Source organism: Camellia sinensis, chromosome 12 (genome assembly GCF_055761805.1).
Source record: "Camellia sinensis isolate YWXY chromosome 12, ASM5576180v1, whole genome shotgun sequence".
Taxonomy (NCBI): Eukaryota; Viridiplantae; Streptophyta; class Magnoliopsida; order Ericales; family Theaceae; genus Camellia; species Camellia sinensis.
In genome coordinates, this window is record NC_138972.1 from 60,546,072 (window position 1) to 60,618,160 (window position 72,089).

Below are 72,089 nucleotides of genomic sequence, written 5' to 3' on the forward strand. Positions count from 1 at the left end.
TTGACCAAAACCAATGAGACATGGATTTGAAACTTTCTCCAAAAACCTTTTGTTTAAAATAGACCCTTCCAAAATCCTTTTTCAAATTCAATCTAACATGTATGCATAAATATATCTGAGCAAGTAACTAAGCGAAACTCAACTTGATTCCGATGTGATGACCAGACAGAGCGTGAACTTATAACCAACGACCCATACACAACTAAAGATCCTAAACTCCATTACTGTGTGATTTGTCACACAGAAATAGCCAATCAATATAAAGAATTAAACAAAAGAAAAGAATCAATAAAACAAACAAAATGATTGATTTTAAGATTTCCTGGTTTTTAAATTTTGAATTCTTTTGTTGTATCTATAAACATGGGTTGTGATCTTAGGCAGATTGTGTCCGTTCAAACCCTGCAAAATGTTTTCAACATAAACTAAAAGGTCTTGCAAAATAAAAATATCCAAGAAGTTCTGCTTTTTCAATATTCATTGAAAAACTCTCTCAATGGAAAAATAAGTATGAAATTTTCATTGAATTAGTTTTCTAATGAATATTAAAAAAGTATTTATGAGATATTTTCTCTAAAAACGTTATTTATTCATTGGCGCTAATAACAAAGGCTTAATCAGAATTTATTGTCCCAAAGCCCCCAATAATAAACAACATATAATTGTTTTAATTACAAGAATAACAGTAACATAGGCATTTAATACCCTTGTGTGAAACACCAAATATCTCTACTCTTCCAAATTCCAAAGCTACCGACTCACCAAACACTGAATAACAGTAACATAGGCATTTAATAAAATGGTTACATGCAAAACTAATAAAACAGTCATACAGCTTTTTTCATTTGTTATCAAGCAAAGCAATATACTATATGATGGAGTTTTATTTTATTTTTTTAATTAGATTAAATGAAAAGTTAAGTAAAGTTATTTTTGTAATTTACAATATTATTGAGTTGTTTTAAATTGAGTGCTGCTATTAGCACCCCATTAATTATTTTGGACCCCCATTTTTTTGACTTTTTTTTTTTTTTTTTTAAAAAAGACATCAATAATTTTAAGATATCCCATCTCACAATTAAGCCATATACCCACTACATCATGAGTTAGGATTTATGAGAGCACCCACCTCCATCACCATCCATCCATCTTCTTTAAATCTAACCTTCAAAACCTACCCACCCTCAAAACCTTGAAAATCCGGCGGTAATAGTGGCAACTATCTGATTACATACACTTCTCCATTAATGACAATGAGTGGAAGTTTTTTCGGCAATCACAACTCCATGAGATGAGAAGAGTACAACAATAAAAATTCAGAAGAGGTTCATAGCTTTGATGGTGTTCTTAGCTCAGAGAAGATTGGCCTTATAATTAAGGATAAGTTTTTTGAAAAAAATAGCAAAACTAATAAAAATTGTTCGTTATTTTTTTGGGATTGAACTCCTGAATATATGACTGAAATTTGAGAACACATACCTGAATATTGTTTATTTGTTCGAGAATAGGTAACTGAACATTTCTTATTTGTTCGAGAATAGATAATTGAAGCAACAGCAGAAGCAAGCAAATAAAGGGGGTCGAACCCCCGACTAACGCATGGGTCGACCGGTGGATGAAATCTTGCCCAGTTTTGCTCACACTAAGAGCATACAAGTATAGTGAGACCGTGGATAAATGATAGAAAACCAATCAAAGAAGTATAAAAGTGAATTGTGTTGTGTGTGTGTGTGAAAAAAGATAATAGGAAAAAAAAAATCAAACAGATTGATAAAGCTTATAATAAAGCAGAGAAATTTTTTTTTAATTACCACAATGTTTTCTACTTCCTTTGGAAGGTTCCACCATTGTGGGTTTTGTTAGGATTTTGAGAAAGAAGCTTTTTGGGGTGTGGGAGGGGGTGCATTTGAATAGGTGAAATGTTTATAAGGATAATTTTGGTATTATTTGAGAGGAGATAGTTGTTTTTAAAATATTTTACAATTTATAAGTGGGACTCTAAAAAAATATAAAAAAATCCAAAACAATTGCTAAAGTGTTAATAGCAACACCCTTTAAACTACCAATAGGTCCTAATAATTGGACTTAATTCCCATCAAGCCCTATTAAAAATAAGTCTTGGTAAAATTGTTGCTAAAAATAAATTTTTTTTGACAATTTTTTATATATATCGCTAAAAATTGACAAATAGTGACTTTTTTTTTTGTTATGATTTTTATAAATTGTCGCTAAAACTTACAATTAGTGACTTTTTTTTTATGACAAATTTTTCTCGTAGGATCTATTAGGCAATAAATTTACTTATTAGGATCTACACATAAGTACCCCTTACCACTTTGAATGTTAGTTCAAAAACTTTATTAGTGGGCTCTTAAACAATATTATCTATTATCATTTATTGTACTTTTACAATCGTTTAATGTACATACGTACCCTTGGGGCAACTGATAGCATTTGTTATTAGATTTTGTTAATAAGCATTCTTAGGAAATTTTTTTTCCTATACTTTTAGAGTATCACGTGTCTATATTCTTTTACTAATCATCATACATTATGTCTCTTCATGTTTTTCAATCAATCAACACAAAATTATAGAATTTATTTTCTCCATTAATCACAACACCTTGAAACGCCACATGACCGTACTCTAGGAGCACCCAATAACCACTCATCCTTAGGATATTAGTTAAGGTTGTATTAAATGAAACCAACTACCTCCACTAATATAGAATTTAGAAAAAATAATGAATGTGTGATTAGGAAGAACTTTTTAAAAATAAAAATAAAAATTGTAATATGACGAAAATATCCTTTCTTTTGAGGCAAATTTTTATTTTTATTTTACTTTTTAGGTCATTTTTTTAATTTTATGTTTGGTTGAAAAAAATAATGTTTTATTTATTTATTTATTTATACATTTTTTTATTTCGAAATTATTAATTAAACTTATATAATTTAACTTATCTACCACAACGTTTTCAATGAATAACATAAAAAATGTTTTTAAGCCCCACAAACAATGTTTAAGTAATAACATAGAGAATGCCAAAAGGGTTTAACTTCTTTCAAATTGTTATTTTAATTTGAGAGAGTGTTTGAGTTTAGTAGGTCCATTTTTGACCGATTTCAGTGATCCGAACCATTCAGTTTTTAGAACTCGTTAAGTAGAATATTTATGCAAAAAATCAAGATAATTGGACATTAGTAGTTATGTGTTTGAATCATATTTGTTTAAAAAAAATAGATGAAAAATATAATTTCAAGAATAACCATTCATTTTTTATAATATAAATTTGATTCGAACAATAGTTACCGATGTTCGATCATCTTGATTTTTTACATAAATATTTCACTTAACAATTCCTAAAAATGAATGGTTCGGATCACTGAAATCGGTTCCAAAATAGACTTACTAAATCTAAATACTTTTTTAAGTTGAGAAGACCAATATGAATAAAGCCCAATTCTTAAAGTAAGTCCTTAATATTTTAAATAACAAAACTAAGGGTGATTCTATTTGCACCTAAAAAAATAAGGGTAAATTACCCATAAGCCCTTTTTGAAAAATGTGTATTTTATTTAATCCCAAAACCTTTTAGATATACCCAAAAGTTCTATACCCATTTATCTTATCCTTTTTCCCTATACCTTACTTCTTCTTTTTGTCTCTCTTTCTCTGATATTGGCGGCGACGATGGCCACAACCACAATCACGACCACGACCACGACTTCTTTCTTTTCTTTCTCTTTCTAATTTACAGTCATCGGTGATCGGCGACCATCATTGATTAGGTTTCACAGGCAACCACTGAGTACTAACTCCTTACTTTTTTTTTTTTTTGATCAGCAAAGAAAAATTTCATTAACAACATGAAATTAAAGGTACAGGAAGATGACATGCATCGAGAGAGATTCGGAAAGTACAAATTACCCCTACTACTGCTACTCGCAGACATACAACCAACCCCTTGGCCTTACGATTTTTTTTTTTTTTTAAACAAAAAAGTTAAGAAGGACTTAACTAGAAAATAAAAATACATGAATCCCCACAAAATCAACCCACACACCCAAAAACCAAAAGCCAACACCAAAACAACTGCACACCTCTTATCAACAAACCACACACTACTATTCAACCTGAATATTTTATTCACCCATGCTGCTGCACTCCCAATGCCCATACCACCCAAACTAAAATCTTTTCAATATCCCACCAAAGCCAAGACCCACGCCACCAAAGCCGAGACCCACGCCTGACAACACTTAACCATAGCATCAAAAGCATTCCGCATGCTCCACTGATCCGACCGAGACCGTTCCATGTCCGGAAAACTCCATAGCCAACAGCTCGATGGCTGGAAAAAACTCCACACCCAGCGCCACTTCCATGGTCGGAACATTTCTTTTCTGATTCAAAACTCCGAGCACTCATTGCAACCGAGCACACCCAAGGACGATCAAAACTTACAACCACAGCTGAACAAGACCCACTGCCATCTCCACTTCCACGGTCGGACACATCTTTTCCGATCCAAACTCCGAACACACCCACTGCAAAAGCTCCGATGTTGACAACCCAAAACATCGAACAACCGTTGAGATACCTCCATACATCTGGATGGAGTTCACCCCTCAAACTCCCACTCGAATAGGAGCGCTCGAATGAAATCTTAGATAGATCTAGATCGACTTCAACACCCATGTTTCCCCCCAAACAAAGCACCGAAGCAACTCCATAGATCCGAACCAAAGCTCATCCCTCAAACTCCCACTCGCAAAGGAGTGCCCGAATGAAGATCCAAATTAGATCTGAACATCCTCTATTCCGGTCCAAAACCGGCCTCCTTCTACTCTATTTTGACCCTTATTCCAAGCTCCCCCTGTTGAAACAAAACATACAACCCCAATGCATCAACCAAAAAGGGGCAACAAACACAAAAAAGTTTAAGATCAGCAGCACCCAAAACACAATTAAGTGGAAAGACATTGTGGGAACTAAGTTTATTAAAAGCAAAAGCCAGCACACAAACACAAGAGAGAGCTGGGCCAGCCGACCGCCACAGCTAAAGGCGGCGGTCAATCGGCCAAAAGTGAGGCCCGGGGGTGGAGGTTTTTAGAGAGAGAGGGGTTTGAAGGTTTTTTTTTTTTTATTATTACTAACTTCTTACTTCGTGCTCACTGACGATGAAAGAGATGAATTTCCGACGAAGAAAATGTGTAGATCTACATCAGGTTTGAGTAGATTTACGTTAAATCCGGCTAGATCTAAACCAAAAAATAGTTGTCGAAGTACAAGCGTCTCTTTATATCTGTCTCTTTCTTTCGATCGCTCAGTTTTAATATTTTTCTATACTACACACTTCTATTTTCCTGTTATAATAGAGAAAATTTTCAAGTTTTGAACAAATTATTTTCGAGTTTTAATCACAGGTGGTGAAAACTGTAAAATTTTACAGTTTTAATTTTTTTGGTGTTGAAATGAATCATTCTTTAGAACTATAAAATTTTGCAGTTTCATAACTTTCTTTAGAACTGTAAAATTTTGTAATTTCATAACATATTTTTAAATTTGATTAATAAGGATAAATACTTAATAGAATCATACTTTGACATTGTAATATTTTACAGTTTCAAAACTTGCTTTTCAGTTTGATCAATTGAAAATTATTTGCTTAAACCTTACAAAAATTGCAAATAACATATATATATATATATATTTTTTTTCAATTGTTGTTATTTGTTGTTCTTAGGTTTTTTGTTCTTCTTTCAATTTATCAATATTTAACATATTTTGCTATGTTTTTGTTACTTTAATTTCTCAGTTTATTCTTTTTTTTTTGGGGGGGTAATATTCTAGACATCCTGGTGAGTCTCTGGCAATATTCTTGACATCCAGCGAACATTCTAGACATTCCGATGACTTCCAGTGACGTTCAGAACATTCTGACGATATTCCGGTGATAAACTGAGAAAAGTCTGGTAAATTTCTGGCAAATTTGGCAAATTTCTAGTGACGTTCTGGCGACTTCCCGGTGAGTTTCCAATGACCATCTAACAAAAGTCTGGCGATGGTGGGATGAAGTAGTGTCTTTAAGAAAGAATTTTTTTTTTTAAATAGGATTTTTTGGTAACAATTAAAAATATATATGCCTAATTGGTGCAAGTGTTTTGTTTTAGGATTAGGTGGTTTTTGAACTTTGTGTATGTGACTTATCAGTAAGTTTCCCTAACTTTGTACATCTAATTAAAATTTTAGTTTTTATTATACGTTAATGTAAATTTACTAATAAGGAGAATATACATTAAATCTTAAAATAAAGACAATACACATTAAATCTCATGGTACACGTAATCACTTATACGTTTCTTTCATATTTAAGTCTTTTCATCTTATTTTACCAATTTTAATTTTTTTTTTATCTTCTTTCTCACTCCAAAACTTCAATCCACCTCATCAAAACTCATTATCATCATCAATAACTCATTATTATCATTAATATTATTGTTTCTTATTATATTGTTACTTGTAAATGAAAAAAGTTTAAATAAAATCAAACAATAGAATCAACAAATAAGCATTCAATTAACAAAAAGACAAGATCAGCCTATGGTGATAACGACTTAACCAAACACTCTTCACTTTTAATTCGTATAGATAAATGCTATACGTACAAATACGTATAGACCCATGCATAGATAAACACACACATGTACTTACATTTATATATATATACACACTTGCAAACTATCAAAATATGTAATCGATGCTTAAGAGTTTTTCAAAATACTGTAATTTAGAGTTAGTGTTGTGTCAATAAATTTCTTTTTTTGAATGGATTTGTTTATTATTTGGATCTACCACAAATTATGATTTTAACTTAAAGAGTAATTTGTGGAAAATATAAGGTGTATCAAGAATAAATTATAACCTTAAATAATTTAATAGAAAATACTGAAAATTTGAAATAATTTTTTTGGGTGCAAATAAAATCCCCCAAAATTAACTTGTTTTGATTTTCTATCTAAGTAACGAGTTTATGATAACTTTAAACTCTGTTAGTAATATCATGAACCCGTTAGAGCAAAAATTATCAAAAATTTGTGCTACTTATAATTTTTTTTTATTATTTTTTTTATAGCAAAATCCATGGTTAATAAGTTTTATAAACTCGTGCATAGGTTTTAATTTTTTATTTTTGATTTTAATAGCTTCATAATTATAAAAATATCTAAAATGCTTGCCAAAACAAAGAAATTAAATTTAAAATATTTTTTGATGTTTATATTTTGCAAAATAAATTATAAATTAACTTGACAAAAAATTAAAAAATAATACAATATATGCATGGTACAAGTCCAATATGTGTATGGTGCAACTCTAACTTATGCATAGTTGCATGTCTAATCTGTGCCTAATGCAAGTCTAGTATATGTATTTAGTGCAAGTTCAATCCGTGTCAGGTGTAAGTCCAATATATATCTAGCACAAGTAACAAATGTGACAACCATACAATTTTTAAATATATAATAAATATAATTTATACAATTTTTAAATTATGTTTTGATATTAAATTGTTAAAAAAATTTGGATATATTACTTCTATTTTAATATGAGAGATAGAAAGAAGGAACATTCGATAGATAAAAAAGTAAATATTGGACTTGCACCTATGCATCGGTTAGATTTGTACCACGCATATATTGCATTCGGACACAAATTGGACTTACATCCTTGCACAAATTGGATTTGCACCCTCACACATGTTGTATTATTTTTTAATGTTTTTTTTTGTCAAACTAATTTATAATTTATTTGGAAAAAATAAACATAAAAAAAATATTTTAAATTAAAAAAATTATTTTCACCTCATAAAAGGTATAGAATCTTATGAAAATTATTAGGGTTGAGTATAAAAACCAAAAAAATCTCAAACCGATATGATTCAAACCAAACGACACTATTTGATTTAGTTTTTTTTATACATTGTTCGGTCCTACTTCTTAAAATAGATGAACTATACTTCACGGTTTGTTCTGTGGTTTTATATTTATGGTTCAAGTTTGGAACCGAACAAAACCGTTTAAATATATACATATATATAATTCGTTATTTGTAGTATACACTCAAGTATTTTATTAGTATCCTGTATATATTCATAAGTTGTTAACCATTTACTAAGAGCAACTCCAAGGGAGGAGGTAAAAGGACTATATGAGGCATTTTTGCTAGTGAAGTTGTTTTGATTTTCCTTCAAAGAGCTTTGCATCACAAGAGGCATTTTGTCCATTTTCATTTTGGCTCTTTACAAATGGCTAGCATTTATTGCCATGCAAAGGGTCTTCCCACCATATGGTAATGTATTTATGGGTTTGATGTTAGTAGTTTGTAAGTATTTGGTATGCATGTTTTAGATTGTCAGAGAATTGTAATTATGTTTATTGGGATTTTTTATAGCTATTAATTTTGAATTAGTATGAATGTCTTGCATAGGTGTATAATTATTTACATTACATTTGTGTATATATTGTGCACAGGAAAACAGGTGTTTTGGATTATTTTGAACAGGAAAATTATTGAAATCAAAATTTGTGTACTGAATTTTTAGTGACAGGTGGTATTTTGGTAGCTATATTTGCCGACAACATATTGTCTTTGTCGCTAAAAGTTCTTGGTTCCAAGAACTTTTAGCAACCAAAACTTACTCGTCGCTAAAAATGTGATTTTTAGTGACCAAATTAATTTTTTCGTTAAATAGCACTTTTGGCGACGCATTTATTTGTCGCTAAAACTACATAGCCTATCCAAATTTTAACCTTTTAGCAACAAATTGTAATTTTATAGCAACAAAATATATGATTTTTGGCAAACAATTTTGCTTGTCGCTAAATGTCTACATACGGTGACAATTTCTGATTTCGTCGCCAATACTTTTAGTGACAGGCCTTTGGTGACAAATTGTATATTGGTCGCTGATTCTTTTGGCGACGAAATTTGTACTTTTGACGACCAATTTTTGGGTCGCCAAATGTGTTTTTTATTGTAGTTGCCCATATCTGCTTGCTACCTCCATCTTTGTTGCTTCTATATATACTTGCTCCATATTTGTTGTTTCTTCTTTGCTCCAGCTCATTTGATTGTTTGAAAATATTATCGTTAAAAAAATATAATCATATAAAATATTTTTAAAAAAAATTAATTTAATAATATATTTAAAAAAAATAAATATTTGTAAATGTTTGTCAACAACTACGCTAACAGTAGGTGTATACGCAATATGTCATAAAAAAGATCATATTTTTTTTTATTTATGTTTATAGTATTTTTCTTTTAAAAATTAATTAAGTTAGTTTTACTGATTAGCTAAAATAAAGAGTATACTTAGAATACATACCAACTAAACTAGTTAAGCAAAATAAAAAAAAGTATTTTTCGTATACTTTTACAAGGCATTTTTGCCTAACAGCCTTGGAGTAGCTCCAAGGGAGGAGACAAAAGGGTTATATGAGGCATTTTTACTTTGTTTTTGTCTTCCTCCAAAAAAAACTTTGCATCACAAGAGACATTTTGTTTATTTTCATTTTAGCTCTCCACAAGTAGCTAGCAAAAGGTCTTCTCGCTATTTGCCTGTATCTACTTGCTATCTCCATCTTTCTGCATTTTTGCTTGCTTCATATTTGTTGTTTGTTTTTTGCTCCAGCCAATTTGATCGTTTGAAAATATTACTGTTAAAAGAATATGATTGTTTAAAAATATAATCGAGTAAAAATATTTTTAAAAAATAATTTAATAATATATTTAAAATAAATAAATATTTATAAATGTAACACCAATAACCACGTCAACAATAGGTGCATATACAACATGTCATAAATAAAATTATATTTTTTTACTTGTGTTTATAGTATTTTTCTTTTAAAAAGTAGTTAAGTTAGTTTCATTGGTTAGTTATGGTTAGAGTATATACTAATTAAACTAGTTAGGTAAGGTAAAAAGAGTATTTTTCTGTACCTTTACAAAGCATTTTGCTTAGCACCATTGGAGTTGATGCAACAAGTGTGTTCTTATGTGATAGCAAAACTAGTTCTAAACAATTATTTAAATAATTTTATTTATAAAATGAGAATATATTGCTTGATCTTTGAACAAGTTATGATTATATTATGAATATATGTGAGATTCTTCAAATCATTCCAAAAGTATGTGAGATTCTTCAAATCATTCTAAAAGAAGTACAAAAATTTCTTAGTAAGTTTTAAACAAATGTATAATTTTAAATTGTGAATGTTTTGTTCGGAAAAAGTACATTAAGGAATTTCTTAGTATTTTTGTGTGCGTTATGTTGGAGTGTTACGTTTGAGATTAAATTGATTAGAGTGTTACGTTCGGAAACAGTTCACTAAGAAGTTTTTTTTTTTTTTTTTTTTTTTTTTTGCGTTACATTTGAAAAAAATATACTAATAAGTTTTTTTTTTTTAGTGTTACGTTGTTACGTTTAAAAAAAGTGCACAAATGAGTTTTTTTAGTGTGTTATGTTATTGGAGTGTTACATTACAGTGTTACATTTTTGTTCATAATGTGAGATTTGTTTCAAAAGAAAAAAAAAATCCAAAACCTCTATATTGTGGATTGTCCAAATGTGTAATTTTGATTTAAATAAATTCACTTTTATCTCTAAAAAATTAAACTTAAACATGTAAGTGACTATCTTTTTGTGTAATTTTCATTTTAATAAAACCTTTGGATTCATAAGAAAAATGAAAAACTACACCGTTTATAATATCACATTTTAAAATTTATTGGTACTTTATCCAAAAATTATATACATTTATTAAAATAAAAAAAATGTTATATATCCCAAATAATATATAAATGTATGAATCTTGCACTCTTAAAAAATTTGATATAAAATTTAGTAAATTATTTAAAATTCCTAGCATAAGTCAAATGGAAGGAGTCAGAGGAGAGAGCGTGAGACAAGAAAGAGGAGAGAGAAGACAAGAAAGAGAGAGAAGAGAGGAGAGAGAAGAGAGGAGCGGAGAAAGAAACGGAAAACGTGAGTTTTGAGGGAAAGTTAGAGTTAGCACGTGAGAGACGATAGAAAGTTCCCTCTCCTTTGTAATTAAAGTTTCAGCTTTTGCAGCTCTATTGAAATTCTAAAACACTTCCAACACTGACCCATAAATAAGAATCCCAAATATCACTGGGGTACAATTGCCCTTACATTTTACGTCCAATATGTTTGATTTTAATTTTTTTTAAATTGAGTTTTTTTATTTTTTATATTTTTAGTCAATATTGTTAAAATTTTAAGTAATTTTTTTTATAGATATAACTTACTGAAATATATCAAAATATTAAAATATTTGTGAAAAAAATATTTTAAATAATTAATAAATACAGAAAAATATATAAAAAAAATGTATTGATTTTTTGTATTTTTTTTGTATATTTAGTATTTAGTAAATTTTTTAAAGATTTTTTTCACAAATATTATACCTTTTAAGTATATTTATGTTAGGTGCGTTTAAAAATTAAAGAAATTGCTTAAATATTAAAAAAATTCAGTGAAAACAAAAAATACAAAAAACGAAAAAGTAAAATTTTCTGAAAAGAAAATTTGAGAAATGAAAACCAAACAGAATGTATTCTACTTTATTTACAAAACTTTTTAATTGTCTTGTTTAGCTTCTTTGATTTCAAGTCGAGTTGTAATTGAGCTTATTTGTACAATGTCATTTCGACAACAAACGAAGAGCAACAACATGATAGTATTAATTCTAAGAAAAATGATTTTTCCCCACAAATTTGTCCCCCCGAACAGCCCGAAATTTAGAAGAGAAAGAGAAAGAGAAAGAGAGAGAGAGAAAGAGAAGAGAGAGGAAGAGGAGGAGATGGCAGCTGCGACAGGCCTCTGCCCACCATTGCCTCCGCCCGATCGTCGCCCGCCGTCGCCTCGTTGTAGCTCGTCGTAGCAGCTCGTCGCAGCCCTGTCGTCGCCTCCGCCTCACAGACCCCGCCTCTGCCCCCTGCCTTTGCCTCTGCCCCCCACCCCGCCTTCGCCTCGAGCCCGATTTTGTTGGCTCCTTCAGTTCTTCTTCTTCCAGTTCTTCTTCCTCCTCTTATTCTTCTTCTTCTGATTTTCTTCTTCTGAAAAAAAAAAAATCAAAACGACGAAACGATGTCGTTTTTGAATTCGGGGGGATTCGGGGGCCTCTCTTTCGAGCTACCAATCACTTATGTAATTCTAATTATCACTTTTATATTTTTTATTAAAATCTCACTTTAATCTCTCTACTATAGTCTTAGGCCTTGTTTAGAAACATACTATTTTAATAATTTTTTGACTTTTTGACTAAAATATGAGGTAAAAAAAATTAATATATTTGGAAATTTTTTTTTTTATTTTTTACGAAAAGATGTACAAAAAGTAGAAAAAAAAGAAAGAAATCTTCGACTTTTTGGTATAGGTTATAAACTTTTTGATTTTTTAAATAATTTTTTGACTTTTAAACTAAAACAGACACATGCCAAACGAGAACTTAATATCTCTATAATTTGGCTATTCACTTGAATCCCTCCATCAATTTTTTTGACTATTTACTTGAATCCCTCCATCAATTTTCAAAACGGTGTTATGTAATTGGGCCCAACTGACTCGAAATTTAGTAGTTGTCTAGGACAATCAAAATATCTAGGGTTGAGATTGAGCATAAATTACTGAAGTACAAATTGTAGGCTGTGTTTGGTAGAATTTTTAAAAATCAATTTTACCCTTATATTCTAATACTATGTTTAGCTTGAATTTTCAAATCATGATTTCAAACAAATTTCAAAATATATTTTGAAAACATGTTTGGTAAAACAGACCATTTTTGAATTTTGGTCTATCCGATTGTTTGCTCGGACATTCTCTCCGATGTCCAGCCGGTTGACCTGAACAATATATATATATATATATATATTTTTGCCAATAGCCACCTGTTATTTGAAAGAAAAAAAAATTATATTTTTTTTTGATATTTTTTAAATATAGAAAATTTTTTTAGACCAAAATGACATTTTTTTGAATTGAATTTTAAAAAGAATTTGATTATGAGTTTTGAATAGAATTTTCAATAGAGTTTTGAGTTGTGTGTTTGGTTATGACTTATAAGTTTTTTAATTAAGTTTTGAAAACTCTTTTCAAAATTCATAACCAAACAACTTTTCTCATTTCATATGTCACATAAAAAATTCAAAACTCTTTTCAAAACTCATAACCAAACAAATTTTCTCTTTTCAAATCATAATTCCAAAACTCACAAACTCAAAATACAACTCTATTATCAAATTATAATTTTAAAATTATACCAAATACTACCGTAATTTCTCCTTTTATTATTATTTTTTTTTTCAAAATTGATATGGGCATGCATGTTATTTAAGTGTGGGTTGTCATCAGAGTTAGCCAGACAATCAAAGCAAGCTTAAGTTTGTTCGAAATTCCGTGCAATGGCTCTTAGCCTTCTTGTTACTGATGGACCTTGCAATCAAAAGATCATCAGACGATCAGCCAACTACCAACCTCCCATTTGGGACTATGACTATGTGCAGTCACTTAACAGTAAATATGTGGTATATATATATTTCCTATCGTTATATATACTCTGCTTGATTAGTGGATGCAAATCAATGGTAATTGCTAACAAAAAATTATTTTTGTAGGGAGATGTATACGAAAAAAGGGCTGCAAAGTTGAAGGAAGATGTGAAGATAATGCTTGAGAAAGTAGCGGATGAGGATCCATTGGATGCACTTGAGATGGTTGATGACTTGCAAAGGCTTGGAGTGTTCTATCACTTCAAGGATGAGATAGAGAGAGTACTTGAGAGAATATACAACATGAATGATAAGTGCAACAATGAGGATTTGCATGCTACAGCTCTCAAATTTAGGCTTTTAAGACAACATGGGTACAATGTCCCTCAAGGTACTTCAATGATTTCCTCACTCCATATATGTCAAAAATTTAAGGGTTAATTACACTTAGCAACTCTTCACTTTCACCCTAATCTCACTTTAATTCATTTACTTTCAATTATAACAGTCCATTCCTTACACTTTTAAGTCAAATTGCAGTGTCAATCCTTTCGCCTATCTACCGTTATTAAAGTTGATGAAAACTAAAAATGAAGGGATCAAAGTAAGATTTTAGAGAAAGTATAAGGACCAAAATGAGAATTTGATGAAAGTATAAGAGTTTTAATGAGACGAAAAAAAAAAAATGTAACATTTAAAGCACATGACAAATTCCATTAGCCTTAACTTGACTTACAATATATGAGGCTAATTGTCACAATTAAAAGTCAAAGCCAAAATGAGAGGATAGTGAAAATGTAGGGGTGCTAAGTGTAATTAACTCAAAATTTAAAGAGGAACACACACCACCGCCCAAAAAAGAAAATGAAAAAAAAGAAAATAATAATAATAATAAATATAAATAAATAAATGAGAAGCAAAAAAACTTAAAATGATTGAACATTGATGCTATATCTTTATGTGTCCAGTAGAGATCGAGAACTCAAATACAATATATATATATATATATATATCGAGAAAAATAGTGCATGATTCATATTCAATTCACAATTAGAATAATAGTGCATGATTCATATATCGAGAAAAATAGTGCATGATTCAATTCACAATTAGAAAAATATATATATATATATATATATTGTATTTGAGCTCATAGTCCCTAGTATATACTAATTAATAGTTAGCTTGAATTGCAGATGTTTTTAAAAAATTTATGGACGAGATGGGGAATTTGAGGTCTTGTCTTTGTGAGGATACAAAGGGACTACTATATTTGTATGAAGCCTCATATCTTTCAATTGATGGTGAAAGTTTATTAGATGAGGCCAGGGATTTCACAACTAGGAATCTCAAAGAAAACCTCAAGAAGAAGGATATTGATCAAAATCTCGCCATGCTAGTTAGACATTCCTTGGAGCTTCCCCTACATTGGAGGGTGCTAAGGCTAGAGGCAAGATGGTTCATTGATGTGTATGAGAGAAGACAAGATATGAATTCTATATTGCTTGAGCTTGCGAAATTAGATTTCAACATGGTGCAAGCAATTCACCAGCAAGAAGTAAAACAAATTTCAAGGTCAGAAATGTTCCCAATTTTCATTATGTATATAAGTCACCATATATATGTATGTAGTATTTCATATACCTTATTCTTTTCCTTGTTATGAATATAGGTGGTGGAGGAGTACATGTTTGGGAAAAAAGTTGAGCTTTGCTAGAGATAGGTTGATGGAGTGTTTTTTAGGCACTCTGGAAGTGAATTTTGAGCCTCAATTTGGATACTTTAGGAGAATGTCCACGAAGGTCTACACACTGATAACAATAATAGATGATATCTATGATGTGTATGGTTCATTGGAGGAACTTGAACTATTTACCAATGCCATTGAGAGGTTGGTTGATGGGAGAATGGTTGTGTCAATATCATCTGCATTAATTTGCATGCTTCTTAGCTATATATCTTTAACATGAAAATACTTCTTTTTTCTTTTTAACTTTTAGGTGGGATATCAGTGCAATGGAACAACTTCCAGACTATATGAAGATATGCTTCCTCGCTTTATTCAACTCTATTAATGAAATGGCTTATGATGCACTCAAGGAACAAGAATTACACATCATTTTACACCTAAAGAAAGTGGTATCATTTGCTTTATGAACTTTTTTTTTTTTTTTTTCTTTCCAACTTCACTACAAATAAAAAAGGATAAATTATAAACACACCCCTGAGGTTTACTTAAATTATAAATTACCCCTTGTGGTTCTAGAAATTACATTATACCCGCTAAGGTTTCTAATTTCATAATAAATATGTCATTTTATTAATAAATCATCAAGTTAATTAACAGTTTTTAATAATATTAAAATTTTATTTCAATTAATAATTCAGATAATTTTATTATTATATGGGTGAACAGTTAGAAATTTCACTTTTTCAATTAATTCTGTTAAATAAAAAATTATGACAGTGAAGTATTTGTAATTTTCTAAATCACAGAGAACAATTCATATTTTAAGCAAACCTCATAGAGTGTATTTGTAATTTATCCAATAAAAAATAAATAAATAAATTACAAAAAAAAAAAAAAAATAGACACAAGGGAGGGTGGGTGGACTTCCCAACACCCACCATTGTGTTTATTGGCTCACACACTCAGCCTTTTGGGGCCATTTCCCAATATAAGCCATTTTTGTATCGTATTTCCAAAACTAGGCCAACTTCTGACGGATTTCCAAAACTAGGTTAAAACGCTATTACTATTCGCGCTTTCACTGTTAGGAGCGTAAAAGTAGGTGAACAGTAAAATCGCGTTTACAAATAGCGACTTTGATTAATAAGTCGCTATTACAAATAGCGCTTCTAGGGTTTGTTAAAAACGCTTTTCCTAACAGCGCTTTTTTTAAAATAAAAACGCTATTCGTAATAGCGATTTTAAGAAAAAATTGTCCCCGGAAAAAACGCTATCTCTAATAGCGATTTCAGTACAAATTTTTTTTGCCAAAAAACGCTATTTGTAATAGCGATTTCATTTAAATGAAATCGCTTTTTGTATCAGCGTTTTCAAACTCCTCATATATACGAACAAACCCCCCCCCTCACCCCCCTCATTTGCATACGACTTAGGTTTTTGGCTCTCTCTGCTCTCTGCTCTCGCTCGCTCTCCCTCTCTCTGCTCTCGCTCGCTCTCTCTCTCTCTGCTCTCGCTCCATCTCAGCTCGCTCTCGCTCTCTGTCTCTGCTGTCTGTCTCTCTCCGTGGTATGACATTAACCCTAATTTTATGTATTTACTTTTTGTGTTTGTTTTGTGTTGTATTTTTTTGTCAATGTTAGGGTTTTACTTGTGAATTATTAAATGTGTTAGGGTTTTTATCATTGTGGTTATGAAATTAGGGTTTGGAATTTTTTGGCATACGGGTTAGGGTTTTTCTGTCAATGTTAGGGTTTTGAAATGAAATTGAATTTTTTGGAATCATGGTTAGTTTTTGAATTTTTCTGAAATTTTTATTGGTTTATCAAAATAAAGTATTTTTAATTTGAAACATATACTGTCATTATATAATTTGTAAATAAAGTATTTTTATTTATTTGGTTTTTTATTTTTTGGAATAAATTGAAATGCTTTATTTTTTTTGTAATATTATAGCATGAATGGATTTTATTTTCTTTTGGTTCTAATATTATAAAATTAATAGATTAAAATCTAATTGTAAGTGAAATTCAATAATCTATTTCAAAGAATTGTTTCAAGTTAAATGAGCTTCCAAATAAAGAAAGTAATATTATTTAAATGATTTATAAATTTATATTTTATTTATAATGAAATATTAATGTTTTTTGTTTTTTTATTCAAGAGGATACTATCATTTTATTTTGTTATGTTTTTTTTTATAAATTAGTTAATTTCATTATTTCAAATGTGAGAACATTTTTGTCTATGTACAAAAATATCTAAGTTTCATCATATTTATTTCTATTTATGTTTTACATTCTCCTATACAAATGAAGATAGTTAAAATAGAAATCAAAGCATGTAAATGTCATTAATTTGGGAGAAATTGTAGAGGTCAAGACTCGAGACCTGCATTGTGATACCCAAGAGACAAAGGATCCATGTTTCTTTGGGACTATTTAGGGGTTTTGTTTATTGGGTTTTGAATGTGTTAGGATCACATATGGATGACCTACCCCAAAAAACAAATTAAATTAAAATTTTAAAAAAAAAAATAGGAAAGTTTTGTCACATATGTATACTCTGATTAATTTAAGGGAGAGAGAATTACATGGAGGATCAAAATATTTTACATATCCTCATCTCTTGAAAACGTGATAAGATTCACTAAATGCTAGATTTAATATAATTTGATCATCCCAAAATTTCATGGACCGTTACAACAAAACCAAAATATTAATAGGGCTACCCAAAAATAAAATAAAAAATAAAATGAACATAAACAAATTTCAAGGTTTCAAGTCAAAGAAATAGTCATATAAGATAAAATAAGTTATTTTATTCATATAAGACAAAATGTTATATCTAAATCATAAATATTTTATTTTTTCTCTCATAAAAGTCAAAAAAACATATCACTAACGACATTTTTTAGCCCCAAATTAAATAGTAAAAAAATCGACTCATATCCAAACAAACCCTTTTTGTCAAAAAATCGACTCATATCAAAAAATCGACTCAGATCTCAATCTTGATTTTTTTGTTGGAATGCAGTAAATGACAACACCCTAAGATTATGTTTCTTTATCTTGACAAAAAGAAAATGAGGTGAATTTATTTATTTCTCTTGGTAAATCCAAGGCTCGGGTACAACATTAAATGACCACATTAACTTAATTCACAAGTCTTTTAATAGGTGTACCAAAAACTTGAAATCAAATCTAACCTTCAGCCGAAAAAAAAGAAAAAAAGAGAGTATTTTTTTCTCTTTTTACAATCAATTCTGCAATGATAAATCTAATACAACTTTGATTAAGAAAGTGTCTCATTTGTCAAGTCAATCAATCTCTTAAAACTGAGTTTGAATTAAGAGAAAGAAAAATGTGAGTAAAATAAAATCTAATTTGTTCTTCTATTTTCTTTTATTTTATTTTATTTTCTTTTCTTTTTTTTTTCTTATTTTATTTTATTTTTAATCTGTGTTCAAAGTTATGATTCAAACACAATCATAATCAAGTCAAATGAAGGGAATTCATGAACAAGTGAAAGAGCTACTCATCATTATGCAAAATCATAGACTGGATTTCTATTGGGCAATTAGCTAATTTAGCTGTAATATATATAATTTTAGGATGTATGTAAATAGTGTTATGCCTTCTAAATTTAATTTTTGTGAATCTTAGGTTTCGTTTGGCATGTCATGTTTGGGCTAAAATAGCTATAAAAAGACTCTTGACCAACAAGCTAGTTCTTTGTTTCATACTTTTGCGAAGTGGGTTTATTAGTAGAAAGAAGAATCTCCAATGTCCACCCATGAATTACTATGTATTGCACCACTGGCATTGGACCCAAAAGAAAAATATTTTGAATATTGAATAAATTTGAATATTTTGAATGTTTATATTTTTAAATTTCAAATCAGGAATTAGAATTTTTAAATTTTGTTTGTGAATGAAAATGTCTATATTTTGAATATTGAATAAACCAACGTACATTTGTTGAATTGGAAATTGTTTTTTTTTTCTTGTGAAGAGGAATTAAAAGGAAATTAGGGTTTTAAAAGTAATTTTTTTTAATTAAGAATTGCGATTAAAAAATCCGAAATTCATATATTTAATTTTGACTATATTTTATTAAAAAGAAATATTTTTATTGGTTTCTCAAAATATTTAATTTTGACTCTATTTTATTAAAAAGAAATATTTTTATTGGTTTATCAAAATATTTAATTTTGACTCTATTTTATTGAAAAGAAATATTTTTATTGGTTTCTGAAAATATTTAAATTTGACTGTATTTGATTTAAAAAAAAAAAATTTGGTTTAATTTCGTTTGGTTTATTTCACTATATTTGGGGTCATATTTGGGGTCAAGCAGCCAAAATATGATTAAAACATTTAATGAGCTGAATTTGTAATACATATAATAGTATTCTAGTACAAATTAAAATTTTATGATAAAACTGAAGAAAATTTGAGAAAGTTTTTGAAATGGGTATTGAACGAACTGACTTATCGTCTTTTTCACTTTGTGATTGTCCACTACCATTGAAAATGAAAATCTACTTTGGCTGCTATTTTAGAGTAGTTACAATATATGCATGAAAAGAGTAATAAATTATTTTAATTAATAGTCCATAGCAATTTCGTACGTAAGAAGGGAAAAAAAAAAAAAATTGGCACTTTGATGGGTAAGCATGTGTTTTGTAATACCAAATAATTGGTACGGATGGCCCGATAGATTCACATGGATAACTATCGAAAATGTAGTCCATACATTTAACCACCAACTTCAATTGAATTATCTGTAATTATTTTTTTGTTTTTGTATGTGTAAGAAAAAAAAGGAGTAAATAAATATAATTTTTTTCTTACTTTTCAGAACGATCCAAAATGATCCAAAATCAAGTTTTCTTACTTTTCAGAACGATCCAAAATGATCCAACATGGAAACACTTCAAATAATCAACTCGTGCTCTGATACCACTCTATCACGACCCAAACTCGCTACTATAGGTATGACCGGCCAGTAATCCTAAGATTACCGAAGGCCACTTAAATAGATTTACAAAATTAGGGGTTGGCGGAAGCAAATATCATAATTATTCTGTCCATAGAGGTGTGCAGACATATATGCATGAAAAGAGTAATAAATTATTTTAATTAATAGTCCGTAGCAATTTCGTACGTAAGAAGGGAAAAAAAAAATTTGGCACGTTGATGGGTAAGCATGTATTTTGTAATACCAAATAATTGGTACGGATGGCCCGATAGATTCACATGGATAACTGTCCAAAATGTAGTCCATACATTTAACCACCAACTTCAATTTAATTATCTCTAATTTTTGGCCATTATAAATTATCTCTGTAATAATTTTGTTGTTTTTGTATGTGTAAGAAAAAAAAGGAGTAAATAAATTTAATTTTTTTCTTACTTTTCAGAACAATCCAAAATGATCCAAAATCAGTTTGTTGTTTTAATTTTATAAGAAAGCCTCTATGCCCTCTACAAAATGGACGAGGGTTACTAGTTCACATAGGAAATAACTTTGTCATTAAGGTCCGTAATGGCACAAGTTGGAGCAAATCAAATTAACTTATATTTTCCATAAATCTGAACAATTACATCACCAGGTTAAAAAAATCTCTCTCAATGTTTGCACCCTGTATTTTATATTGTCCAAATCAATCGCGTCACCCTCTACTAAATATCTGTCAACCTATTTTATTTTTCGCCACTAATTCGAAAGAATTAAGACAACATGTATACTTCTTGTTATGTGTTTTTTAGATGAAGACAATAGAGCAATGACAACAAAGAACATTCACGTTGAAAAGATAAGAGTCTTCACATACGAAGTAAATGAGACACAATATGTAACTCCACGTATAGATGAAATCTCAGCTGTTCTGTTATACGAATAAAAATAAGTGAACAAGATTATTGAATAAAAAGTAATAATCAAGTTGAGACACAAATATATAGTTGACAAAATAGAAATTGAATTAATGTTTCACCTCTACAGTTCCTTCAACCCTGGAAAATATAAATTGATAAAAAATTAGAGGGTTGCTTTTATTTGTGGCTTCTGCAAATTTTAATGTTTATTTTACAAGTACAATTCAATATATGTATATTGTTGATATTTTAATATTTATTGTTTCATTGAAGTAAGTATATGACAACTGTTCCAATTATCTTTTACTGGGGGGGAAACATAATTCGGGATCCCGATGAAGGTGTGTCATATGATGCTGAGCCGAAAGGGATATATATGGTGCAACTTGGCACCACACTTGGCAATTTGGAGGAGATGTTTATGTCCAAGGTCGCAAGTTACGGGGAAACAGTCCGATTGATCTTCAAATGTAGATATCCTTATCGCCAGTGGCAAGCAACCAGCAAATACAAAATATTACCGATAAATGACGATGAGGCGTTGAACACCGTTTTAAGTATCGGTGGAAATTTCGAACCACCAAATTGTTTGGAAGTGTACATTCAGAAAGAGGTTGTACAGAATCTTCCGAATGTAACACAGATGGAATCGCATCCGTTCACTACATTGCTGACACATGGGGTTGACACGACAGCATTTCAGTCTCCTATGTATGAATCAAATGAATGTTATGCAGCTGGCTACACACAACAGACATTTCATGGCCATGGTGGAGAATCAAGTTCACATGGTGGATACGAGACTGAATTTCACAATAACACCCAAGATGTGCCCACCTATAGCCATCATACGACTCCAGTTGAAGTTGCTGGTAATATGGCTGAAACGGTTAATTTTGTGCAGTTTGCTGATAGTGACATGTACGGTCCTGATGTCGCCCTAGACAATGATGAGAATGAAATGTGTGATGAAGAAAATTTATTGGGCGGATCAGATGATGATGATGATGAAGAAGATGATGTCGACGCTCCCGTTGATATTCAGAATGCCCCCATTCCACCTAGACCTGAAATCCCTTTCTTTGAAAACATTCACATGGGTGGTGATTTTGACATTAGTAACCGCGATGTCGTTCCCCGTAACCGAATCTGGAATGCTGAAAATCCAGAGTTGGACAAAGGGATGGTTTTCGTTGATAAGAAGCAACTCGTACATGCTGTCAAATTGTACCATGCAACAAATAATCGAGAGTACAAAGTCGTAACCTCCAAGCGAGACGTTTGGGTGTGTGCTTGCAAGCACGACTGTAGATGGTGGTTGCGTGCATCTCTTAGTAAGAGACATGGGCTTTTTGAAATAAAGCAGTATAGGGGTCCTCACCATTGTTTATACCCACGAACGAATAGGGACCACACAAATATTAGCTCCAGTTACATTGCTTCTCATCTTTTGGGACAAGTTGCGGTGAGTATACAAAATAAATGTTTACATTTATATACACATTGTTCATTTAAAGTGTTCACACCAAAATTGTGTCTTTAAAGTGTTCACACCAAAATAATCTGACTCATAGGTATTGTTGTATGCAGAACGAACCTGATATGCCCATTAAGAATGTCATCGAAGACATAAAAAAATCCATGAACTATACTATACATTACAAGAAGGCGTGGCATGCAAGGGCAAAGGCAATTCGAATGGTATTCGGAGATTGGGATGAATCATATATGATGTTGCCTAAATTCATGTATGCATTACAAACATCTAATCCTGGTACCATCGTGCAATGGAAGCATAGATATACCGGAAATACAACCATTATGCCCGTTTTCCACTTTGTTTTTTGGTCTTTCAAACCCGTCATCGATGGATTCAGACATTGTAGGCCTGTTATAACCATAGATGGTACATTCTTATACGGGAAATACACTGGTGTGTTGCTTGTAGCAACGATTGTCACCGCCAATGGCAAACTACTACCGCTTGCATTTGCTGTTGTCGACAAGGAGAGTTTGGAGTCTTGGTCGTTCTTCATTTCAAATATCAAGGAACATATTGTCATGGACCGACAGGGAGTGACTTTGATATCCGATCGAGCTGAGAGTATTTTAGCTGCTGTGAGGCGGCATTGGTTGAATCCCTCGCTCCAATTTGTTGGATATCATCGGCACTGCCTTCGACATGTTTGTAGTAACTTTAACACTACGTTCAGAAATAAGGAGCTGAAACAACTTCTATGGAAAGCAGGAAGTGCTCATCAACGACGAAAGTGTAATGGTTACTTACAACAAATACAGGCTATTGACCAAGAAGCCATCACTTGGGTTTACAAGATGAATCCTGAGGAGTGGGCCCTTTCGTATGACGGTGGGCATCGCTGGGGGGTATTGACTAGCAATGATGCAGAGTGCTTCAATAGCGTCTTGAAAGGTGCAAGGAACTTACCTATCTCAGCTATGGTAGAATTTACATTTCGGCGGCTTGTAAAATATTTTGACGAGATGGGAGCCCAAGCTGAACTAGATGTACGAAATGAGTTCCAATACCCTAGACAGATGCAAAAAACTATTGAGGATGGCATCGCAAGGGCAAATACTTTCAAGTTGATATCATATGACAGGTTAGTTTGTAATATAAATTAAATTATTGTTATTATGTTGTCAATTTAACTACACCTAAAAACATGAACTTCATTAGTTTCTACTATAATTTTTTTATAGGCCACGCCGCGTGTTTGAGGTGCAAACATCTTTTCGCCATGGACGAGGTCGCAATACACAAATTGTGCGGATGAATCAACCCACGTGCAGTTGTGGGAAATATGAGATACGACACTATCTATGTTCTCATATGCTCGCTGTAATGTCTGAATGCGGTGACAATCCATTCGAGTACGTTGATCCAGTATATAGGCTTCCTGTATACATTAGAGTTTGGGAAACTAAATTCAATCCAATACCGCATCAAGATTATTGGGCTGATCCGCAGTGGACTTTAATGCCTAATGTACTGCGTCTGCGACAAGTGAAACGGGGTCGTGCATCTATGTCTCGTATTCCGAATGAGATGGACATATCAGATAGGCGTTTGACCGCTCGTTGCAGTGAGTGCCAGCAGACAGGTCATGACAGGCGAACATGTCCGGCGCGACTTGGTCGATGAAGACTATGTAATACTTACATATTGTAATAGATCTTTTTGTAATTCTTTATTTGTAATAGATCATTTTATTTTCTTTTGTAATTCATTATTTGTAAACGGGGCCATACATGTAATAGAACATTTTTTATTTGTAATATATCATTTCTGTTGTTTAATTCTTTATATATTGTAATTGTTTTATTTGCTTGACGAAATTTACAACTATCATAGTTTTTATTCTCTACTTCATTGAAAATGTTTATTACAGAATTTTGTGAATTACATGTACGTAATTTACAAATTTTTTATTTTATTGCAAAACAAAAATTACAAAATCAATAATGAAGTTGTCGAATATGCCATAAATGTAACGAATTTTGTCAAATATGTCAAAATCAATAATGACGTTATGTCAAATATGCCAAAATCAATAATGAAGTTTTGAAAAAAAAAAATTGATCATTCCATTTTGTTTGTAAATATTGACATACAAAAACTATCCACATGTTATTGGTCATTATTAAGCTTATGTAACTGATATCGTAAAATGACTTTGTAAAAGATTTTTATATTAGTCTGAAGCATAGATAACGATAGGTTATGTTGAATTGTTTATCATATTTAATGGGCACATAATATGCAAACTTTTGATTTTAGTTAATGGCACACAAATTTATACTTTTAAAATAATCGACCACATTTATTTTTCAAGTCGTCATGTACATAATAATTTCAGCTTAATTGATATAGTTAAATTACATGCTCACCAATACAGTTTGTCAAAATGTATTTGTTTTTCAACTGTACAGGCTTCATGGCACATCTACCTGATGAGGTCCCCCTTTTTAGTCATCCACATCGGGCTGACAGTATATGGGAGGACCCGGTATGCAATAACGTTTGTTGGACTTTACGCGTACAATGAAAATACACTGCATTTTGTTTTTCATTTCCTTGATAATGCTATAATTTAAAATACTCATTCTGTTATGCAGGACCAGTCACGCACCGTGGTGGCATGCCGACGGGGAGATTCCGGCCTGTGGGATCGTCCATTGCACCATAGAGTCTTGCAGTGTCTACTACGCGCGGGATTCTATGGTGTATATCGTATAGGCCATATCAGACTGGACCACCCACTCATTACTGCTCTCGTCGAGAGATGGCGCACAGAGACTCATACATTTCATTTCCCGACCGGTGAGGCCACCGTCACATTGCAGGACGTATCTGTCCTATACGGTCTACGGATTGATGGGCGAGCAGTTACTGGACTTGACCCATCATTGACGACGGAGCAGTGGATAGCGCTATGTGCTGAGCTATTGGGAGTAGCACCTACACCTGCAGACTTACAGGCAGGTAGAGTGAGGGTGAGGTGGCTGTCGGAGCATTTTCAGGGCGATTTTCCAGATGATGCTGCAGATGAGTTAGTACAGCAGCATGCGCGAGCATATATTCTGTGGCTTATTGGGGGGGTACTTCTCCCTGATAAGTCACAGAACCTGCTCAAGCTGATGTATTTGCCACTGTTGAGAGACATTGACGTCATCGGCCAGTACAGCTGGGGCGCCGCGGCTTTGGCATGCTTGTATAGGATGTTATGTCGAGCCACTCAGGTGGGTGTGACTCAGATCGGAGGACCCCTTGTCTTGCTACAGGTTAGTAAGAATTTTATTACATGTCAATTCATATTGTATGGCATATATCAGTATTGTAATTGCGTTCAAACTATTGCAGATTTGGGCGTGGGAGAGATTGATTCGCATTGCCCCGGCTAGGCGGCAAGTAGTTGCTCCTGGTGAGGTTCCCATCGGGCAGGGAGACATGCAGATGCCGGCCGGACCTCGAGGTAGCCGATGGAGGGTTGACATGAGCCACGAGGTCGTATCGACCCACGTAGTGGTCGTGTATAGAGACCAGCTTGACCGGATGATAGACGGCGAGGTATCAAATTTATATACCTAAATTTTAATTGTCATATGGACTGTATACGTTTATGACCGATTTTTAATAGACTTGTCGTTATTGTAGTTTATCTGGCAGCCTTATGCTGATGTCCTGCACACGCTCCCAGACTACTGCCGCCTAGGTGAGGATATATGGATGGCGAGAGTACCACTCATTTGTTATGACGTGGTTGAGTGGCATCTCCCTGATCGTGTCCTCCGACAGTTTGGTCGGGTCCAGCCCGTGCCGGATCGATGTGACACCGAGTGGCGGTTGCATGCGACGGATAGACGTGGCCGAGGCAGCACTGACTGGAGTCAGCATCATATGCGATACATACAGTTGTGGGATGCCCGTCGCGACACTATTGTACAGGCTGACTGGAGCGATGGGGTCCTCCCCTCTCCCGACCCTTACATGTTGTGGTATCGGCGACATACACACCTACTTGTCGGTAATCCGAGCCACCTGTCCGAGGACGGATATCAGGGAGTTGGGCCTTCTCTCGAGTCATTGGTGAGTAGCGTACTATATCTCCGATAATTGTTAATATCATAATTGATTATTTTCAGTCAACTATAGCCTAATATATCTATTTTTTTGACAGGTGGTTCGAGCTGGGAGGTCATATCACTTGGCTGAGGATGCTATTTTCAGACGTGATGGACAGCTTGGTCTGCAGGCCCTTGTAGAGATCAGAGAGTTATTGTACGAGGGGATCCAGCATGCCCATCGGGTAGATCGTCTGCATTTTGGGGACTACGGTGTACACACTGCAGCAGCTGCTCCAGACACATCAGTCCCGTCCACGTCAGTGCCTTCCAGTTCAGCGCCAGCCACAGCAGGTCCTTCGACTTCAGGCACCCCACCACATGATACCCCATACATTTCTCCATATTCCCCACACGTACATCTTACCCAGCATGCTGACCCTGACCCTGATTGGTCACCGCCCCGCTTCATACATGATGTTATTACCCCACCCACCCAGTTACATCCTACTTTTCTGGGGAGTACTTCGACCGCCCCCCCGTTCATGCATGATGTTGCTACCCCACCCACCCAGTTATCACCTGCTTTTATGGGGACTACTTCGACCGCGCCCAGGAGTACACATGATGCAGTTCTCACTGACATCTCACACATTGATGATGAGGGCCATATTGAGCCCCCCCCCAGAGCGCGAGGGAGAGGTTATGGTCGTGGGGGACGTCGCGGCCGAGGTCGGGGTGCGGGCAGAGGCAGAGGTCGTGGTCGAGCTGCAGATCGTGATACAGTTGCACCAGACGAGGGAGTGGGAGTTTCACAGCTCACAGCAGTATATGATCTACAGGCACAGGCAGGATCAGGGGCATCAGATGCAGGAGAGGGGGGGTCACACTCACACTCACAGGCTCCGCAGGCAGTCAGTGGAGGGCAGCATGCAGGGGAGAGAGTGCCAGATATTCAGAGAGTCTACCGTAGGAGACCGAGGAGGGAGATCCACGGTCGGGGTTGTGGGACTGGGGGCAGGTTAGGGCATTAGCGGTTGCGATATGGACTATATAGGTTTTTTTATTTTTTTCTTTTTTGTTTGTATGTGTCAAACTTGTACAGCTGATGTAAGTGTCATACTTATTTATTCGCAATTATCATTTCACAATTTTTTATTCTTATTTATATTGATAAATCACACAAATCTGTTTCACATCTCTACCCCTCTCTCATTATCCGTAATTTAGGAGAACATAAATTACAAACGCGTTTGGTTTGAACAAAATGTGTAAAGAAGCTATAAAAAAAATGTTCGTTGAAGGCTAAAAATAATTGAAATATCTCGTTTTATTGATAAGTCATGGATAAGCATTACAAATTGCATGCATTACAGAAATGCCCTGGGCGTTCATCCAAACAATTTCATTCATTATCATCATCATCTGACATCTCAATATCAGATTCATACATAACATCCATGCTCCAGGCGTAGTACTGGTGTGCATCATCCATTAACCCATCTTCGGCACGCTCATTTGCGGTCTTCATTAGTTCAGACCTCTGCAAACGTTGTGTCATGCGATTAACCTCGTCGCGGATACGATGCAATGCCCTTTGCAACAACTGTGGAGTGTCAGTTGGCATACGCATGGCTAACCGGCGAGGAAATTTAAGATTAACTTCACGGCATAGCTCAACGAGAACGTTTGCTCGAGTTTTGCGAAATTCCCACTCAGCTCTCATGGTATTGACGGTGGCACGTGAGTAACGCAAATTTGGATTTAATGGGTATTGAAATTCATCTCCATCTGCAACCCAATAGCGACCCATTGCTGAATATAGATTAACCACCGTATATGTCATGATCATATCGGTAGAAATAGCTGTAAAACTTTTGTTGTGGTATGCTACGATATTTATACCATATACACACATGGTACCTGTGTGTATGCAATTTCCTGTTCGATCACATGCATGCCACTGACCTTATCCAGTGGATACGGCTGTCAGGACTCGACTTTGTGCAGTCATGAACGAATCAACGGCCTGTAGCATCGGCTATTGTGCCGAAGATGCAGCGATGCCTGTGACTTTGTGCATAATTGCAATGGGCACAGTACGTAGGAGGCATGTGACTTTGTGCAGTGATGCAATGCTGCATGTCACTTTATGCAGTGATGCAGTAATGCATGTGACTTTCTTACTTTGCCATGCTTGTATACGTTGTGACTTGTTTCTTGACATTACGTGATGCATGTGACTTCTGCAGTGCAACTTACATGCTTTGTTTTTTCCGCACATTTCAGAATTCATCTAAGTCACATTATTATGACTGTGAAAAGAAGCAGAAATGCTATTATGTTGGTAAAAAAATATGATGGACGATTGTGTAATGACAATAAAAATCGGATGACTGTGAAGTTCTTTAACTGAAAATAAGATAAAATATAGGCACCAACGTTCCAATCGTGTTTACCTAGCAGGTGACCATTTTGTTATGTTGGTGAGAAAAACAATGATAGTTTATGAACAATATTACTTGAATACAAAGAAAATTTCATTTTTCGATTTGATTTATAATTTCTCGAAAACACTTATACGTACTGAAATCGTCAATTCCAAGTGAGTACTTATTGTATTACAAAAGTAAGCATGACAAAATAGTTTCATGTGCAGATGTGACAACTCACTGCATTTTGTTTTATTTGACAACGCACTGCTCGAATATGAAGGGATAGCATTGTGATTCTATAGCCTACAATTATTATTTTATCTTACAACCACATCCGTGACTACATCACAGGTACACAAAGTCACGGGTAATCAAAATTACATGAAATGAACAACATCAAATAATATCACGTGTATCACTTATTCCATAGTGCCCTAGCACCACTATCATGTCTATAAATACCCCAGTATGATGTTTGTTGAAGGCATAACAATAGTAATAGATATACAATTACTATTATTATTATTATTTTTAATTTTATTAACAATGTCTTCAAGAGGTGCAGGAAGTTCACGCCAGCAAAGAAATCCGAAAGTGTGGCTGCTACCTCCATTTATGTATGACTACAAGAGCGAAAAGTACTCAAGTCCGAAGGATTATTATGCTGGTATCCGAGCAGAATGGGCGTTCAGGGTAACGGAGCAAGAAGGATTGTATAATGATCTACGTAACTTTGGGGCACCGGTACCTCATCGTCGTTCATTGACCATGGCTAGACGAAATGTGAGTGACTATGAAAAAGCAGTTAGCAGAATTAAGAAGGAGAACAACAGGATGTTGATGCGGAGATGTCGACATTTCATGCTTCAGCTAGCCACTGAAATGGCAGAAGCAAGCAACAGAGATTTGACAATGGTTGAGCGAAATAATGTCTTCAACAATGAAAAATATCTCTCTGACTACTACATGTCAGATGATGAATAAGAAATCAAACACCGTTATCTTTCATATGTTCGTTCCTGGAGTGTAAGACAACGTTGTTGTTGGTGTAACGTACGGATGTATTTCAAGTATTTTTGTTATGCACCTGAAGTTTATGAAATACCTACATTTATAAGTACACATTTATGAGTTCATGACTTTCTTTATTGAATTGCAATTTGTTCATGAATGTTCTGGATTAATTAATGGATTAATGTATGTTCAATTATGTGAATACTTAAAACACATAAAATAGATCAGGCAACTCGGAGAAAAGGTTCCCTTAACTGGGGCTGCTGAAATAGGGATGAAATCACAACGAATTTCAATCTCCATCAGGAAAGAAGAAAGAGTCACCTTACAATTATTGAAAGTCCAGTAAAAATTATGACTCCGGTAATGAATGAGGGGTTGACAAAAAACTAAACTCGGTGAATCGAACTACCGCCTTCAACAACACATAAAACATAACAGGTAGGTCGGCGAATAGCTTCCCAAATGACAAGAACAATTCAAATAGTCATACTTTTCAATGAAATACAAATAGCGGGTCGTAAGCTTCATGACCTTCATTTTTTCACACATTGAGTAGTCAAATCGTGGAGAGACTTGTCAGTATATGCAGATAGATTGTGAAGTCATGTGACCTGGTGCACAGTCTTCGGTTTTATTGATTTGTTTATTACAGTCACAACTCATCTCTTATTTACATATGTGGGATTCTCAACTCAGAAAGTCACATGGCAACAGTGAATTCATTGATTTACCTTATTGTCAGCCTGCCTTTATTTTGTCTGTATATGCAGATGGATTGTGAAGTCATGTGACTTGGTGCAGAGTCTTTGGTTTTCTCGATTTTTTGCTCGATTTTTTTTATTACAACGCATCTGTTATTGATATATGTGAGATTCTTTGTCATCTGTTAACAACAGCATGCCTTTATTTTGTCCTTATATGCAGATGGATGGTCTTTGTCATGTGAATTGGTGCACAGGCTTTGGTTTCCTCGATTTGTTGCTCGATTTTTTTTATTACAGTGACAACTCATCTATTATTGATATATGTGGGATTCTCAACTTAGAAAGTCACATGGCAACAGTGAATTCACTGAATTACCTTACAGTCACCATGCCCTTATTTTGTTCGTATATGCAGATGGATTGTGAAGTGATGTGACTTGGTCCACATGCTTTGGTTTTCTCCATTTTTTGCTCGACTTTTTTGTTACAGTGATAACTCATCTCGTATTGATATATGTGGGATTCTCAATTTAGAAAGTCACATGGCAACAGTGAATCTACTGATTTACCTTACAGTCAGCATGCATATATGTGGGATTCTCATTTATCCGTTCATAATCAACTATATAAACGAGTAAAGGTGAAGACACAACCTTACAACTCAAGGTGAAGACACAACCTTACAACTCATTTCGCCCTACGAAATTATTATTCATTTGTTTTAAAAAATTAGCATGGCTACATGGTTCATAGGAGGGAGTGGGGGTCGCAGAGGTGGTAGGAACTTGCAAAGGGGTGAAAGTTCACGACGAGGAGGGGGAAGGGGAAGTGGCGATGCTGAAGATGAAACACCATTTCCTTTCTTGGATGCCTCTTGTGCTTATCATGATAGGTTTGGGAAGCGACATTTCGTCATGCCCAAGTACTATCGAGATCCATGTGGTTTGGTGGAGGATCCATCAGAAAATCAAACAGGATATGGTTATGCAAAGGCTAGACTTCTTAAGTGGCCCGCACTATTTATAGAGCGAGTGCAAAACGAAAGATTATGTCGGGAAAGAGGACTGAAGGTGCCAAAAGCACGTTCTGTTGAGATCCAAAAGGAAGATCCTGATAATGTTGATCGACTATGTCAAACACTAGAACGTGAGATTTCTCAAATGGGTCGTAGATTGGCCCGCGATATGCAGCTACTCATACTTAAGAAGGATGCCCAGAAGAACAAAACAGAACCAAATGTTGCGGCTATCAAGGCTATCATGGAGGATCCTGAACTTGTCTCTGACGCTGAGCTTTCGGATTGTTCAGATTCTGAGCCACCTGCCGATTTAAGCGCGAATTAGGTGTTAATGTCTACACTTCGGCAATATAACAACTTCCATTAATATGTAATGTCTGTGTTAGAGTAAGTATAACTGTTATGTTATGTTATGTTTATGTTTAAGTTTATGTTTATGTATATGTATTGTGTCTGTCAAATGTTACGGCTACTAATATGCAATATTAGGTCATGAATTAGGTGTTTCTCTATCTAACTGTTATGTTTATGTATTGTGTGTTCAGTTAAGAGTGTCCAGGATGTATGTAATGTGTGTTCAGTTCATGGTGTCCATAATGTATTTTTGTGGGAGAATTATGTCTGTACTACCTACGTAACTGAAAACTATTACATTTGCAACTTCAGTTATGTTGTTTTCATACCCGTAAGAGTATTTTGTAAAGTACTGACTTCGTATATTATGTATTAAGTATTATTACAAAAATGTTGAGAAAATTTATTTTAGGAGCTCTCGCTGTGGCCTTTGTCTTCTTGGCCTACTCCGCGGTGGTCTTCGCGTCTCACCCTTCGTCGTTGCTCGTCGAGTTGCACAATGTGTGGGTGTGCTTCGAACTGTACAGCATGCATATCACATTCTAACCCATAACAAAATAAATTTAAATGAAAACGGGTACAAAACGGTTTTACTAAACTGGTTTACTAAACTGATTTTCTGAATTACATTCTCACCTTCTAACCCAAAACAAAAGAATAAATATATATTTATGTTTAAATGAAAACGGCTTTCGTAAAGCCAAAATAATTTTCAAAATAACACATTCCAACCCAAAATAAAGACAAAAGAAAAAAAAAATTTACATGAAAACGACTTTAGTAAAGCGAAAAAAAAATAATTAATTACACAAAACAATAAGCAAAAAAATATTTTACATGAAAACAACTTTAGTGAAGACGAAAATTTTTTTTTAATTACATTTTGTAAAACAATAGCGATTTTAACAAAAAAAATTTTCCCAAAAAAATGTAATTAAAAAAATGTAATTAAAGCTCATTTAACTTGAAACAATTCGCTATGAAATAATGAAAAATCGCTATGTAAAATTAATATACTATTGATAATAGCTAAATGAGCTTTAATTACATTTTTTATAATAGCTAAATCGCTATGTAAAATTTTTCCAAAAAAAATTCAATAATCTACATGAATATGATTTTGAAATTATATATATGAAAAATAGTATGTAAAATTAATATATGAGAAGAGGTTTTTTTTCATATTATGTAAAATTTATGAATTACACATTCTAAACAAAAAAAAGAAAAAAAAAAACATATTTTAACATGATAATTGCTTTATGTTTTTTCCTTTTGTTTTATCTTGAAAATAGCGTTTTATTCCAACAAAGTTTATGGTAAAAAAAAAATTTCTGTTAAAATCGCTATTAGGAATAGCGTTTTTTGGAACAAAATTTTAACTGAAATCGCTATTATGAATAGCGTTTTTTCTGCAAAAAAAATTATGTTAAAATCGCTACTATAAACAGCGTTTTTTGGGGAATTTGTTTTTGTTAAAATCGCTATTGATAATAGCGTTTTTTTGCAACAAAAATTTGTGTGAAAAGCGCTGTTAAGAACAGCGTTTTTTATTGGGAAAAAAATAACCCTAGAAGCGCTATTTGTAATAGCGACTTATTAATCAAAGTCGCTATTTGTAATAGCGATTTTACTGTTCACCTACTTTTCCGCTCCTAACAGTGAAAGCGCGAATAGTAATAGCGTTTTAACTTAGTTTTGGAATTCCGTCAGAAGTTGGCCTAGTTTTGGAAATACGATACAAAAATGGCTTATATTGGGAAATGGCCCCAGCCTTTTGTCTCTTTTTTTTTGGACTCTTTTCTTTTTCTTTTTCTGTTTTAGATCATATTCAAAGTAAATTTAAATGTCCTTAATTTTTTGTAGTTTTTTCGATTAATTGACCATTCTAAATGCTTTAGTGGGCAGATCTTTGTAAATCTTATTTATTGGAGGCAAAGTGGTACTACAACGGATATACACCAACCTTTGAAGAATATATGAAAAATGCATGGATTTCGATATCGGGTCCTGTTATGCTAGTACATGCTTATTGTTTTGATTCTAAATCAGTAACAAAGGAGGCCTCGGAATGCTTATTAGAAAGTTATCCAAATATAATTCGCTGGTCATCAATTATTTTACGACTTTCAGATGACTTAGGAACATCATCGGTAAGTGAGTTACACACCCATTGTATCTTCATAAAGAGGTTCGTTAGGGCTGTATGTTTGGATCCTGGGAAAAAAATGGGGAGGGAGGGAAGAAGACAATTTCTTTTTCTTTTTCTTTTTTAGATCATATTTAAAGCATTGTTCAACAATTTTCCTTTCCTATTCAATTATTTTCAATATTCAAACAATATTGAAGACAATTTCTTGGTTTAAGAATTAAACCGTGTTTGACCATATGTTACTCATTCTGTTTGATTCAGGACGAGTTACAAAGAGGCGATGTCCCTAAATCAATCCAATGCTATATGCATGAAACTGGTGCCTCTGAAAACGATGCCCGTGAACACATGAAATACTTGATTGGTGAGACATGGAAAAAGATGAATGAAGATGGAGCTGCAAATTCTCTCTTCACTAAGACTTTTATTGGGAATGCAATGAACCTTACTAGGATGCTTCAGTGCTTGTATCAGCATGGAGATGGGTATGGTGCTCCAGGCAAAGAGATTAAATATCATGTCTTGTCATTAGTAGTCAATCCTGTTCCCCTTATGTAGACAAGGGATAAAATACTCTTTTGAATAAATGATTACTTTTATAAAAAAATATTTATGTCTTTTCAACACTTGCTTTAGTCTCTGTTTGTGGTGACATAAATCTCTCCCTACAACCTATGAATTCGGAATTCTTACAAGAAGGTATACTCAACATGAATTAGGCGTTAATGAAACTTTTCTCAGGAATATTTCAAAAAAGCATAAACTAATACTTATATTATCAACTAATTAAAGCGCTATCAATTCAATCCTTCATTTCAATTAAGTACTATGTTCTTTCGAAAAAATCATTCCGGTGTCAAAAACCAAAAAACCAATAACTAGAGCCTCAATTTAGGACATCGCATAAAGGATTCCTAATTCATGGAAAGCATAAAAAACAAACTAGAAAATGAATGAATTCAAAGCTCTAGTTCCATCTACAGCATTTCCGATTTACTAGGCATATAATGCCTATTAGTTAAAATACCTAATATAACTTAATTTTTTCAAATCCAATTGACTAGGTATATGATCATTAGGCATTTTGATTTTAACTCACATTCACTAACTAAATGTAGCTAGTCTTCAAAGACTAGGCAAAATCTGTTTGACCCTTGTGATCATTTTCTTCCATATTTGTTGTTAAAGTGGCTTGTCATAAAGTGAGTAATATTTGAATGAATAGTTAAAATAAAAAATAAGTTTGAAGTGAAACATAAGAAAAATGAATTGACAAAATAACATATATATATATATATATATATATAATAGTAACTTTTAAAAAAGTAAAATGCTTAACAACATTGGAGATGCTCTGAGCAACCTTGGATATCCATGATAGTATCTTCCTTAATTTTTACAGTAAATGGGCCACAAAAGCAAACATCCCTCCTTGAAGTTTGTCTTCAATATGACTTTTGTATTGTGCTACATTTTTTATGATTAGGGGTGCAAATTCGGCCCAACCCGGCCCACAGTTGGGCATAGGTTTGGGTTTGGGCTGGGTAGGGCCTAACTAATTTTTTTTTATCAAAATAGTTTGAAAATGACATTGGGCCTTGAGCGGACTGAGTCTCGAACGAGCCTTGGAACGGGCCGGTGTGTCAGGCCCCAAAACACAAGGCCCAAGCTTAGAGTCACGGCCTAAGCTCGGGCATAGGCAGGCCATTCCAGGCTGCGGGCAGGCTATAGGTGGGCCATGGGCCAGTTTTACACTCTTACTTGTGATCTTTCCTCTTTTTTGAATTGTACTTTCTTCATGGTTGGAATTTTTTTTTTTTGGTATATGAATTCAATGTTCTTTGCAAGTTGGGTAAAATCCCGAGTCTGGGTTGTGTTGTGCAAATATATCCAAACTAGCCCAAAGCTGATGGCTCTCTTGTATTGGTTGAACTAACATTTGACATCCTTGTGGCTTTTGGGAGCCAAGGAGCCAAGACTAGCAGAAATTATCATATAAATCCATAATACAACTTAATTATATGTCTAACTAATGGTGTTTTATAATTTACTCACATTATTCTTATTTTTGTGGACCATGTAAGCACAAACAATAATTTACCTGAAATTACCATGTAAGCACATTATTTAAATTAAAACCTAACTATCAATTTTAACTTGCAGTGATAAAGATAAATCAACTACAATTAATAATAACGAAGACACAATAGTTAACATGAAAAACCCAATTAAAAAAAATCTCTAAACAGAAAAAAAACAGAAGAAAAAAAATCACGATCCCAATGCTCAATAAAAATCTACTATAATGAATCAAGAGTACAGGACTTAGATGGACTTACAACCACCCACCTAGCTTTACCTATCTCCCATGTCTTGACGAAACTTCTACGAATGCAGCCTAACCCCATCAGCCTTCTTGATCTATAGGACACCATGAAGCTCCATCGATCATCAACCTCCGTTCTTGAACGGCTCTGATTACCACACCAACCATAAGTGACAGAACAATGCAATGCAATGATATGAGGACTTTCTTTATAACAAAAATCACTTGGAAAATTGTCACACAAAATATGAATCAGTCTCAAAATATTTTTAGTAAAAGAAAATGGTCGTACTTAAAATGGATTATGAAGAGTTTATATAAAAATTTAGAAAATCATATCCAAATAAGGAATTTTCTTAGTTTCACTTGAGTAGACCTTTCCAGTGGCCGCCATTATATGTTACAAAATGTCCACTCAAATGCCTAACGATTGCAGCCCACTGATAAAATCAGTGAAAAGGATCTGAATCACAATTGATCCGTGCAAGCGATCCATTGCTGCACATTGGGGGACTCAATTGCTTGACCAAAACCAATGAGACATGGATTTGAAACTTTCTCCAAAAACCTTTTGTTTAAAATAGACCCTTCCAAAATCCTTTTTCAAATACAATCTAACATGTATGCATAAATATATCTGAGCAAGTAACTAAGCGAAACTCAACTTGATTCCGATGTGATGACCAGACAGAGCGTGAACTTATAACCAACGACCCATACACAACTAAAGATCCTAAACTCCATTACTGTGTGATTTGTCACACAGAAATAGCCAATCAATATAAAGAATTAAACAAAAGAAAAGAATCAATAAAACAAACAAAATGATTGATTTTAAGATTTCCTGGTTTTTAAATTTTGAATTCTTTTGTTGTATCTATAAACATGGGTTGTGATCTTAGGCAGATTGTGTCCGTTCAAACCCTGCAAAATGTTTTCAACATAAACTAAAAGGTCTTGCAAAATAAAAATATCCAAGAAGTTCTGCTTTTTCAATATTCATTGAAAAACTCTCTCAATGGAAAAATAAGTATGAAATTTTCATTGAATTAGTTTTCTAATGAATATTAAAAAAGTATTTATGAGATATTTTCTCTAAAAACGTTATTTATTCATTGGCGCTAATAACAAAGGCTTAATCAGAATTTATTGTCCCAAAGCCCCCAATAATAAACAACATATAATTGTTTTAATTACAAGAATAACAGTAACATAGGCATTTAATACCCTTGTGTGAAACACCAAATATCTCTACTCTTCCAAATTCCAAAGCTACCGACTCACCAAACACTGAATAACAGTAACATAGGCATTTAATAAAATGGTTACATGCAAAACTAATAAAACAGTCATACAGCTTTTTTCATTTGTTATCAAGCAAAGCAATATACTATATGATTGAGTTAATCAAGGACTTTAACTAGTCCTTGAGCAATCATCCAACATCAACTATTACATGATTCAGTTTGAACCATAATAGCATTTTAATAGCATCAGCATTTCAACTTTAACTAATGTACATTGACTCATTTGCATTCAATAATAGTATAATTTTGTAAACCAGGCTACACAATTTAAAAACCCCACCTCTAGAATAAAATCTAACCATTCTGCATACAATCTACAATGCAAGGCAACTTAGTCTCTGGCTAAAGGTTTTATAACTATAACTAGGAACCAAAAGGGGCAAAATAGCAAGGCAAAGCACCAATCTATCTGTCTGCTATAAAGACCAATTTTTTCATCTTCTAACCTAAATCATCACACGACACAAAATGATTACACAAATAACTCGTCCAACAGCTTCTAGTTTTCTGAATCAGAACAATGAGATCAAGCTAAAATATAAACATTTGTGCAAAAATTTCATGGACCTACAAAAGGAGACCTGGATGATTGTTCAACACTGAACTAAAAGGGCTGACTTACGAACATTGATTAAATTCAAACCAATTAAGCTTATCCTACATCATATCAAACGGTTGACCTCAACCAAGTGCAACTAAAGAGCAAATACACAACCATCTACAATATATATTTGTGTGCATCTTCTCTATATTGATGTACTCTATCATATTTTTATGTTTTCATCAATATAGATTTATTTTGCCGATCAAAAAAAAAAAAAAAAAAAAAAAAAAAAAAAAAAAAAGAAGAAAGCTGCTGAAATGATTATCCAAACTTTAGTGAAAGCTTAAGATAGAATGCCAAAAGAAATTTATTTAGTACGAAAATGTTTCACATTAAAATTTATATGCCTCCGTATACAAAAACAGGAGAGAGATTTTATAACCAACTAACCAAGCAATGTGTAAGCAAACATACCACCTAAAACATATATATATATATATATATATTTATGCCCAGTACTTCATGTTAATGTACATTGTATAATTTACCATCACCTACCACACACTTACCATCACCTACCACACACTCACCTACTACACTCACCTACTACACTCACCTACCACCACCTACTCCCTACACCTACATCTATATAAGGAACCCCTCATTTGTAATATAGAATATACAACAATCAATACATCAATCATAATACATACAATTTTTCTGAGTGTAGTAGGTGAGTGTGTGGTAGGTGATGGTAAGTGTGTGGTAGGTGATGGTAAATTATACAATGTACATTAACACTTCACAACAACACAACTTGAAACAATACTTACTTAAGCTGGAAAGCACAATATACCATTGCTTGAAGCTCACTCGCTGAAAAGCCTCCGACAGGTCATCACCTGTTCTTCATGCTTAGTCTAGAAGAGAAATCCACAGAAAAAATTCAATAAAGCAAGACGAAAACAGTTCATCACAACAGAAATATAATATTAAAAAAGAAATATTACTAGAAAGCAGTTTAAATTTCATAAGAGTTTTTACATAAGCAGCAAATATATCAAGAAATATTAGAGAATATCAAACTACACTAAAAGCCTTTAGATTTGAAAATGCAGCAGCAACCACAAAGAACTGGGTCAAGATCCTTTCAGATATTCATTCTACAGAACCTTCAGTAGCTCAACCAACATCACAAAATCTCCAACTCAGATGAACGGGGTCAACTCAGGCCTACTAAATACGTTATGTTCCTCATCCTCCAACACAGGATAAGCAGCCACAAGTGCATCTTGAGCTCCGATATACAGCGAGTTATAGATCTTCCAATACACTTCCCTAACCTTCCTTGCTGGGTGGAAAAGTCCCTGAAGGCACTAGTTAAGCACCACAGTCGCACCCAGTGCCACCCTCATTCCTTCAATGGTTTCCATAACAGCATTTATAACATGTGGGGATGTCTCAAAGATGTTTGGCCAAGCATAGTTTAGTAAGTGAACCAAAGCATCCTCACATCCCAACCCAGCAACTACTAAAGCCATCCTCTAGCAGCAGTCTGCCTACGAACCAAATCCCTGTCGACGAGAGCATCCTCTAGCAATGGAGCCACTGCATAAATGTAATCCTTTCCCATTTCACCAATGTACTCGAATGGAAACGAGAGGGACTTCAGAACACCATTCTGAACATTAAGCTCTGGCACACGATATTCATTCATCAAGGCTGGTAAAACTGTAAAAGGAGAACATGTTTCCGCGACAATTGCAATTGCCACAGTGGTGCAAACACGATTTTGATGCTCCTGCACCTTGAGGTTGTTCAATAATGTCGCCAGAGCGTCTTGTGGCCCAATGGCTTTGGCAATGTACCCGAATGTATTCCCTGTAGCTCTACGGATACCCTTCTTGTGTGCTTTAAGCATCTCCAGGAGTTCAAAACAGATCCTCATCCACTCTCTTGCTGGTACAAACTCAGCACCACAGTGAGCAATACGACCAACAAGGTCAATACAGTTCTCCTGTACTTTCGCATGATGGTTCTTCAAGATTGGGGTTAATCGAGGAAGCAGATCCTTGATTGGAGCAGTCATTTTCGTCATACCAATAACATTAACAATTGCCTTGAGAGCTCCAAGTATTGATCCCAAAACTTCTGGGTACTCCTCTCCCAAATACTCATACAAGACGACCCCTAGATGACCCATCAGTTGCTCTTCCTGGCACCGCTTCATGACCACTGCAATCCTGGAAATGAGATCAGCTGCTTGCTGCCTTACCTTTGCACTCTTGTTATTCAGGCGCCATCTTATAGTACCACATATCTGGGGAAGGTATGGCTTCACTCTCTGCCCAAGAGCATTTACAACGGCACCAAACCCATTAAGCATCACGTTAGCATCATCGCTGGTCTGCTCTTGGAAGGCATAAAGAATTCCATCAATCAGAAGCTCCTCCAATCGAGCATCGATGTCAGATGCACCCAGATTTGCAACCACCTTCTCAATTGTTTCCATAACCATCCGTCTATATGGTTCACTCTCATCCTTAAGGTCCTCCACTATTCTTCCCACTATATCAGCAACACCGACCTTGTTTGCTATCTCTACAGTTGTTTCCACAAGCTGCCGATAGTTTCTGCGATCCAAAGCCATCCTTCTGACCCAGAAATTCCGGAAAAACTCAGGAAGGATATCAGTTCGGATGTACTCAGCCTCCATACCTTCTGTACTCACACACTGCTTCACCACCTTCAACACAATTTTCTTCATTTCTTCATCAGGTGACTGAAACTCACGAATTAAGATAATCATCACTTCCTCGGTATAGTAGCTGGCATATATTGCATCCATTAGAGGAATGATGAAACCAATTGCTTTCAGGAACGCAGCCAAGACTTTCCCACGATGTGATCTAATACCCTTCCACAAAGGCTTCAAAACCGAGTCAAAGCTTTCAATACCATATGGAGCAGCAGCCTCAGCAAGAGCAGCCAAAGACAGCGCCGTAATAGTTCTCACCTTCTGATTCTCATCATTGAGACCATGTTCAATGATTTCAACCAGAGACCTCAAGTGAGGAAGAACCGCACAGCCAATTAAAATAGCAATCTGCTGGACAATTTTAATCCCAGTGTGACGAGCTTGCCAAGATTTCTTACTCTGACACACAGCTTTCAAGAATGGCAACAGTGCAGGAATACCAAGTGCCGAAGCGACAACACTGAAGGCTCTTGCAGTGGTGTTCCTCACATACTCGTCAATGTTATCAATATCTGGACGCATTGCAGCAATCATGGTTGCCAGGCCAGCTGCCTTGCTGAGATTCGAAATGATCTCTCTCCCCTCTACACGTGCATAATAATCTTCATGGATCAACAAGGGCTCAATCACGACCCGAATTTTGTGTACATAAGGACGAACTAACTCATCCAACTTGTACAGCACCCTATCAATAACCTTGACCAAAAGATGTCTGTCCTGATCTTCCAATGTGGGCTGCATGAGCAAAGGCAAGATGCGATGAAATAATGGCCCAGTACCAAACTCTCGAGCCTTGTCGGTGAGCTGTCTCAAAGCAGTTTTCCTCTGTGGAGGTGTCCCGTTCTTGACCTTGAGAAGAAGTTTCATAATTTTTCGCTCTTTCTGTTCTTCAGCAGTCAACTCCTCCTCCTCCTCCTCATTCATCAACGCACCAAAGTATTGATAATCCTCTGGCTTCATGAAAGGCAGCCCACCGGGCAATTCTTTTGGAACATCAAACTGTTGACCCCTATTTTCCTCAGGAATCAAATAAAGAGGAGTTCCCAATGGAGTTGGGGTAGCAAGGAGCTTCCTCGCAGGTGTTCTAATGGGTACATAGGAAGGTGGGCGTTCAAGAATTTTATACCCCTCTTGTGGGAACATTGCATCAAGTTCTACATCCGTCAACGGGCAATTTCTCTCTTCAATATCCTTCTCCCACCTCAACAAATTATACTGTTCAGGGGTTATAGCACCGCGCAAATTAATAGCTCCAGGAGTTGGGGTCGCAAGTTCAACCCCTCCAACAGGAGTCACACCAGGAGTATATGCACCAGCCATTGGTGTGGCACTACCCATTGTTGCAGGAGTCTCATCCCACCTCGACCTCTGTCGTTTCGGGGTTGGCGTAGCAAGCCCAGCAAACTTTGGTGTAGCATCCCAAGTCATCCCACCTGGGGTAGCACCAGGAGTAACACCACCACCAGCAGGGGTTGCATCCGAATCAGCCAATCGACCCGGTGTGGGAGTCTCATGATCTCATCCCACCTATTCCTCCTCGAAAGCGAAGGAGTCGCATCACCAACTCTTCCTGGAGTTGGGGTTGCATCCCACCTCCCAATCCCCGAAGTCGAATCCGGCATATCCCATCAGATTGAGAAGTTTTAACTTTTTTTGCATTATTTTCGTCCTGGGATTGATCCCACTGATTCCTCCTCTTCTGGGTCTGCTGGGAAGCAGCATTAGCAGCAGGCTCTCTCTCCCCTTCTCTTCTCCTCCTCCAGAAGCTTTCCTCTCCTCCTCCTCTTTCTTCTTCTTAACAATTAACCTCAATGTATCCTCTTTCTCTCTCTCTTCAAAGCCTCCTCCCTCATCACATCAGCGCAACACTGGTTTGGGAACCTAGGACAAAAGAGAAAAGAAAAGAAAAGAAAAGAAATGAAATGATTACTGAAATTATAAGAGAAAAGAAAAGAAATGATTGTGATTTCTCTCTTTTTTGTTTGGATAAAGAATAAATAAAAAAAAATTAATTATGATTTCTCTCATTCTTATTTGGTTAGATTTCATTTAGAGAAAAGAAAAGAAATTGTTTTATATTATATTATTAAAATACCCTTTTTATATTTTCATTATTTCTTTTATTTTTATAGGGACAAAATTGGTATTATGAAAATAGTGGTTTCTTTTCTCTTCCAATCTCTCCACTTTTGGGAAGATTGAAAATGAAGTTTAAGACAAATGAGTTTCTCTCAATTTCTTTCTATTTCTCTCCACTTAAGTTATCCAAACAAATAAAACAAATACATATCTCTCTATTTCTTTTCTTTTCTCTCCAAATCACTTAATCCAAACATAGCGTAAGTCCTCACAGACACATCAGGGGTCTTATCTCCCCTCGCAAACGCATCGTGTCGCTCCGGCGAAATCACCCGATTCAATCGTCTCTGCCGATACTCATCTTCCCTATCAATAATCCTAGAAGGCTTCTTGAACCCTATCGATTCGTCTTTATCAACCCCTCTCGGCATATCCTTGAGAATGGATACGGGGGTCGTGTACGAAGCCAATTTCCTGGCTACCTCCAAGTCCATGGCGTCGAAACTCTCTTCCTCATCGTTAACAGGAATAGATTGCTCGTAACCCACGAATGGGTTGTTTCCGCCATAGAGATCGATATCGAAAGTAACTGAAGTTAGGGATGCAAGCTGTTGCTCCATCTTTTTTCTCTCTTCTTGAGTTTTCGCAATCTCAGGATCCATCGATGCCATTTTTTCGTGATTCAAATTCGACTCTTCAAAACCCTAACCCTAACCCTAACCCTAGCCTAGATTTTGATTTTTTACCTGCAAAACATAAATAATCATCAAATCAAGAACAAGACGAGAGTGCAAAATCGAATCAAAAACATAAAAAATTTAAAATTTTTTGAATAATAAACTAAGGCCTAGTTTAGGGTGTTTCAAAAAATCTAAAAAGTCAAAAAGTTACAAAAAAGTAAAAAAGTTATCATTATTCACAAATTAAAAATATAAAAAAATAATATACATAATAGTTTAATCAAACCAACTTTACACAATTTTCGGAACTGAATTGATGGCTTTAGAACCGTTGAAAGAACCAAAAAAAAAATGACATATATATATATATATATATTCACTAAGTTGAATGGTAATGTTGGGCTCGTGGGGCCCTACCATGGGTCCTATTTTGATTATTCGAACCGTTCAATGTGTAGAACTCGTCCAGTACTATGTGCCTGTAAAAATCACGTTGATCGAATATCGCTAACTACATGATCAAATCAGTTTTGTATAAAAAATGGATGGTGTTATAGTTAACGGTTGACAAAAAGAAACTAATCTGATCAGATAGTTATAGATATTCGATCAACTTAATTTTTTATAAACATATAATACTCGACAAGTTGTACACATTAAACGGCTTTGATTAGCAAAACGGGAACCACTCCAAAGAGCACCGTCCAAATGGTTGTCTGAAAAGGAGACAACCATTTCCTATTAACCACTCAGCAACCCAAACCTGCCACCGTACAGTCAAAAAGTCAAAACTTTTCTTCCACATTAATTTATACAATTTTTTAATACACATTTTTCATAAAAAGTCAAAAAGTTAACCCAAACATCTATATTTTTTCCTCAACTTTTTAGTCCAAAAAGTCAAAAAGTACACTTATTTAGGACACCCCAAACTACCCCTAAGGTTTTAAAGGGAAGAAGAAGAAGATTTTAAGAAGAAGAAACTAACCTCTTTTTTTGTTCTTATTCTGGTTGTAAGCGCACGATGGTGTGGTGTTGGGAGCGCGAGTGAGAGTATTTCATTGACTCTATTATTAGGATTTGGGATCGAAATTTAGGTTAGATAATGCTGGGTATCAATTTTTTTTATTAAATAAATGATCAAACAGAAGTGATTGAGACCCCCTCAAGTCTTCACCCCCATACACACGTGAGGGTTGGTAATTGGAGGAGAAAAAAAAAAAAAACTGGCCAATCACAGGCCAGTGGAGGTCGTGGGGGTCCGGATCTTTTTCCAAGATCAAATGTGATTTGGGGTTCATATTTGTAGACCTTATAAGATATTTAATCATTTATTTGGTAGAAAATTTGGAGCCTATGGTATTTTTCATTTAGGTTATTTACACAAGAAAAACCTTTCAATTATTACAAATCTTATTTTATTTTTGAGTTTTGGGTAGCTTGAAAATTAACTGTCTCGAATGGATCGAATGTGTTGGCATTTATGAAGTTCGAATCCTCTGTCGTGATTCTCTACAATGGTTCCAGCAGTGGTGCCAAAACGATGTCGTTTTGACACTTTTTTTTCTCCTTCCCCCTCTTCTTTTTCTCTCAAACGTTTGAGAACCAAATTCTAACAAATAGAGCGGCGAGGTGATGGCGAGAGAAAGAGAGGAAAATGAGGAGAAAGAGGAAGAGAGGATGTTGGAGATGGCTTCACTAGGGTTCCAAGAGATCCTAGGTTAAAGTCTTGTCACCACCGTTATCCGTGTCATTGTGCTCTTTGTTTTGTCTGTCTCCATGCACCTTGTTTCTTCTCCTGTTTGTCCCTCTATGTGTGAGACGGGGTCACATGTGAAGAGCTATTAGCATGATACACATTGTTAGGCCTATTTCGTAAGAACTTAAACTTTTGGAATAATTGGTGACTTAAACATGGTATCAAATTAAACTAACATCATGCACATTCAAATGTAGGTAGCCGTATAATTTCCTAGAACTGAATCTGGTGAGAACTTTGAAAATCTATTGAAACTAACTTGGGGTTAAAAAAAAAAATCTGTAGTGAAACATGTGTCTAAAACATTCCACTATGACATACCCACAATTATTGGGTTTTAACTATTTCTTTGTTGGGAATTTTTGACTTGTGAAAAAGCTGTAAATTGTAAAGCTGAAGTCACTCCTTTGGATAATTATTAACAGCAGATGTAACTTAGACTTCTGTATCTATAATTATTGCAAGATAATTATTGTATCTATCATTGTTTCAACCAGTGGATCAACAACAGCGTCTTTCATTGTGCTTTGACCAACTTATGGCAGACATCTCTCGAAGCTTGGAAACGAAGAACATGGACAAATTCACCCAGAACTTGACCAGATTTAGGAACGACTTCCATACTAGATAATATTCAACTCTGCTCACTGCATTCAAGTACTTTAAAGATAATATAAAAAAAAAAAACCTATGTATATAACACCTTCCCCCTACCCCTACCCATCCAACCAAAAGAGAAGAGAAGGAACGAGTAGAAAATTCTGTATTGCAAAGGTTTATTTTGAGAATTGAGTTGTCTGCTCACGTGGGGGTTTTAACATGAAGTTTTGGGGATGTTTTGATATATTTTTACATGACAGTCGTTGGGGTAGGAAGATAGAAATTGGTTGTGGAATGGTTTTCCATTTCAAATGATTGTAGTTTTTGCTGCATATGTTATGCTTGACATGATCGATCTTTTTCAGAAGAAACAATGAAAAAAATTGTAAATGAGATGCCATAGTTTTTGGTTGCAGAATGCGTTTGGTAAAGCTTTGTAATTATGATTTGAGAGTATGAGTTGTATTTTGAGTTTGTGAGGTTTGGAATTATGATTTGAGTGTAGAAAATTTGTTTGGTGAGAGTTTTGAAAAGAGTTTTGAATTAAGTGGGGAATATTTGATGTGACATTTGATATTTGATACAAAAACTTACAACTCATAACCAAACATAAAACTCAAAATTATTTTAAAGGACATAAAATTTTTTAAAAAATTCAGAAAATATTTTTTTCAAATATATAAAAATTAACATATCAATTGCAAAAAAAAAAAAAAAAAAAAATTCACTATTCCAGTCAACCGGCCGGACGACCGGTTAGGCCAAATTTTGAATTTTTTTTTGAAAAACGCACTTTGTTTGACAGAGTTTTCTGCAGAGTTGTGGAAAATTAATTCCACAACTCTATCCAAACATCATACTCAAACCATCATGCAGAAAACTAGTTTGAAAACACAACCAAACAGAGCCTTCTCTCTCTCTCTCTCTCTCTATGTCTCTCTCTCTTTTTTTGTTTCTTTTGTTAAATTTTTAGGTTTCTTAAATTTGGTTGAGGTGGTAGCGGTGGTGGTGTTTAGTGGTGGTGCAGTGGTGATAGTTGTAGCGGTGTTTTGTGGTTATGGTGGTGAAATTTCGTTCTTCAAAACTTCTAATATGCACAACTTTGTATACATATATTTGTTTTGGACCTTCCCCCCCAAAAAATTTATTTTATGTATTTTTTTTTCCGTGATACAAACATTGCAAACTGTGTTAGGTGATTTGGGCATATGGTTTTTTCACTTTAACAGTGAAGTTTCTTCGCTAGGAATTAGCGTGGTGGCATATGGCTGTTTGGGTTCTCTTCGGCGGCTTCTATTTTAGAACATTACTTTCTATTAGTTAATTCAAAATTTTTAGTTTGGATGCCAACTTTTGAACAAAATTATAGGGTTTGGAAATTGACTTTTAAATAAAATTTTGTAGTTCAGAAATTAACTTTTGAACCAAAGGTAAGTTGAAGTATAAGTCTTCTTTTGAAAATGGATTTTGGACCTTAATAGTTTTGTTCAAAAGTTCATTTTTGAAGTAAAACAAAGGATAAGAACTAAGAGAAAATGGTGTTTAAAAATAGAAATTGCGAAAGTTAATATAGATTCAAATGTGAAGAATCAAAATTCAAACCAATGGATATTTGAATAGCATAAATGATGTGTACTGTAATTTTCTAAATCGAAGATCCTAATGTGGCACCCATCCCACATGTAAAGCCTCACATGTAAAATCTCACCTCACGTAAATTTCTTCTTATAAATATATGTGTTTGAGGGGGAGATTTTTGATGTTTTGTTGTTTGATAACATATAATTTTTTTTTTCCAGATTTTCATATTGTCACAAATTTCATACTATCATATACTGTTGTGGCATTAATATTTGTTTTGTAGATCATGACCTTTGTTGGTTGAAATGGATTGGGGTGATTAAGATTTTCTTTGTTATGTGTCTAATGTCATGAAATTGCCAAATGAGGAGATTGTTAAGTTTTGTAATTGGCAATCCTGTTGGAAAAAACTCTATTCAGTTGTATTTTTATTCACATCACTACATTTGTGAGTTATGGGAGTTTAGATGCGAATCCAACCCAAGGTGTGCTTGTGTCGAGTTGTTTGTGTTGACATTCAGTATCTTGACTTGAGTATTCCTTGTTTGCCATTTCGCTGACTAAGTACGAGAATCGAGTTGCCCGGTCAACTTAGTGGGCTCCAGGAGACAGTGACCCTGGTGAGTCCGGGGTAGCGCCCAGGTGGGATCCAAGGGCAATGCCCCTAAAGCCAAGAACGAAGTCAAAGTTGATTAACCGCTTGAGTGGTCTTTCTTATGCTCAAGAGGTGAAGGTCTATCCAGTATCTTTCTACTTGAATTTTGAATTTCTAGGAAATATGTATTACTGCTCGAGTAGTAGATGTTGCACTCGAGGTCTTTGCAGCTCTGTTTGATATAAAGTGCGTTGTTTGTTATTTTTAGGGTTTAACCCTTTCAGATTCTCAAAGAGGACTAAAATATAAAGTGTTATATATTGGAGGGTATTTATATTTGAGTTTCCTTGATGTATAGAAGATGATTGATTGATCAACGAACTATATATTGACAAACATCAAGGGTTGATTTTATTTTTTCGTTCACAAAAAGAGAAGAGGTGTTCATCGGTGGATTCTGGAAAAATTAGGCCTGAAACTTTAGTGGATTCTAGAGTGGCTCATTGTCTTAGATTCGACATTGGCGCTGTGGATTCAATGTTGGTCAAAACAATTCCGAGGTCAAGACGGTAGTAGAAGAGGCATATTGGGTTTAGTTCAATTCGGACATGAATTCGCTAGGTAATTGAGGATTCCCGTGTGTAATTTATTTTTGTCTTCTTAGTGTATTCTTTTGTAGTTTTGGCCTGTGATTTTTTATCACAATTAAAGGAGTCCAATTGTGATTTTTTCCACGTTAAATCATTGTACCGATTTATTATTGAATGTATGATTGAGATTGATGTTCATTATTTAAAATTGAATTATAATCACATATCAATATCTCGAGGGGGTGGGAGGGGGGTTAGATTTTTCAAAAATAAAGACAAAAGCCACATAAGCAAGGATAGGATGATGTAGTAACCAATAGTATGCGATAAATAAGCAACACATAGCAATATGCAAACCAACAAGAATCTAACTCCCTCTCAAAACAATTAATATAAGTCCATGCTCAACAAGCTCCCCCTCAACAAATAACCTCCTTATCAAAGGACAACAAGATCCAAAATAAATAAATAAATAAATGAAAGAAAAAAAATTCATATATGATGGAGCAAATAAGGAATTTCAGATTTGTACCTCAAAACAAACAAGAATATCCAAGAAACACAATTACTTGACAACATAATGTGTACAATCTCTAGATGCAACATGTGAAAAGCATAAATCTCATGAAAAAAGTGTGTGTGTCTATTGGAGTTTGACAAACACTAGATTCAAATCCTAGTAGTAATCTGATGACTAGACCTCTGGAAAGAGAATCTGCGAATGACTCAAAAAAGTCAAATCTCTAGTGATCAAGGGGTATTTGTTGAGTAAAAGCAAACGCTCTCCCTTAAATAATGCAACATATTCTTGGGCACTCACCGGCTACTTTCATGCTCAAGAGTATGGAAACCAAACCAAGGAAGGAAGGAAAAGATAGTGAAGCCTGGTTAGTGACTTTGAAGTAGCCTTTTCCTTATGCCATTAGAGATAAACACAAAAGGGTAAGTAATTGAGGTGTAAAAAGATGGTAGGGGGTTAAGAGACTCAACATTACCAAAGATATGCTAGCACTGGTCAATTTCTCAAGAAAAACACAAGAAACACCGCTAGAAGTCCATAGAGAACTTTGATCACTTATGCAGAAGATGCTGGTATTTGCTAATCCAAGAGTTTGTACAGAATGAGACATACTAATCAAAGTACACACAATCTGAAATAAGTAATAACCATATCTAGCACACACTTGTTAACAAATAATGGATATTCTCATTAATTCCAATATGCACCAAGAAGTTATCAAAAATTTCAAGCTTGCAAAACCATACAAAAAAAAATCTTTTTGGATTTTTTATAAACAAAGCAAGAAAGAAATGAACAAATACACACAAATGACCCAAAAATAAGGAAGACAAACAGAAACTCAAACCAAAAAGAATAAATAAATAAATGAACAAATTAACCAAAGTGAGACTTTCTCACCCAAACTGCTTTAGTATGAACATGTTAGGTGAATTACAGTTCTTGGGTAGTGTCTTGATGTTGTGGTTTCCTTCCCCTTCGATGGGAACCTATCTCGACTTGGTTTCCAACCTCCTATTCCTATGTCTAGGCAAACACAACCTTGTTTCATGTTTGATCTCAAGCAATTTAAAACAATGAGGTCTAATGTGACCTTTAAGCCCACAATGATGACAAATATAAATGAATTTACTCTTGGCTACACAGTTATGAGACAAAGAAGAAGATGAAATGATATTACCCCTTGCCATGAACTCGTGAGTGCTCTCATCCTCAGAAGTTGAGGCTTTGGATGTTAAGACATGTTCTTTGATGATGCCAACGCCTCCTTTATCATTAGCCATGTATTGAGTACAATGAGCCGTATCCATACTTTGTGCACTTGAAGCTTTAACACTTTTAAGTTCCAACTCCAAGGGGATTTCGCTTCAAGCTCTTTTCCGGACTTTGAACAAGTCTTTAACTCTCTTTCAAGATCACCGTTTTTCTCTTTCAATGCATCATAAGCATGAAGCAATTGATTTCTCTCTATTCCACATATGGAAAGTTTGGCAATCAAAGACTCATTTGAGAGAACACTATCTTCCGCTTGAACTTCCATGAGCTTTTGCTTTACTTTCTCTTTTCGCACTCTACTTAGCCTAAGCTTAGTGGACAACTTGATTTTCATATTTGTCAACGTGAAACTTCACTTAACAACATCTCATATGCTTCACGAAGAGTTACATAATCTAATTCTTCTTCTGCACTTGAAGACTCACTACCACCATTTGAAGACCCTGAAGTGAAGCTTTCATTCTCACCCTTGTCTAAAGATGAAATTTTATTTGAAGAATCAACATTCAATGGATGAGGGATGGAGGTACGATGAGATTCACCATTAGAACTTACATCCTCATAGATAAACTTTAACAAATCTCATGCTTCTTTGGTTGTCTCACACTGAGAATTATGAGTTCGCTCACCTTCCGAGATAGTACCACGTATTACCTCTAATGCTCTTGAGTTGTATCCAAAGTGTTGCAACTCAAGTTCACTCCATTGCTCTTGAGGCTTCAAATTTCTCAAGCTTGTTGCCAAGTCAAGTTCATATGTCATCTCAAACCCTTTCTCTATGATCCTTCATAGGTTTGCATTAAATACCAATAAATATACCCTCATTCAAGCACTCTAGTACGGTTATTCAACTTCGTCAAGGTAAGGAAGGGTGGAAACATTCTGACCATGAGCATACTCGACTTGCCCTCGGTATAAACCATCTGTCCCTCAGATACAAAAACCGCTATGAAAGTAAAAAATTGCTCATACCCTTCTTTGCCTTGAACCTCGTTGTCACTTTCATCCTTATCTGATTCTGATTCATCGTCCCAAGTGACAGCATAGGCTTTCTTCTTCCTCAACTAGTTAGGGCATTCTTGAGCAAAGTGGCCAAAGCCTTGGCATTTATAGTGTTGGACTCTTCGAGGATTCCCTTATATTTTTCCTTTATTCTTCTCCATTGTAGGAACAATTTTTAGTTTCTTTTTTTCCTTTAAATTTGTGAGTTGATTCTATAAGATTAAGTTTCATTTTTTGAAAAGACTTTTTGATCTGTTTTACCAAAGCATCCGTATTCTTGGAATCAAACTCACAATCCTCATCAGAATGCTTTCCAACACTATGAGTACTACTAAAAGCCAAAACATCATTTTCTTTATTTTTGAAATTCAAATGAGCCTTATAGGTTTGGAGATTTCTAACCAATTGATCCAGCTTGGGGTTGTCAACATATTGAGCCTTCTCAATAGCCGTAACTTTTGGTTGGAACTGATCGAGTAAGGATCTCAAAATTTTTCAACAATCTTGGATTTCATTTTTTTTTTCAGCCTAAATTAAAGTTGTAATTCACAATGTCACTCAACTTCGCATAATATTCATTAGAGGTCTCACTATTTTTCATGGAAGGGTTTTCAAAACTAGAAATGAGCCTTTGAAATTTTGAGCGTTTAACTGAAAGAGTGCCCTCATGAATAGTTTCTAAGATATCCCATGCCTTTTTTGAGACTTTAAAATTACAAATGTGACTAAACTCTTTGGGTGTAATTGTAACGCCCTCAAAAAAACAACAATAAACCCATCAGATAAGACATGCATTTACATATAAACTAACCACATTCCTTTATTCCTTAGAGTTTCATTACATAAGTATTACATGTTAACATCATAACAAAATGCCCTATAGGCTTACAGCTTTCCAAGTTAACACTTGGTTACAACAAAAGAGTACTAACTCGTTCACACATTAAGCCCTAGGCTTGAAGTTACATGTAATACATCAAAAGTTAAGCGACAAAAGTATGCCCGCCACTAGCCTCCCAGCTATGTCCTTGGAGGTGGCATGCTTCCTGCACCTGAAAATGATATTCCCATATAGGGTGAGCCACAGCCCAGTAGAAATACACTAAACCAACCATGGACAATGACTAAAATATTAGCAATTGATAGATGGTCAACACTGATACAATCACATAAATCACATATTTATGTCTTACAACTTATGAGTCTAAGTTACCTTTCATTTTCCCTTTTTCAACAGATAAGCATGCTAGCTCTATCATCATTTCCACAGATATGTATAAAAACTATATCTCACATTCAGATAAGCATAAAAGCTATATCCACATTCTCAACAGATATGTATAACAACAATATCCCACATTCACAGATAAGCATATAAACTGTATCCACACTTCACGAAGATAAGCATATGAGCTCTATCTTCACTTCTCTAGACAAGCATATGAGCTGTGTCTACGGAGTTCATCCCCTATCTCCTCCCAATACTTATCCGGTTTAGAGGTACATCCCCTATCTTCCCCTAAACCGCGGAGTACATCCCCTATCTCCTCCTCTACACATAACGTATATAAACACATTGGTTCTATATACAATCACACAATACATACAATTAATGTATTCAATTAACCGTCAAGTTCCATGACACATTTCATTGATTAGTTTCAGTTTACCTAATCATCATGCATTGTCTACAACAATCACGACTATCCTCCACCGATAGCCCAAAGCAGTTATTTCTAAACAGAAAATAAATGCACAAATGGATATTCAATCAACATTTCTTTTCCTCACCATTAATTATCCCAATTAATCAATCAATGTAATTAGGCCATTTTCCATAATTACCATTTCAACCCTTAGGTCCCATTTTCATCAATGATTCAACAATCATTCCATTTTTTTATGCCAAACATGCAATCTAGGTTTATTATGAATAAAACCCCAACTTTTGTAAAATTACACAAAAGCCCCAAACTTTCACAAATTTACCAAACCAAGCCCAACATCTCAAAATACCAAAATTTAAAGACAAAACCCATAGAGAGGAGTAGGATATCCCTACCTCAAATTCGGAGTCCCAAAGGAGAAGACGACAAAACCCAACGTGCTCCAAAACCCGAGATTTTCAGATTAAAATGAAGCCCTCGACGATCAACAACCTTTTTGTAAAGGCCAAAGGTGAGTAAATCACTCCTACTAGATCAAAACCTAGAGAGAAGGTAGAGTCTAGAGTGAGAGGCTCAACAATGGTGATTTTGGAAAAGTAAGAGAGAGAAGAGAAAGTAAAAAGTGATTTGAAGAGTCACAAATTCGGGACTTTAACCCAGGTCTCCGCTCAAGCGTAAAACACCCCGCTCGAGCGGCCACTCACAGACTTCCGCTCGAGCGGCCAACCGCCCGCTCGAGCGCAGAATGCACTCGCCCAGCACTTTTGCAGAACCAGGCCTCCGCTCGAGCTCCCAACTCCACGCTCGAGCGTACAACACTGCACAACAAAAACTGGATGGGTGTATTACCCGCTCGAGCGCCAACACCTCCGCTCGAGCGCCAACACCTCCGCTCGAGCGTACAGGCCAAAAATCTGGGCAACTAGTTTTGGTTTCTAAACTCAACCAACCTAAAACAAATCCGCCCAACACATCCTATAACTCAAATACAAAGTAAGAAAGGATGTAAACAAGATAATAAACAACTACCAACATCCACGGACACATGTCCGGATCACGGTATAACAAGGGTAAACCCGGGATCGCTATAGTAATGGTGCAAACAAGGAATTGATAGCTTTACTATTCTAGCTACTATTTTGGTAATCGGTTGTGTTCCATTTGTCAATTGGTTTGGAGAATATTACTCCATAAATGGTAATCGTAGGTTCGGTCCACTCTGATATGGCGGATTGCCAAACTTTTTTTTATCAATAGCTTTTAAAAATGCCCTCATCCAAGCTTTCCAAAAAGACTAATTGCATCCGTCAAGTAAGGGTGGTCACACTGTAAAATTCTTCTCACGAATTGAATCCATTATCTCAAATCAAACAAGATCTCGCTTCTTATAGCTTTGAAAAACAAAGTTTGAGCGACCCGCTCTGATACCAATTGAAAAATTTAAACCCCCTTCCCCCTGAGATATTGATTTGTGATTATGATTCAATTTTAAACAATGAATAACAATCCCAAGCAAACAATCGACAATAAATCGGCAACAATTTAACTTTTAAAAAATCACAATTGGACTCCTCCAATTATGATAAAAAAATCACGGGCCAAAGCCATAAAATAATCTACTAAGAAGACAAAGAAGAATTACATATGAGAACCCTCAATTACGTAGTGAATCCATGCCTGAATTGAATCAAACCTAATGTGCCTCTTCCATTACCATTTTCACCTCGAAATTGTTTTTCTCAACATTGAATCTATAACGATTCTGGTTTAGACCCGACCCATTTTCTTGCTTTTGAATCTGAGGACCCGTGTACCTAAATGTTGTTTATCTTATTTCCATCTTATTGCTTATTGAGATTGGCTATTAGGAGTTTTGGTTGCATTTGAAACATGTTGGAAAGTTAGTTTTTCCAATAGTTGATTGCCCAGATTTTTGCTTCTTTGCTTGAGCGGTCTTTCTTATGCTCAAGCGATCTCTTACAGTCTGTAAAACTACTGGGAGTTGAGAATCTACGCTTGGGCGATCTTTCTTGAGCTCGAGTGGTATTTTATAGGCCTGCAAAACTACTGTAAAGGGGTCATTGTGCGCTCGAGCGGTGGTTTTGGTCGCTCGAGCAGTGTCACTTATTGTGTTTGTTCGCTCGAGCGGTGTTTTGGTCGCTCGGGCAGTCTACACATATATCAGTTCGAGAAAAAGCCATTTTGAGTCACTTTTTCATCTCTCTCTCTGTCTCTCTAAACACTTCAAAACCCTAAAACCTCTACCTCATCTCTTTAGTTCTTGTACTCTAGCTCTAAATACTCTCAATCCGTTGATTTCTTTACCCTAGTCCTTTGGAGTAAAAGATAAAGCATGTCGAGGGCTTCATTCTAATCGGAGAAGTTTAGTGTTTTCGACTCCGTCAAGTTCTACCCATAATTTATTCTTGTCTTCTACTTTGAGGTAGGGATTTCTTTGTCTCTTTTATATGATTTTTAGCTTAGTTATTTGCTCTTTGAAAATGGTTATTAATATGGGGATTTTTGAGAAAACCTAGGGTTTCAATTTGAAATCAAAAGAGGGGTTTTCCAAATGGCTCTTGAAAATGGTTGTGGGGATATGGTTATGGTTGAGATGAGTTAAAATGGTGGATTTCTTATAGTAAAATCAACTTTATAAGAAAATGGGGTTTTGCCCTAAATTTTGGATATTTGGATTTGTGAAAGGAAATGGAAAATGATGCTGGGTATTGTGAAATTGGAATAATGTTTATGTTGATGATGATGGTGGAGTTGGATATGTAGTATACTCCCATTGTAAATGATGAAATTGTATTTTTTGATTGAAAATTATCTATTGACTAGAAATATCTATTTTGGACTATCGGTGGAGGATAGTCTTGATTGTTGTAGTCATTGCATGAGGATTAGGTTGAATTGAAACTAATTTCTCATATATTGTGCATTGAGCATCATTTCATATTAAATATTGTAAATGTATTTATTTTGAGAAAAATTGATGAATACCTTGGTGAATTTGGTTAGGGGGTGTGGTTGTGGTTATGATTTTGGCTTGTGTGTCCTTAGTGCAAGTCCAAAAACCTGCATGGTTAGGTGCCGATCCTTCCGGTTAGTACCGGTAAAATGGCTTTGGTAATGCTTGTATAATCCACTGGCAGACACGTACCTAGAGATTCCCAGTGTGTTGTATCCACTATCCTGTTTTCTATTATAAAATGATTATTTTCATGAATTGATTTATAATCTGGCATTGCATTGTTTTGAGATGGAAAAAGAGAAATGCTTGACAAAAGGCTTGTTTTGAGATGGAAAAAGAGAAATGCTTAACAAAAGGCATGCATGTGCATTTTATCTTATAATTTTGCTAAGATTCATATACTGTGTTAGAGCATCTCTACTAGACTTTGGCTCACCCTATATGGAATACAACTTTCAGGTGCTGATTATATGCCTCCACCAAGGACGTAACTTGGGAGGACTTGGAGTTTAAGGCTTTATTTTCAGTTTCTTGATGTAATTATTTTTGTTTAAGCCTAGGGCTTTATTTGTATTAAGTTTAAACTTATTTTGTTATAACCAATTATTGTCTTGGAAAGTTATAGTCATTAAGGCATTTCATTACTTTGGTTCTACTTCTCTTTTTATTCTTGTATCCATGACATATGTTATAGATTCAAAATCTAGGATTGGTGAATGTATATTGCATATTTCATCTTTTGTAATGATCAAAGATATAATGAATAGAAGTTATGACATGTTTAATCAATTGTAACAATGTTATGAGATGGATTAATGCCAATTATTTTGGGGCATTACAGAATCCACAATGCCAATGTTGAATTCACGATGATGAGCTACTTCGGAATCTACCAAAACTTTAGGCCTAAGTTCCTCAGAATCCACTGATGAACACCTCTCTTTTTGTGAATGAAAGAACAAAATCAACCCTTGATATTTTGTCAATATATAGCTCGTTGATCAATCCATTACCTTATATACTTCAAGGAAATTCAAATAGAAACATCCTCCAATATAAAACACATTGTATTTTACCCCTCTATAAGAATCTGGATGGGTTAAACACTAAAAATAACAAATAGCTGTAGACTGCCCGAACTCTCTCCGCGCGCGAGGGCTGGAATTGTGTTCTAGCTACTATAGTTTGGACTCCTATCACGGTTCTGAATCTAATCTCACAAAGTGCAATGTAAGACTGATAAATCACCAAAGAGTCCAAATCCGGCAAATTGTTTTGGAAAATCGATTTTAAACAAAAAGCGCCAAACATGGACTGCTTTGCCAGATTTCAGAGTCGCCACCTAAATATTTTATTTTGGGAAATTTAGGAAACCCTGACTCGCACCTAAGGCCACGTGTCTATCATCACCAAAGTTGCCTCGGCTCGGGAACTTGGGTACGAGAGGGGAAGGTCCTGAAATGAGCACCCCCGCACGCCCGATCAAAGGATCGGCCTCTACTAAACATGATATGTTGTTTTTGAAAACACATGTATTCTTATTCCGGTTTATTAGCTAACCTTACTATGTGATGCGCACAACACACAAGTATTGACTAAATCACTCAATTTGGAACAAAACATCTCATGCTTGTTTTTCGAAAATGGTTTGGAATTGTTACTTGCAAGTAGGCTAAAGTGCGGATTTGCCACCCTCAAGTGGGCTTAAAACATGATGATTTTGTCACTTCAAGTGGGCTTAAAACTCACATTTTGACGAATTGTTCCATTTCAAGCAATGAAGGCTTCATCCACAGGCATTCATGCAGTTATAGCAATTAAGCAAATAGCCTCATGGCAAGCATGCTATCATGGCAGTCACTTACACACATGCAAGTATGCTAAAGCGTAAACACTTACAGTGTACTCCGAGCCAAAGAAAGAAAACTAGTTAGAAATCAATGCATGATCCTAACTATGTTAAGATGCCTAATGCAACACATGCGAAATGCAGCTAAATAGGCTCGGCTATTCTAAGATGTATGAATGCAACACTCGATAACAGGCTTTGAAACACGTATTCAAGAAAGTATTGAAATTCAATGCAATTTGAATGATGCGTCGAGTCCGGTACATGCAATACGAATGAACGATGCACGCATGCAAAGCATAAGTATGCTAATTGAAACATGCCCTAAAACTAACCATCAAAAGCTGGTAAATAAAAGGGAGAAAGACGTGGGGTTAGAAGACATTCACACACACGCGCACACTTATTACAACATTTTCCCTCTTGACGGAGGGTCCAAATGAAATGAGAGCTAAACTAGCTACGCTAATTAAGCTAACTATTACAAACAAAACTAATTAACTAACTAGTTAACTAATTACAAAAACAAATGAATAGTTAAGTGCATTAACTATTTAAGTACAAAAGCGGCGAATTAGCTAACTAAGTAAAGCAGCTAAGCAAAACAGTTAAAAGAGGGCCTCGGGGCGAAGGATGCATGCATGCTCGGTTGCTTCCTTCTGAAAGTCCGTCGCCTTGCCACCGGTTGCCTCTGTTTGCATTTGCTTTGATTCTTGAACACTAAACCAATTCTCACACTACTTCTGCTCCAGAACCAGAACCATTTTGAACCACTGTGAACCACCTTCAAGCTAGTGGACTGTCGGCCACTTAAAAGGACTATAGGCCACTTCCTTTGGCCGGTCGGCCAGTTGTTCCTGTACATTCCAGTTTTGCTGCAAACAGAGTACAAAAGGGCTAAAGCAAGGCATTTGTAGGGTATGTGTGTACAACCACCCTCCTTATCATTTCTCTAGCTCAAAGGAGTGCGGTATTCGACTCTCGGGCCACCAACCAAGCATCGCAATGCACGATGGTCGAGAAGCCAAGTTTGTACAAGTTAATGAATGCACAAGTAACACACAAGACTTCAGAGGCCCCCACCCTATCATGCACAATCAAGGGGGACGGCGACTAAGAAATGAGGCACATTTCATCACTTCAAGTATGAAACGTGCCTCGTTTCTCACGTTTGGATTAACGCCTGATCCAAACACATGCAATGCATCACAAACATGCAAACAACATGCTTATCTATCAATGCTAGAGTGGCATGCACAAGGCTCTATCATGTAAGCAATGCATGCAAAACATGTTAAGGGACTAAGAGCACTAAATCAAGTGAAGAACATTACACATGAGGCATGCGCTATCAATCCCAAATAATCAAACCACATATGGACAGACCTATATCATGCCAATACAGTGGCAAAATCATGCTGGAAATGAAACACTAAAAGCTACAACAACATACTCATGCATTGGCTCGCAAGCTAGGCATTAAACACAACTCTCAAACACAATGAAAGAGTGATGAAAAAGAGAGTATGGCAAGGCTATATGCTCTGAAATAACATGTTAAATGATGCCATATCACATGAACATCGCAAATAAATCATGCTAGAAGGCCTAAAGCATAAGGCTAGTAAAGAGCACTACTCAAGAGGCATGCGATATCGAGCTTAAACAACCAAACCAGCCCAAAACAAAGCTACAACATGGCAAATTAGTAGCAAAAACATGCTCAAACTAAGGCTCAAAAGAGTAGAAAATCATGATCCTTTGGTAGCTCACAAATAAGGCACAAAAGCACAACTCTCAAAAGCTCTCAAGGAGTGAAAGAAGTGAGAACATGACACATGTATATGCTCTGAAATAACATGTTAAATGATGCCAAGACATGCAACCATCACAAGTATAGCATGCTATGGTGCTCAAAACTCAAGACTAGCTAAGGCACTTGCACCATAGCTATATCAAGCAAGCCCCAAAGGACTAAGATGACTCAAAAGAGTCCTAAGGCAGGTCAAAACAATGCTAGAAACATGATGGAGTGTAGCCAAAACAAGCTAGCATGGTAAGCCAAAACACTAAGCATGCAATGCCAATGAGTGAGATTACACTACAAGTACCAAAAGCATGCAAGAGGTGACCAAATCAGCCAAAAACAGAGTTATGGCAGGTCCAAAAAGTTACAAAAAAGTGCTTGAACAAAGCCACAAAGAAGTAAACACACATGCTCATTTGGTAGGTCAATCAACACAAGCTAGCAAGATACAAAGGGGGGGGGGGACCACCCCCACCTATTTTGGGCCCCAAAACCCACTTTAAAAGAGAGGTAGGCCATCCCTAACTTAAACAAGGCCTTAAACAATCATTTTAAACACTTAAAAGCAAAGCTTTTTGTAGTTGAAAGTTAAGCCTAAAACAACATGCAAATACGGCCAAATGCTTAAACAAAACAAAACTTTAAAAGAGGCTAGTCTCTTACCCTTGAAGAACTAAGGCAAGACAGCAACTTCAGCAACAATCTTGGACCAAAACCAGTGCCAAGACCTCAAAACAAGCTCCAAGGGACCTCAGCTCCAAAATGAAGGTGTTTGAGTAGGTGTTTGTATGCAAAAGTGTGAAGAAACAACATTTTTAGGCTCAATATATATATATATATAGAGAGAGAAATATAGAGAGAGAGTAAATTTTTGTTCTCCAAAAATTTTGAACCTCTGGAAAGGGAAAGAGAGCTCCCTTCTTATAGAATATGCAAGCCAAAGCTTGCTTGACAAGCTTGAAACTTGCCTTCATCCCTCCATACATGTGTATGGAGGATGGCTCAGTGAGCCACAACTAGCTCAAAATATCTAAAAATATTTGCAAAACAGAAAAATGGCCGTAGGCCACTTAAAGTGGCCTATAGGGAGAAAAAGTGGCCTACAACCACAAAAAGCGGCCGACAGCCTCAACCCTCCCTCTAGGCAAGGGGTAACAAGGAATGGCATAAAAACAAACCAAAAGGAAAAGATCCAAGAGGCCTCGAGACAAGGCGCTCAACTGAAAGTCCCGGAAACTAGCCTACGGGCCACTACAAATTGCCTACAAGAGAGATAAGTAGCCTACAGCCACAAAAAGTGGCCTACAGGCCTCTCTCTCCCTCCAGGCAAAGGCACCAAGGTATGGTCCAAAAATGAACCAAGAAGAAGAGAGTTGAGAGGTCCTGAGGTAAGGCGATCAACCGAAAACCCTAGAAACTAGCCTACCAGCCACTACAAGTGGCCTACAAGAGAGATAAGTAGCCTATAGCTACAAAAAGTGGCCTACAGGCCTCTCTCTCCCTCCAGGCAAAGGCACCAAGGTCCGGTCCAAAAACCAGGCCAGAACACAGAGGGTTTAGAGGCTCAAAGACAAGGCACACGGCCGAGATCTTTGGGCACTCAAAACGAGCACAAATCATGCATAATCATCATGCGCACAAACGATGACGTCTGAGTCTTAAGGTCGGTCAAAAATGGGGTGTCTACAACAGCACACTTTATACTAAATAGAGCCATGAAGGCTGCTCGAGCACACACTTTACAATTTGAGCGGTGTGACTATAAGTGATACTCATATATGGGCCAACCACTTGAACGCAACATCTACTACTCGAACAATAAAATATGTTTCCTAGAAGTTCAGAATGCAGGTAGAAATATTAGATTTCTCACTTCACCGCTCGAGAGTAAGAAAGACCACTCGAGCAGTTAATCAACTTCGACTGCCCCTCAACACCACTTGGGCATTACCCCGAACCCGCCAGGGGCACTACCCCTGGGACCCTCACCAGCTGACTCGGCAGCTTGATCCTTGTACTTAGTCAGCGAAATGGAAAACAAGGAATGCTCAAGTCAAGCTACCGAATGTCAGCATAAACTCTTCTGCACAGGCACACCTTGGGTAGGATTTGTATCTAAACTCTCATAACTCATAGATACAATTGAGTGAATAAAATACAACTAAATGGAGTTTTGACTAACGGGATTGCCAATTACAAAACCTAACAACATAGAACCTTTACGCATTTGAAGTATGAAATACAATGCAACAAGATATAAGCTCTCACTATAAAAAAGAGTAATATTTGAGCTATTTTTAGACTCTATAGTAAAATTGGGGCTTATATATATATATAGGGGAATTACAGTACAGTGGGACAGAGAAAAAAAATTACAAAAATATGTTCGTGTATTTTTGCTTTTTTTATTCCACTGTAAAGTGATTTTCCTTTTTATTTATATATATATATATATATTATTCCAAAGTTCCTTTTTTTCCCATAAGCAATGTTTCGTTATCCATTGTGCATCAATCACAATCAAGGTGATAGCTTGGAGAAGCCTTTGGTGGCAAGGAAAAATTAAAAGTTAAGGGCAATGAATGTGTTTCCAGGGTGGGAGTTCTACAAAGATTAATGATCTCATTTGTAGTTATCACTTAGCAGAGAGGTGCTGGGTTTCGCTTTGGTGATTTCGATACTTCTTCGACAACTTTCTGGCGACCTTTTGATAAGATGAAAAATGCTTTCAAAGTGTAGTTTTGAGTTTTTTATGCCTAGGAAGAGGGTTTTAGAGCTTCCATCCCGATTTTTAGCATTGATTTTTGAATTTTTAATACCCACAATGGTCCCCTATTCTTTTAATCTTCCTCTCTTATTGTTGTGTTGTGAGTGTTCTTCTTCTTCAATTTTGGCTTCTAGCGGTGACTGATGTACAATGTAACAGTGGTGGAGTTGAGCAGCAGCAACAGAGACAACAACGACGGCTACGACAAGGCTAAGCTTTATTTAGATGTAGATTTTTTTTTCCAAACCACATTTATGAGAAGATTAGTGATTTTCCCAGACTGTTACTAGTTTTTTGATGGATTTTGTAATTTGTTGTTGTAGTTTTAGTAGGGTTTCTTGTGTGGTCCCCTGTTGTTTTATTTTTTATTATTATGTATGATTTTAACTTTTATTTTAATATAACTACTTTATAACTTTTCTCAAAAAAAATAAAATAAATAATCTTATTTGTACTTAGTTTGTTCAATTTATTATTTTCTTTCATAGCTTTGTCCATATGTGATCAACTAATCCTTAATTTTGACACATATGGTACCTTTGTTATAATGTATGTTATAGCTCTATCATATTTGGTCCATATATATTCAAGCCATTATTAGTTTGATTGTGTATGCGTTTGCACAAAAATGGCTAACACAGAAAGATTTGGTGGATTGCAGCGTGTCAAGGCAAAGTATGCCTACGTGAGTAAAAATGTGTATGGAAATATTTGACTTCTAAAACAGGAGGTTGTATAAGGTCCAAGGGGATAAAACCTCCTGATTCTTGTTTTGCATCAATGAAGAGGACTTAAAATCTTCTAAGGCCTCGTTTACGAACATGCTATTTTAGTAACTTTTTGGTTTTTTATGAAAAGATGTGCAAAAAAGTAGAGACAATGATGCGACAACTTGTAGTAACTTTTGAATTTTTAGCTAAAATGTATAGTTGACAAAGAAGGCCTAAGAGATTGAAAAATTAGGAAGAAGGATGGGCAGAAGGAAATAAACACAAAAACACCAACTTTATATATTCAAATGGATTAAACATACAAAAAGTGCAAGAACAGTTTGAAGAACATAAAATTGAGTTAAAAATGGAATGTAAGCACAACTTAGACTCAAAACAATGCCAATAATGGCCAAAAAACAATTAATTTGACACGGATGTCAAGAATTAGGACTAAATTACGGGAAAGATGTATTTCAAGAGCTAAACTATGTTAAACTAGGGCTAAAAACCACTGATGCTTTGTAATATGTTGATTTGATTGATTGGTTGAGTAGGCTTTGTTCTATCTTCAAATGAGCTATTTATAGATGCTATGTCCTCATGAGAATCACGAACTGTGTCTTGGAAATTAGTAACTTCCTCCTCGATGATCTCCACTAACTCTAGATAGTAGGTTGCTGGATTGCTTCATAAACGACCATCTGTCCCATCATCCTCATTCTTCTTAGCAAACTATTAGAGTGTTTCCCAAGGATAGGGCTGACTAAATCCTCCTTTCAATCTTAACCATTGGGTGAAAGGGCTGGGCCTTTGGATAAGTGACAATGTCCTACATTGGTCAAAGTAACGCCTTAAATAAAGGAGTCGTTGAAGAGTTTAAATTCTGACCGTTGGATGGCTACTGGTTGCCTCCGCATTTGGATTAATTGCATGTGTCCAACTCGATACATTTACCCAACAACTCCATGTGATCTTGTTCCTACTATCTAGGGATTTGATCAAATTAAACCATGATTACACTTTAGCTATCAATCCCCACAAATCTGTCATCATTTGAAATGCTAAAGCTACCTACTTTTAGTCACCAACGATACACGTGGCAACCTCTAAATGTCAACGGAAGATCCAATTAAGAAAAAAATAAATGCAAATAAATTAAAGAAAATATATAATTGTACTTGATCCATGCAACTTGTATTTTACCACCACTACTACCCCTTCGAAACACAATAAACTTGAAGTACAAATTAAATTAAATTTTGGTTTGACAGAGTTTGATGAAGAAAGGAATCTTTAATCAAACAAATATTTATAAACACAGTACTGCCTCGCATGACTCCATGATCCTCTCCCATGTGTTGGACTTTGATATGTGTTTTCCTTATTCTATTTGAAATCAAATTTCCTCAACAACTACCCCTCTTTTCCATGTATCTTAGTGCTAAAATACTTTTTCATAATCAACCACATTTCTTCTTGGGTTTAGTTGAGGTTACATCTATTTTGAGAGTTGAGAGGGTAATTTGTGAACAAATTGGGCCGAGCTAGAATAAGTCTTCTTTGGACGATGGGCTGCGCAATAGGCCAAGATGATGTTTTGTATTTCGGTTCTGGGCCGAGGTAGTTACTAGGACGGTTGGATGGGTTGCTAGAATTGGAACCTGTCTAGGGAAAAAGCCTTGTCTGATCGAGGTGGTTAGCATGGTGATAGGCCGAGGTGGGTATAGCACGGTGAAATGTCAGGCTGAACAAAGTTACCGCGGCTTGACCGTGTTGGGCACGGAGCCCTAGTAACTTGGTTAACCATAGTATCAACCAAGTTAAAGGGTTCACCCATTTCACTTGGTAGGCAGTGAGTAAGGTGTTGCCAGGATAAGCATTATCCATAGTGAATGTGATTCCTTGGAGGGCTCTGGAGAATAAGAGTCATATTGGGATTGTGCTACACGGAATCTAAAAAAGCTCATGGCAGGACCTATGTATAGGTATCACGATTTTTACTCTCAAATACACAGAGCTTTTGTCCATTGTCTATTTGCTGATTTAGGCATCGGAGAGGTATCCGGTAGACACTCACCGGCTAGCTCACGTTTGTGTTTTTAGGTAGTAAAGCGATGACGTTTGGAAGAATGAAAACTTGATCAACAGGATTATACGAGAAGATTATTTCGTGCTCGTACAATTGGTGCTGTTTGTGGAAATCGATCACAAAGAACAAACCTCTTGATTAAGTTTTCTTTCAATTGATTTGAATGGCGCACAATGAAGACTTGCCGCACACTGCTATTGATGGGCAAACCTCGGAGGGGGGCGAGAGGCGCGAAGGTTTACCTTTTATCTCGCCCATGACAGAGTTAGATCCCCAGCGACAGACCCCATGGAGGGATACACGTGAAAGACGGGGCCCCAATCCTCGTCACTCCCAAAGCCCTAAAAGGCAAAGGTGGAGGTTGGATCCTCAAGTTCTAGAGGATCGCGTGAGGGAGCAAGACGAATTGATATGGAGGATGGTGACAGACATGGAGACAATGAAACACCAGATAAAAAGCAAAGGGGTGGCAACAGAAGAAGGGCGCAAAGACAACACACGCTCTTACCACTCAAAAGATCGCGACAGAAAAGTCACACCATCACAACCTGAAAGTAGAAGCCTCAGGATAGGCGATACATAATCAAGGACTTCCAGGACTCATTACTCCAAGTCAGAGAGAATGAGGACTGAAAGGTCTTACACGGAGGGAAGCAGTTATCGGCCCTCGCATTCGCACCAAACGACATCTAGGCACACAGAGTTGCTTAGGTCGGCGGACCTGCGGACAGTGCTTGAGGAAAGGGCTTGAAAGAGAGAAGACACTCAGGTTCGCGACCCCTGTAGAGTCTCAACGCTCCAACGATTGGCTCCTAGAACACATGGGAGTGTCGAGGTTGGAATGCCAGAACCACGCCTTGCCTACGAATCAGCAGACAAAGCGTTAGCAAGATTGCAGAGCTCGTTGTTCATGCCAGCGATTGAGAACGTACCATTACCCTCAGGCTTCCACCAGTCCAAATTCATTACTTATAAGGGAAAGTCAGACCCCTATAAGCACTTTCGCCACTTTCGCTAGGTTATGGCCGTGTATCGGTGAAATGAGGCTCTAATGTGTATCATGTTTCCTTCCAGCCTTGATGACCTGGGTTTGACATGGTTTGAAAGGTTGCCAGAAGGTAGCATAGCATCATGGGCGCAACTAGCGGAGGCATTTGTGACCAGATCCAGAACGAACACCAAGACGCTTGTGGAGATTGACCAGCTTCTCTCCATAGACATAGACAAGAAGGAAACATTGAGGCCTTAGAATAACTGGTATTGGAAGACTTTTAATTAGATTGGAGGTTGCCCCACAAACCTAGCTATCGCACAGTACAAACAAGGTTTGTCGGCTGGCAATAAATTGAGGGATTCAATGACGATGACTCCACTCCTCACAATGGAGGCCCTAATGGAAAAAGTGCATAAGCATATTCGGGTAAAAGAAGATGTCGGGCGCACCAGAGCAAAAGTTGGCACAACAGTAATGTCAGAAAAAAAACCTGCAGCAAAAGTAAACACGTTGGGGGTGAGAAAAACAACTGAGCAAGAATGGGCGAGGCAGATGAGCCAATAGAGAGGACCCCCAAGCAAGGAAGTTAAGAGTCTGCACTGCCATCACCACGGTATTCAATAAACTTATCTACCGGATTCTTAGCGAGATATGTGACGAACCCTTCGTTCGGCGACCAACCAAGTTGGGAAAAGCATAGAGAGGCTACGATGATAGGTATCGTTGCACCTTTCACGATGAAAAGGGGCACCGAATTGAAAATTGCAAGCCATTAAGGCAACATCTGGAGGAGTTAGTAGCCGCAGGTCACCTGGACCAGTATATTGAAGGGGGAACACAGCTAGCCTCCCAAGACAGTAAGAGGCCGGATGGAATGCCAGTCGACTATCCTTCCCAAGGTATAATCAATGTAATACATGGGATCGTCGAACCTAAACGGGTATGTGAACTCAGAGGGATGATCAAAAAGGCTGAGCACATGAGAGAGGTACTCAGTGCATAACCTACCGTGAAAAGGGAAAAAATAGAGGCAACAAACATCATCACCTTTTCTGACAAAGACTTAGCAAGGTTACAAAGCCCTCATAACGATGCACTAGTGGTCACTTTGCGCGTCAAGAATTTCGACATCAAGTGGATCCTAATTAACCAAGGGAGCTCATGTGAGATAATGTACTACGAGACCTTCGAGCCGTTAAAATTAGAGGACAAGGACTTGGCACCCGCAATATCTCTCCTAGTCGGCTTCAACTCGATGCCAGAATGGCCGGTTGGCAAGATAATTCTACCAGTTAAGGTAAGAACGATGACAAAATAGGTGGAATTCTAAGTATTGAAAGTCCCTTCCACTTAGAACATAATCTTGGGAAGAGCATGGTTGCACGCCATGAGAGCGGTGACATCGACCAACCACTAAGTGTTACAGTTCCCCAATGAAACTGGAATGATTGAAGAAGTCTTAGGGGACCAAATCATGTCGAAACAGTGCTTCGTTATAGTAAACGGCAGTCGGGCTGCAAAAAGGGCTTGTACAAATGGTAGAAGAACCAGAAAGCAACGAGTTGTTCGTAGACGTCGTCAAAGCAGCCGAACAGAATGCAGTGGAAGACTTGGTAGAGGTAAGGATAGATGAAAAGAACCCAGAAAAGTTCTTTTTGCTCGGTTCGTCTCTGTCCAGCATCGAGAGAATAAAGATCATGGAATTTTTTACCTCTAATATCGAAATGTTCGCCTGGACGCCATATGACATGCCTGGCATTGACCCCAATTTCATCTGCCATTAACTCAATGTCCACCCAACCACCAGACCAATTATACAACTCGCCGATCGGCACTCCATCACGCAAAGATAGTAGCGGAAGAAGTGGGAAACCTGCTAGAAGCAAGGGAAATCAGAGAAGTATACTATCCTTAGTGGATTTCCAACATTGTAGTGGTACCAAAAAAGAACGGCAAATGGCGCGTTTGCGTGGACTACAAAACAGTTTACAAAGCTTGCCCGAAAAATAGCTTTCCCCTACCACGAATAGACCAACTGGTGGATCTAACAGCAGGGCATAACCGACTTAGCTTTCTTGATGCATATCGCGGTTACCATCAGATCGCTATGTATGAACCGGATCAGGAGGTCACGTCGTTTACAACACCCAGAGGACTATATTACTACAAGGTCATGCCCTTTGGCCTAAAAAATGCAGGGGCAACATTCCAACGGATGATCACCAAAATGTTTGAACCATTGTTAGGCAGAACAATAGAGGCTTACATAGATGATATGGTGGTCAAAAGCAAAGATGAGGGGGACCATCTCAAGGACCTAGATGAGATGTTTCAAATTTTGATGTCCCACAAGTTGCGACTGAACGCATCTAAGTGCGCATTCGGCGTGGGGTCAGGTAAATTCTTGGGCTTTCTAGTGACCAACCGGGGTATAAAAGCTGATCCCTCCCAGATCAAAGCCATCCAAGATCTTGAGAGGCCCAACACAGTCAAGGAGGTACAACATCTCACTGGCCTAGCAACCGCGCTAAATCGATTCATATGTCGATCGTCAGACAAGTGTCGACTGTTCTTCCAGGCACTGAAGGCCAAGTTTGAGTGAGATGATGAATGCAGCCGCACCCTGGAAAGCTTAGTGACCCCGGTACTAGGAGAGGAGCTCTTTTTGTATTTAGCAGTTTCCTAGTATGCAGTTAGCGTGGTGTTGGTAAGAGCTGAGGGAATACAACACCTGCTTATCTTTTATGTGAGTAAGACATTGCTGGGCGCTGAAACAAGGTATCTACCGTTGGAAAAGCTGGCCTTAGCCTTGATGATGGTTTTAAGAAAATTATCGCACTACTTCTATGTCCACATCGTGATTGTCTTAACAACCTTCCCCTTAAAAGCCTTATTTGAGAGGGCGGATTTTTCTGGACGAATTTTGAAGTGGGCAGTGGAGTTGAGGCAATTCGACATTAAATTTCAACCAAGAACCTCAATAAAGGCCTAAGCTTTGGTAGACTTCGTAGCTGAGTTTGCACCAGGCAATCATTGTGTTTGCCCGATCGACTTGATTGAGGCAATCAAAAAGAAGTAGAAAAGTGCCGTAGGGATAGCACAGCCCCCAGAGTAGGATGCTCAATAGCATAGCGAACCATGCAGCCTTGCAAAAAGAAAAAAAGGAACAGACTGCAGCGCTACTAGCAAGGACTCACCCCAAAGTAAGGTCCTGAGACAGCCAGACAGTGAGAATCAAGTCCTACCAACGGATAATCACTTAGAAGAAGGCATCATTAACACCCCTGATCCCAAGACATCATCAGATCCCTCAATTTGCTAGAAGCTGTTCGTCGGAGAGATGTGAAAACTCTTCGTGGATGGAGCATCCAACAGGCACGGTGCAGGACTTGGCATAGTCCTCATCTCGCAAGATGGACTAACAATTGAACAAGCAGCCAATCTTGGCTTTCTAGCATCCAACAACGAGGTGGAATATGAAGCGCTATTAGTAGGTTTGAAGTCAACATTTCGCATGAAGGCCACCGAACTAATGGTATACAGTGACTCTCAACTAGTAGTCAACCAAATTTTGGGCGACTACGAGGCAAAGGATGATAGAATGGCTAAGTACCAAGAGTTAGTCAGAATGGAGATCATGAAGTTTGAAGTAGTTTGGATAGAGCATCGGTCGAGAGGAAAATAGTAAAGCAGATGAGCTGGCCAGTTTTGCGTCAATAGCAGATACATCTATGCCACAACCATTGTTGATTAATTTCCTACCCAAACCAAGTATTGAAGAGCCCGAAGCAGCTGAAGCATGTTGCGTCGAACTAGGCCCTTCCTGTATGGATCCCATCATAGTGTTTTTAAAAGATGGCATCTTACCAGAAGAAAAGAAAGAAGCCAACAAAATTAGAGCAAAGATGCAGAGATTTTGGCTCTCCCCCTCACTAGTATTGTACAAAAAATCCTTCACAAGACCTTACTTAAAGTGTGTCCATCTCAGTACGATTGAGGCATTTTTGTTCAAAATATACGAAGGCATTTGTAGAAGCCATCAAGGAGGAAGATCGCTTGCCTACAGAGCAATTTCACAAGGGTATTGGTGGCCATACATGTAAGCAGACGCGGAGAACTATGTCAAGAAGTGTGAGAAATGTCAGAAGTTCACATATCAAATACATCAACCAGCCAGAGAACTCTTACCTTTGACCAACCTTTGGCCCATTGCAATGTAGGGCTTGTACATAGTGGGACCACTCCCAACTGCGCCAGGCAGCAGGAAGTTCTTTCTCACGGTAATGGACTATTTCACAAAGTGGGTAGAGGCAGAAGCACTCGCATCCATAAAAGAAAAAGATGTCAAAAAAATTCGTCTGGTAGAATATCATAACTCAGTTCGGCATCCCCAAGGCCTTGATATCTGACAACGGCACCCAGTTTGATGGTAAGATCTTTAGGGGTTTTTGTGAAGAATACAAGCTAGAATTCTATAACTCTATGCCAGTATACCCCCAAGCCAATGGTCAGGCTGAGGCTTCCAACAAAGTAGTCCTAGATGGCCTGAAAAAGAGGTTAGAAAAAGCAAAAGACAAATGTGCTGAGGAACTTCCCCACGTTTTATGGGCTTACTAGAATACACCTCGGCGGTCAACTGGCGAAACATCTTTTTCTTTAGCCTACGGCATGGAGGCAGTAATCCCACTAGAAGTTTCCCTCCCCACTATCAGAAGTGAAAATTTTGATCCAGACTTTAATGGAGAGGCCACATCCCTAGAACTCGACCTAGCAGAAGAAAGAAGAGAACGGACATTGGTTCATATCAACAGGAATTGTCCAGGAAATACAACAAAGCAGTGTACCTAAGGCAATTCAAGATTGGAGATTGGGTACTACGTAAAGTAATGAGAAATACTTTGGTGCCTAGAGATGGCAAATTAGGACCTAATTGGGAGGGACCATACAGAGTGGTCGACATGGCTGGTAAAGGGGCATATCACTTAGAAGAGGCAGATAACAGAGATATTCCACGGCCATGGAACCCGGCTAATCTCAAAATATTCTATTTTTAGCTCTTTCTTAAAACACTTGTAGTTTTTCTTTTTCAATAAAACAAGTAGACATTTTTACGATAGAAATTCTTTCCTCTATTTGTATAAATTGTTCGTACACATAGCCCGATTGGGGGGTACCTCAAAAGGTTGGTAGGTTTGACCA

At 36.1% G+C, this 72,089-nt stretch overlaps 4 protein-coding genes, 1 long non-coding RNA gene and 1 pseudogene across 6 annotated transcripts; 5 read left to right on the forward strand and 1 right to left on the reverse strand.

Moving 5' to 3' along the window:
* The first annotated feature begins 13,492 nt into the window (after window positions 1-13,492).
* Window positions 13,493-16,234, forward strand: LOC145803602 ((-)-alpha-terpineol synthase-like). Its single transcript, XM_082896917.1, has 5 exons — window positions 13,493-13,615; window positions 13,706-13,970; window positions 14,776-15,154; window positions 15,252-15,470; window positions 15,580-16,234. The coding sequence occupies exons 1-5, from the start codon at window positions 13,493-13,495 to the stop codon at window positions 15,734-15,736; spliced, it is 1,143 nt and encodes a 380-aa protein (XP_082753043.1). The 3' UTR covers window positions 15,737-16,234.
* A 5,202-nt stretch (window positions 16,235-21,436) lies between these two features.
* LOC145804527 (uncharacterized) lies at window positions 21,437-24,440 on the forward strand. Its single transcript, XM_082898743.1, has 3 exons — window positions 21,437-22,613; window positions 22,739-23,769; window positions 23,870-24,440. Exons 1-3 carry the CDS (start codon window positions 21,525-21,527, stop codon window positions 24,309-24,311), a joined length of 2,562 nt encoding a protein of 853 aa, XP_082754869.1. The 5' UTR covers window positions 21,437-21,524; the 3' UTR covers window positions 24,312-24,440.
* Window positions 24,441-25,076: 636 nt separating this feature from the next.
* LOC145804529 (serine/threonine-protein phosphatase 7 long form homolog) lies at window positions 25,077-26,273 on the forward strand. Its single transcript, XM_082898745.1, has 3 exons — window positions 25,077-25,176; window positions 25,286-25,951; window positions 26,031-26,273. The coding sequence occupies exons 1-3, from the start codon at window positions 25,105-25,107 to the stop codon at window positions 26,256-26,258; spliced, it is 966 nt and encodes a 321-aa protein (XP_082754871.1). The 5' UTR covers window positions 25,077-25,104; the 3' UTR covers window positions 26,259-26,273.
* A 72-nt stretch (window positions 26,274-26,345) lies between these two features.
* Window positions 26,346-27,916, forward strand: LOC145804528 (uncharacterized). The gene is made up of 2 exons (XM_082898744.1): window positions 26,346-26,756; window positions 26,848-27,916. Exons 1-2 carry the CDS (start codon window positions 26,397-26,399, stop codon window positions 27,763-27,765), a joined length of 1,278 nt encoding a protein of 425 aa, XP_082754870.1. The 5' UTR covers window positions 26,346-26,396; the 3' UTR covers window positions 27,766-27,916.
* A 6,116-nt stretch (window positions 27,917-34,032) lies between these two features.
* LOC145804530 (uncharacterized) lies at window positions 34,033-35,035 on the forward strand. The gene is made up of 2 exons (XR_014346484.1): window positions 34,033-34,412; window positions 34,673-35,035. It is a non-coding gene; the product is annotated as an uncharacterized LOC145804530 (long non-coding RNA).
* A 4,540-nt stretch (window positions 35,036-39,575) lies between these two features.
* Window positions 39,576-43,258, reverse strand: LOC114319994 (uncharacterized; annotated as a pseudogene). The gene has a single exon (XR_014346479.1). The product of XR_014346479.1 is annotated as an uncharacterized LOC114319994 (transcript).
* Window positions 43,259-72,089: the final 28,831 nt, after the last annotated feature.

Coding starts and splice junctions, on each gene's coding strand:
- LOC145804527 (XM_082898743.1), top strand. CDS start 21,525: ATGGTGCAACTTGGCACCACACTTGGCAATTTGGAGGAGATGTTTATG. Junction 22,614..22,738: donor ATCTTTTGGGACAAGTTGCG/GTGAGTATACAA, acceptor TGTTGTATGCAG/AACGAACCTGATATGCCCAT. Junction 23,770..23,869: donor AAGTTGATATCATATGACAG/GTTAGTTTGTAA, acceptor ATTTTTTTATAG/GCCACGCCGCGTGTTTGAGG.
- LOC145804528 (XM_082898744.1), top strand. CDS start 26,397: ATGGCGAGAGTACCACTCATTTGTTATGACGTGGTTGAGTGGCATCTC. Junction 26,757..26,847: donor GGCCTTCTCTCGAGTCATTG/GTGAGTAGCGTA, acceptor TTTTTTTGACAG/GTGGTTCGAGCTGGGAGGTC.
- LOC145804529 (XM_082898745.1), top strand. CDS start 25,105: ATGGCACATCTACCTGATGAGGTCCCCCTTTTTAGTCATCCACATCGG. Junction 25,177..25,285: donor ACAGTATATGGGAGGACCCG/GTATGCAATAAC, acceptor TCTGTTATGCAG/GACCAGTCACGCACCGTGGT. Junction 25,952..26,030: donor GACCCCTTGTCTTGCTACAG/GTTAGTAAGAAT, acceptor AAACTATTGCAG/ATTTGGGCGTGGGAGAGATT.
- LOC145803602 (XM_082896917.1), top strand. CDS start 13,493: ATGGCTCTTAGCCTTCTTGTTACTGATGGACCTTGCAATCAAAAGATC. Junction 13,616..13,705: donor CACTTAACAGTAAATATGTG/GTATATATATAT, acceptor TTATTTTTGTAG/GGAGATGTATACGAAAAAAG. Junction 15,471..15,579: donor TTTACCAATGCCATTGAGAG/GTTGGTTGATGG, acceptor TTTAACTTTTAG/GTGGGATATCAGTGCAATGG.